Below are 72,089 nucleotides of genomic sequence, written 5' to 3' on the forward strand. Positions count from 1 at the left end.
TGAAGCTCAACCAATTGATTCCCTATATTGATTCCCACTCCTATTGATTCCCTACTGATTCCCACTCCCATTGATTCCCTATTGATTCCCTATCCCTGCCATTTCCAATGGCAGCGGAAAAGTTACCCTAGAAGTCTATAAAGTTTCCCTAGGACTATGATGTGTTGCCAACCACTAATAAATCCCTCACCAGAGGTAAACTGTATCTTCTATCAATACGGCTGTGTAATCAGAGCACCTGGGGGAACCTCAAGGTCACATTCTCCTCTTCCAGGGGTCAACTTTCTCCAGCATGAAGACACTGTGTTGAAGATGTGAACTTCCATGTGATTGCCTTTTCCTCCAAAGCAGTATAGCTCGTCCTGCAGCGTCACAGCTGCATGGTGGCTTCCTTTTAGCCCTGTTCTCAGATGAACTGCCTTGTCTCTCGGTCCCAGAATGCAATTTTAACGCCACTACCACTTATATTGCTGCAAGTAGTAGTATAAAGGTCACATGAAGCCCCGACCAATCTGCGGAGATGTGTTGCCAATCAGAGAAAGCCGATGGCCTTGTTGATAAAAATCGATCTAAAATAACTGGTTCTCAACGTGAGGTTGGGGGACCTTGTGTGGTCTGTAGCTCTAAGATGTTTCACATGGTCATTTTCGTTTGTGGTCTAAGTCCACAAACAAAGTTTGGAGACAGTAGCATGCTGCAAACTGGACTTTTAAAGCCCTGCCTATAGGGTCCTTGTCGGGTTAGATCAGTGGGTTGAGCTCTCACTTTTGGACCACAAGGTCATGGGTTCGATCCCTGGCACCGCCAACTCAGCGTATGAGTCGTGCTGGGAGTACTGGGAGCTGATGGTAGGTGTGGCACTCCACCTCAGCACTCCATCTTCACGGGGGGCCTGACCCTGAAATTACCCGAGGACCGGTACCGGGTTCGGTCAGTGTTTTATCATAGTCACTCGTAGCCGGGTCGGAATGGTCGCATCTCCCTCGGAACACCTCGGAACACGGGACTGTAATCATTGTGGGCTCGCCTGAAAGGCAAGAACACTATGTTATCCTCATTATTTATATAGTGAGTTCCACCGCAGACAGTACAAAGGCCGCAGACAGTACAAAGGCCACAGACAGTACAAAGGCCGCAGACATAGGCGATTTTAAGGGGTGTCTATGGGTGCACTTGCATCCCCTGGCCGCCAGGGGGGTGAACAACCTCATAAAGTCATTGCAAGCTACCACAAGCAACGAATTTCCACGGAGCAAAAAAGTGTCTGTTATTTAGCCCTCTCTCTTAAATGTATTTTACACACAAGTTGTTGCAAAAATAAGTAAATAATGGTCATGGTGTCTAGAAAAGCACAGTTTATATTGTGTTACAATTAAGTAAAAAATAAACCTTAGAAACCTATTAAAACAACAGGATAAACCATACAAGCGAACCCAATCTTGCACCCCCTGCTAGAAGAGGCTAGAATCGCCTATGGCCGCAGACATTACAAAGGCCGCAGACAGTACAAAGGCGAAAACATTATGTTATCCTCATTGTTCTGGGCTCGCCTGTGGGCTCCGCCGCATATCGTGTACCGCTGCAGACAGTAAAAAGGCGAAAATATTATGTTTTCGTCATTATTTTCCACCATTTTGAGCAGTTTGTAAAACGCTTAAACAAGTTTTTATCCTGGGATTTTCGCGTCACGTGCACAGAACTGTTTTTACATGAACTTTGGACCGATATCTAAAGATCCGTCTGATCGGATTTCTTTTAAATTGAAAATTTATTTTTTAATAATTCAATGAATATTGCAGTTTTATGCAAATTATTCTTCTGCCTCTAAAACATACAAACAAAGTCACATTTTCAGGACAAAATAGTGTAGAGGGTTCGTTCAAATATCACTGAAACCAATCTTACCCCAATTGGCCAAAGGGGTGCGCTATATACTTTTGAGCAGTTTGTAAAACGCTTAAACCAGTTTTTAGCCTGGGATTTTGAGCAATTTGCATGAAACATTCTTCACGCAATCTAAGGACCTTTATCTAACATGCCTATGAAGTGCTCATTTTTTTTTAAATTATATTAATAATAATAAATATAGCTGCAAGCAGCGATAAAGTGGCCAATAACACCTCAAATCATGAACACAGCCTGCGATGTGCGTGGGATTTTGCAAGCACATTCCCACTAGGTCAAGGAAAAGATGCCACCCTTCTCACATTGGCCTGTTATAGCGCCACCAGCAGGTCAACTTTTGCATAACACATTTTTGGAACAAAATGCCTCAAATCATGCATGCAGTGTCCGATTGCATCAGTAACGTCAAAGAGAGCACTGCCTGCCTGCGATCTTGACATTTTGTACTTTTATAGCCATTGTTTTTTGGCTTGAAGCGAGCCCACAATTGTTTCGAAGGAACAATATTTTCTAGTTTCTTGTAGTTCCAGTCAGGCCGGCTTGACGCAGGAAGAAAACAATCCAAATTCATGTTTTCTCATTAAAAAGAGATTTTATTGTATTTATTTATTTATTTTTATTTGACCTTTATTGTACAGGCGAGTAGTCCCACTGAAATACAAGATCTCTTTAACGATGGAGCCCTGGAGTATAAAAAAACCCCACTTATTTTAATGAATAAAACGTTTCATGTTACAATACTAGAAGCAGTGCTCTTCCGAGCACAGGTCTCCACCAGGCCGTGCGTCCTGGTGGTGCTACTGTATAATAGGCCAATGTAAAAAGGGTGGCATATGTTCTTCACCTTAGATCTTTCATGGCAATCGGACACTGCATGCATGATTTCAAGCATTGTGTTCCAAAAATGTGTTTTGCTAAAGTCTACCTGCTGGTGGCGCTATAACAGGACAATGTTAGCATTTGTTCCTTGACCTAGTGGGAATATGTGTGGCAAATGTCACGGTAATCGCAAGCTGCGTTGATCATTTGAGGCATTTTGTTCAAAAACGGAGCAATCCTGCAAACTTTGGAAGCTAATATTAGCCAATCAGGATGGAATATGAAATATCAGACGGATCGGACTTGATCACATGACTATAGAGATACTGTGTACCGATTTGCATGATTTTTGGATAAAATCTCAAGGAGTAATATCCAAAAATGTGTTTTACATAAGTCGGCCCAAAGGTGGCGCTATAAAAGTCTGATGTGAAAAATGCAGGGCAAAGGTTTATCCTTAGCCTCTAGGGAGTGCGCTTACAAAGTTTGAAACTGATCGGTGGAGTTATAGGTAAAATCACAAATCGGGCTGTTATAGCGCCACCATGAGGCTGATAAAAAAAAATAAGTGGCATTTCTTCCTCGGCCTAGTGGGAACGTGTGTGCACGATTTCATGATAATTGCACTTTGCGTTTGTGATTTGAGGCATTTTGTTCAAAACGGCTCAATCCCACAAACTTTGGAAGCCAATCTTAGCCAATCAGGATGGAATATGCAAAATCGGACAGATCCGTGTCGATCACATGACTGTCGAGATATTGCCTACCGATTTGTAGGATTTTTGGACAAAATCTGTAAGAGTAGTGCACAGAAATGTGTTTAGCAAACATCGGCCACTAGTTGGCGCTAGAAAAGGCCCATTTGAAAAATTTAGGGCAGAGGTTCTAGATTGGCATCCAGGGAATGTGTGTGCTCACTTTGGCAGCGTCTGGGCCAACGGCGACTGAGATTTGGCGCTCACAAACTGCGAGGACGCACGGACGGACGCACGGACGGACGGACGCACGGACGGAGAGGAAAACATACTCTCCCCCATGCCTTCGGCTGGTGGAGACAATAACGTGTGTGTGTGTGTGTGTGTGTGTGTGTGTGTGTGTGTGTGTGTGTGTGTGTGTGTGTGTGTGTGTGTGTGTGTGTGTATTAAACAGAACATTTAAAATAATTTGCAACAATTCTTTAAGGCAAGAAAGTAATAGCACCATTAAATACAATACGACCCTTTAGCTATAGGGAAGCAGTGTGCACTGTCCAATGGAGTCTGCCAACAACTCGGTCAGTAAAGACCTAAACGAGATCAGTTCCTTAAGCTTCAGATCCGTCTGCAAGTTATTCCGAGCTGCAGGGTCGGCGCACTTGACTTGAAGGCTTTTTTGCCAAGTTCAGTTCGAGGTTTAGGGACAGACACTGCAGTAAGAGGGGAACGTAAACTGTATTTAATGGTTTTGTATGAAATACAGCCACAAATGTTGCAAACAAAGCAAACAAGGATGGATTTATAAATAAATGAATACCAGTGAGTGAGTCTAGCCGTGAGGCCAAAGGAGACCATCCAACCCGGGCATACAAAGTGCAATGGCAAGTGAGAGACGCGCAGCATGTGACAAACGTCAGGCCTCTGTGGTGCACCGTATCTTGACTACTATAGTATCTAACCAGAGCAAACGTTTGGCACTGGCGTGCATTATATAAACCAGGTCACCATAATCCAATAAGGGAAGGAAGGAAGTTGCCTCAACCGGTTCTTATTTTTTTGTTTTGCCAACAAAGGAAAAGCACAATTTATATTTCTTAAAATAAAATCCCAGCTTGAGCTTGACCACGTTTTCAATGTGACATTCAAATGTTAAATTGTCATCAATTAAACATACCCTCCAAGACCCAAAAATAGAAATACTTGAAATTAAAAATAAAATAAAAAATCAGATGGTGTTGTAGGAGTCCTGCAAAAATGAAAATGTAATGTTTTTTTTTTTTCTTTTTTTTGCAAAAAGATATTTTTGTAAGGTTTTATAGCCATAAATCATAAATCATGCTCTAATTTACATATGGGGGATATTTTTCACAATAATAACATATGAACATGTTCTAGACATTCTAATGATCACCAAAAAATATATATATATTACAGGCATTTTACTTATGTTTTTGTGAGGAATAGCTTCAGTGAAAAAGTGAGATGTTGTTCGTCAAAACTCTGGAATGTCAGCCTCTGTGGCGGGTGTGAATATCAGCCTCTGTGGGGGGGTATTTATATGCAAATATTGTGGCCAATGGCATTGTAATACTAAACAATAGAATCCAATGGTGATGTTTAGGTGGTAGAGCTAAAATAAAATTATTTAAACCTTTTTTTTGATAAAATACAAACGTTGTAATATTACAACAGTGGGTCCTAGAGGGCTAAATACTTGTACTGTGAGACTACTTCAATTTGACTGCCCTGAAGGGTTACAATGCCAGGAGGAGAGGCGAGGCCACTGTCTTTCTGGAACACCAGCTTCATCTTTGTGATGGCATCCATTCAGCACATGCAGGCTTCAAGCTATAGCCGCACTAAAAGCACTCTTCAGATAGGCTTGCTGTAGAGACTGAGCCAGAGTGGCAGCACAGCAATAAATATAATAGGATTGGGGTTAAGTGCCCCTTTAACGCAGGATTTTAATGGGCATTCTCAGTCAGTCAGTGACTTGCGGCAGTGGAAAGCAATTAAGTACATTTACTCAAATACTGTACTTCATACAAGTGTGATGATGTACTTCACATGAGCACTTAACGTTATTCTTCTCCTCCGACATTCACTTTTTATTTTGTTCGATACCTTTAGCAGTGGTGTAAAGTAACTACGTACATTTACTTAAGTACTGTAATTACGTACAATTTTGATGTATTTGTATTTAACAATTTTCAATACTTTTACTTCTACTCCACTACATCTCAGATCCAAATAATACACTTTTACTCCACTACATTTATTTGAAAACTTTAGTTACCAGTTACTTTGAAGATATACATTATAATATTATAAAACATACATGAACCACTGTAGCCCTATTTTATACCTTGGCTATATTTTCTTGCATTGTGAGCTTGTAGATCTGCTATTTTCAAACATTTTGCACTTTTACTTTAGGTACTTTAAGTATATTTTGATGCAAATACTTTTGTACTTTTAGATACTTAAGTACATTTAGAATTTTGGACTTTAACTTGTAACAGAGTATTTCTACATTGCAGTATTGATACTTGTACTTAAGTAAAGACACATAGTACTTTTTTCCACCACTGACCTTTAGTTACTTTGAAGATTAGAATTAGCTATAACTGACACATATATTAGGATGTGAAATGAAACACCAATAACTACAAATAAAGTATCTCAACAATGTGATTCTAACAGTAGGACATTTAAGGAGGTTGTTATATCTGGCCTGTGCTGGTACCGTTTCACTCAATACAGAATGTTATCTCTCCTTCTGTCACTCAGCCCTCTCTCCTTTCCTCTGCTAGCATAGAATGACTCTATAAAGGCATCAATCAATAATATTGATATCGTATAACAACTGTCTATTCCAGTGATTCTCAACCTTCAAGGATCACATGATTTGATATGCATGCATTGATATTCATGCTGCTATTCTTGATCATTCGTTATTACTTGCGCAAGAAGAGCACGCAAGTACTGTAATCGCCTGGGTATGTATGTATGTATGTATGTATGTATGTATGTATGTATGTATGTATGTGTGTATGTATGTATGTATGTATGTATGTATGTATGTATGTATGTATGTATGTATGTACAGTATGTATGTAGGTATGTATGTATGTATGTATGTATGTATGTATGTATGTATGTATGTATGTATGTATGAACAGTATGTATGTATGTATGTATGTATGTATGTATGTATGTATGAATGAACAGTATGTATGTATGTATGTATGTATGTATGTATGTATGTATGTATGTATGTATGTATGTATGTATGTATGTAGTACAGTATGTATGTATGTATGTATGTATGTCGGTGTCTCCTCTTGTAGAAGACCGTAGCCCAATCAGGGACCATTCAGGGGCCATCATTAACAGCCAATGAGGGACCTGCATTCCTGGTGATGCCACTGTCAGCAGAGTTTGGTATATAAGAGCATTCCTGGTGATATGTCATCATTAACAGCCAATGAGGGACCTGCATTACTGGTAATATGTCATCATTAACAGCCAATGAGGCCAGCAGGGCACACATCATGGCACGTTCTGCTGGCGCACAAGTAGGCCTACTTGTGCACAAGACGCAAGTTGGCACCTCGACGGAGTGCAATTCTTGTTATTATTACCAAGAGGCATGGCTGAGACTTTGTCTTCGCCCCTGTCTAGGGTGACCAGATCCAAATTGTTCATTTGAGGGACAGAAGTACCGCTTGTGTGGGACAATGTGGGACGGGCGGGCGATGGGGTTATAGCAACCTATTACTTAAGTTGCTATTACATTCCTTGATGTCATAGGGGGACATCTGGTCACCCTACCCCTGTCTGCGTGTCCTTCCGTCAGTGCTTCCGTACTTGCTATTGTAATAATGGTGAAATTTGACTGTCACCATTTAGCTGGGGACTTCCGGGGACTTCTGGGGAGTCCCCAACAAGGACCAGCGGATGTCCCCCGGACCGCAGGTTGAGAACCTCTGGTCTATTACATATGTATAAACTCAAAGAATGTGTTGTTATGCCCAGTCCAAAGTCCTTGCTCATTCTAAGCTGTTTTTGGTGCAACTCGCACAACACACACAGCTCTAAATCAGAGCGCATGACCTCGGGGCGGGGGAAAATCAGAACCTTATTTCTTTTCATTTTCTCCAGTGAGTAATTATACACACCGTCCATTTGTGACTCTGAGAGTGTATGAAATGGAACCAAATGAACCCGTGAGGGTCCATTTGGTTCCATTTTGTTACAGTGGTGTAAAGCAACGAATTACTTAAGTACTCCTCTAAAGTTTTACAGTTTTGAAGTATTTGTACTTTACTTGAGTATTTCTAATTTCCAATACTTTTACTTCTACTCCACTACATCCCGGATCCAAATATTGTAGGCTACTTTTACTCTTTAGTTACTAGTAATTTGCAGATATAAATTATAATCTTCTAAAACATAACCACTTGGCCCCTATTTTATACCAAGGTAATTTGAAAACAGCAGACCTATAAGCACACAACGCGTTGCGCGTTGTGAGTTTGTAGATCTGATATTTTCAATAACAATTTATACTTTTACTTGTAACAGAGTATTTCTATATTGCAGCGTTGACACTTTTAATTAAACATTATTTATTTTTTTAGCATCCGTTTTTCAAGAAAAAGTTGACTATAGCTCCTTTAAGTAAAGAATGTGAGTACTTTTTCCACCAAGACTCAGCGTGTAAGCCAGGCACGTGCACACATAGACATCAAAGGGGGCTTGAGCCTCTGCCCTTTTACCCGTCTGTAAAACGTGCCCTCTCCACACCATGAATGCAGGTTTTACTATGGTGAAAGACATGTAAATAAATGCCCTCTTTCCATGCCATACCTGAAGGCAGCATTCAAGAGAATTGCTATGTCCAAACTCTCCTGAACTTGAATATAGCATCTTATGTTGAAAGAATTGCCTTTGCTGTGCAGAAATCCATGCTGTACGCCACCTCTACGGTATTGCCTTTTTTCATGCTTAGTTTTGTGTGGTATCGGCTGCGACGCGTTGTGAGCTTGGAGGTCTGCTATTTTCAATATTTTCCCCAAAAGGCCCTTTTAGAAATGTCAGCCCCATGCCTTTCTAACATTCCCTGCATGTCCCCGGTGTAAGCTATGGATCAGTGTGGGAGTGTGTGAATATTCTTGGTGTGGCGGTGCATGGTGGAACAACCAGACAGACTGCATTGGATGACTCACAGAGGATGACGGAGCAGGGGGGGGGGGGGGGGGGGGGGGGTGCCTGCACACAGATTGGTCTGCCCACAACCGTGACATGGAACCCAAGAAACACTCCCCGCCGGCCGCCGAAGAGATTAAGTCCTATCTATACTGAAGTGCTTTATACAGGGGCGTCACACCAAACTCTGGGCCCTGGGTACAAGGATTCACTGCGGGGGCCCCCGTGAATGTTAACTATTGAAAAATAGCAGATATACAAGCTCTCGGCGCGGCACCGAGTGCCGCGCTGCGAGCTTGTAGATCTGCTACTTTTGAAAAATCGTGAAAGATTTGTGCAAGAAACTTATGTTTCCATGTCAGTGGTGCTCAAACGTTTTCATGTCAAGGACCCCGAAGATGATATGTATTTGGCCACAGACCCCCATCTCAAAATATTTCGTTCCAGGGACCCCCCCCAGAAGCAAAATTTGAGTTACAAATGTTCGCTTAAAAAAATACATATTCAAAGATTTGCACACATTTTCACGACTTTTCAAAAAATAGCAGATCTACAAGCTCGCAGTGCGGCACTCGGTGCCGCGCTGTGAGCTTGTATATCTGCTATTTTTCAATAGCTATACTTACTAGGGCCCCTCCACCTTGGGCCCTGGTAACTCAGTCCCACTTTCCTACCTCTTGTGACGCCACCTGGCTTTATACATGGGCCTCAAAGCGTTGCCACTGTCCATACCTCTCTGTGTTTGATGGTGTGCTCCCTGTTGTTGGCCCAACGCCACTACAACTCTACCTCTGAGACAGGCAGGCTGTCAGACAGACAGACAGGCTGTCAGACAGACAGACAGACAGACAGACAGACAGACAGACAGACAGACAGACAGGCTTGCATTATACAGCCAGACAGACAGACAGGCAAACTGGAGTACTGAAGCAAACTCTCGGCCGCACACCATTGTACTGGAGCAGTATAACTCTCAGTCATACACACACGCACACGCACACGCACACGCACACGCACACGCACACGCGCACACACGCACACACACACACACACACACACACACACACACACACACACACATATATGTGCCCATAAAAGGGGATATGGACTGAGAGAAAGATACTGACACGCACGGACGGTCTGGGGTCTCACAGCACACAGTTGGTTCTACAGACAGGGATCTCCATATATGGGCATAAAAGCCAAAGAGATGATGTCAGACGTCCTAGACAGGGATCTCCATATATGGGCATAAAAGCCAAAGGTATTATGTGAGACGTCATAGACTTCATAGGTCTTTCGCATAACAAGTAACCGAATAAGCAACACGGTTGGTTCTAAAGACTCCAACTTTTGCGCACGGATAGCTCAGATTTTTGCCTATGTTCTTAGCTGCTACCCCTGCCGTTACTGTTACTGCATTACCGTACACAATGTACAGCTGTATGAAACAACTTTTTTGTTGAACCGCCGATCCAATCAATATGCCCATATCTCCATTGGATCTCCATATAGAGCGTCGCAGCGGAAGTGGATTCCTGGGGTCACTTAATATTCCCCATTCATTTTCGCCATAGACTTTTACAAATATATTTATAACAATTATGTTAAGCCTCGAACCAAGCCATCCAGGATGGAGGTGAATCATGATCATATAACCTTTGATCCTATGTGAAAACATATTTTAATATTACATTATTTGATATACTACATTTGTTTGTTTAGCGATTTTCAAAATGTTCTTTTCATAGAAAAAAAGGTTATGGTCATGATTCACCTCCATCCTGGATGGCTTGGTTCGAGGCTTAACATAATAGTTATACATATTTTTGTAAAAGTCTATGGCGAAAATGAATGGGGAATATTAAGTGACCCCAGGAATCCACTTCCACTGCGATGCTCTATATGGGTATCAGGGATCTTATATGGGTAACTGGTCCCATATAATATAAATGAATTCCGTCCTATGCGAATTCCGTCCTGCGCGACCTCGCCCTTTAGGGTGAGGTCGCTTTTCGCCCATAGGCGTCTTACTGGTTATTATTAATAGTAGTAGTAGTATTCTTATCCTTATTTATGATAATGCAGTTGTGACCTTTGAAGAATACAAACATAATAAGGCATCAATAAGTAATAAAGTAATCTGTTGTTGTGTGATCTTATCTTGTGGTCTATAAAGGTGTCCCCTGCCCTGGCCGCCTGCGTGCGTCCGTGCGTGTGCGCGTGTGTGTGACTGGACTGTCATTATTACCAATAAAGCTGCAACATTGTGGCCTTTGTTCCCGGGGGGCGGGGCTTACAGCAGAGAGGGGGCGTGGCGCTGTGCTGTGTGGCTGCAAGGGGAGGGGCGGGGCCGTGGTGTCGGCTCGGCGTCGCGTCACGGGGTCAGCGGTGGAACTGTCAACGGCGAAATAAAAGACGGGCTAAAAAAAAAGAAGAAAAAAAAAAGAAAAATTTTCAACTCCACTTCTTTCCCCACCGGCCACCACCAACACACTTATAAAGGTGAACGCATGGCGATCCGGAGGACACCTAACCGTCGGAAGGAGGAGGCTGCTGTGATCGAGCCCGAGAGATGAAGCTCGGCTACCGCGGGCTGTGATCTGGCGTGGCCGCCGTGTCTCGCCTCCCCCCGTCGCACGTACGGAGAAAGAAAGGAGACCTTTTCTTCTTGGCTTCTTCTCCGCGTTGTTGTTGTTGTTTTATGACACGGAGGAGACAACGCGGCCGATCTACAAGCCTTTCTTAGCCCAGGCTAAAGTTGCTGTTTAAAAGAAGTGATCGAAGAAGTGATCAAGGAAGGCGGATCGGACCTGGGGGGGTGGCGGGGGGACGGTAGCAGGCACAGGCAGTCAGGCAGCAGCGGCTGCTACAACGGGAGGCTATACCCAGCATTACCCCCATACACAAACACACAGAGAGACCCTATGCGACTGACTGATAGCAGGTAAAGATATTCCTTCCTACTGCTAACTACCCCGGTGATCGGTGTGTCTGCTTGCTTGCCTGGCTACAGGCGTCGGCCCAGACAGACCATGCAGGCAGACACACACGGATCCGGATCACCCGATCCTTATATTATGAATGTTTTTGTTGTTATTGTAATGATGATGATGATAATAATAGATCTCTGACTGTGTGTGATCGCAAAAGGCAAAGCGGTGTGATGATCGCGACCATCAGCCCCCTTTTTCCTTCCTCGCGTTGTCGCGTTGAATGCAACACCGTGGTGCTGTATGGTGGCAGCCAGGGACAGTGGGTTGTAGTGTAAAAAGAGGGCTCCGTTTTTATTATGATTGTGCAAGGGGGGCTGTTGTTCGCCGATCATTTTTAGACCCGATCTACAAGCCTAACTAGCTAGGCGTGTAGATCGGATCTAATAATCGGTGTTTTGATCGGGTCTATTGCAGCGATATGCTTTGATCGCGGTATTATTTAAGGCGTTTGCCGTGATGATAAACGGTGTTGCTTCTTCATTCACAAAAGCGGTTACAGTCAGTGTGTTGACGCACTGCAAATGTTATGAGAGAGAGAGTAGAGAGAGAGAGAGAGCCCCTCTCTGCTCTGCAGGAAGCCCACCCTCCTCCTCCACCTCCTCCTGGTGTGGTGGCCTGGTGGGCGAGTTGTGCATAATAATGATTCTGGTTAAAAAATGCTTTCCATAACAAAGGCAGGCGGCACAAAACCAAAGGCAGCCAATTAAACAGACACAACACCTCTCATCCCGTCCATCCAACCATGCATAATGCAGTGTTGTCATTCAGTTGTTGTTATTGTTGTTGTTATTTACCGCATTCTTTTGGGTGACTGATCCATAATGGATCGTTGCCTTCAGAATTGTGACCACCACCACTAGCCTACTACTAGGCAACTACAATAACATTTTTATTAACTTTACTTTACTTTACTTTATTTGTTTATTTAGACGGGACAATGCATATTAATGAACACTACATGAAAGCAATGTAAATAAGCCGGAATTAGCAAGAATGCTAAATTTCATCCGTAGTCCCCACATGAAGACAAAACAATACATACCAACAAACAGTAACCCTACATTAGGAGAGGGCGCCTAAGAACATACATACAAATACTATTTTTCCTCAACCAAGAGAAAACAACAAAAAACAACACATATTACTAACAGTACCCTACATTAGAAAAGAAAAGTTTAAAAATATACGTACATGACATGGGCTGTACTCTTAAAACTATACATGGTCACAGGTTTGATTGTCAACTAACCATTTTTTTAGATTGAACTTGAAGGATGGAAATGACAAACAGTCTCTTATTGTTAGAGGTAGGTCATTCCAGATTGAACATCCCTGCACTGAAAGGGTGTTTTTTCCAAAAGCGGTTACCCGGTACGGTACTTCGCAATCCCCTCTAGTGATTGCTCTAGTATTGAGTCCTCTATCGGGCTTCCTTTTTATGAATTCCTTTAGGGGAGGTGGGCATAGACCATTTAGGGTCTTATATATGATACTGACCTGTTTAAGTACCTTAAAATTAGCGAAACTCAAAAAACGGTACCTCTGAAGAATATTACAATGGTGATATGAGCGGGGTTTCCTATCGAATACCTTAAGCGCACTCTTATATAGCTGTTCAATGGGTTTGAGAATCGTTTTACCTGTGCAAGACCAGTTTGTGAAACAGTACTCAATGTGTGATTGGATCATGCATTGGAGATAAGATTTAGCAGCACTAACTGCCAAACAAGGTCTGATTTGTTTAAAGTTCTGAAGGTTGAACTTGATTGTGTTTGTAACCTTTTTTACATGTTTTTTAAAGGTTAGGGTTGAGTCTAACATGACCCCGAGGTACTTGAACTCTGGCACAAGTTCAAGTTCCTCTCCACCCAGAAACACATTTGATGACTCCATCACAACTGGTCTTTTGGAAAAAGCCATGCAGACCGTCTTTTTTGCATTCAGGAGCAGGCATGAGTCTGTAAGCCAGTCCTGAACGCTGGTCAGAACAGAAGTTAAAACCGTTGACACCTCTGCATAGCTCTTTCCATGAGTCAGTATAACCGCATCATCTGCGTACATCTGGATATGTACATCTTTACATACATCAGGTAGGTCGTTTATGAACAGAGAAAACAGAATTGGTCCTACTATTGATCCCTGGGGGACACCAACCGAGCAAGTGTGATAAGGAGACTTGATGCCATTTATGCTTACACACTGTTCTCTATTTGATAGGTATGATGTAAACCATTTGATGGCCTCTGGGGACAAGTTGAAATGTGTTAGTTTGGACAAGAGGACCTGATGGCTGACAGAGTCAAATGCTTTCTTGAAATCTAAAAATACTGCCATTGCGCAGGGGGCCTTGTTCAAAGCACACTTTAGCTTTTCAATGAATAAGCAATTTGCTGACTCAGTGGAGTGGAAGGCTCGAAACCCAAACTGCATAGGATGCAGAGGGGTGTAGCCTTTGTCTAGATGTTTAACAATAGACTTTACAATCCACTTTTCAGCCACTTTTGATATAACAGGTAAGATGCTTATGGGTCTATAGTTTGATATGTCCGTTTTTGAGCCAGATTTGAATATAGGTGTTATAACAGCAGCTTTCCACTGAGTTGGGACAGTGCATTTTCTTATGGACAGATTTACCAGATGTGTGATTGGTGCCACCAGAGATACAATATTTGTTTTAAGAAAGTTTGTGTCAAGCCCGTGTGCATCTTTAGCTTTGGATGCTTTCAGTGATCTGACAATGTTTGTCACCTCGTTTTCTGTGACTTCCTCCAAATTAAAAATGGGGAGATCATTTTGAACAGGGCGTGAAACAAACTTAGAGGGTCTGAACAACTGTGTGATTTCATACACAGAGTTTAGAAAAAACAGCATTAGATTGCTAGCAAGCGTGTGGGGATCTTTCACCAGGACATTATCTATTTTAAGTTCTAAGTTGTTATTATCCTGCTTATAGTATTTCCCTGTCAGTTTATTTATGTATTCCCACACTTTTTTTCCATTTCCTCTGGCACTCTCTATGATGGAGATATAAAATCCAGCTTTAGCCCTCCTTAAGAAATTTGTGACTTTGTTTCTAGCATGTGTGAATAGCTGTCTGTCCGTTGTCAGGCCAGATTTTAATGCCTTTTTAAGCAGTAAATCTCTGGTTTTCATTTGATCTCTACATTTTTTATCGACCCAAGGTAGAGTAATTTTTCTCACTTTCCTCTGGTTACCACCTCTGGTGAAAGATTCCATTACCCTGCCAATTTTGGAGAGCAGGATATTACATCCGGTCTCAACATCATCACATGAGTGTAGATCATCCCACTCTAGCCCTTGTAGGGCAACCTCAAGGCTATGTTGCAGATGTTTTGGGATTGTTTTGACTATAGGCTGGGACTGAGCTTTGCTAAACGCCTGTTTTGAGAGTTTTCTGGAAAAGAATATTATGTTGTGATCAGAGAGACCTGTCACGAAGTTAAATGTTTTAGCGATTCTTTCCACTTTATTTGAAAACAGTAAATCTATCTTGGTTGCTGAGTGACTGGTTATTCTTGTAGGTTGCTCTATTAATTGGGTCAGATTATAGTGGTCTGTTACCAGTTTAAGATTTTTCCTTATTTTTTTATCGTCCCAGTTAACATTTGTATCACCAATTAGTATTACTTCTTGATTAAAATCACACGCCGTGAGGATGGTCTTTAGCTGGTCGTATACTTCTACTTTAGCTGATGGCTGACGGTATAAGCAAATTAGAGTGAACTTCATCTCTGTGGATAGTGTAATTTCTACACCTACACATTCGGCCTGGATCTCAGTGGGCCATACAATTTGCTTACATTGTAAGGTGTTCTTGATATAAAGCAAGGCCCCCCCACCCTTTCCAGTTACTCTGTCCCTTCTGAACACCTTGTAACCAGGCATGCTCACTAAGGCATCTGGGGATGACCGCTTTAACCATGTTTCCGTCAGTCCTAAACAGTCAATGTTAGAGTTTACAAGCAGATTTTCTAGTTCACTGTGCTTATTTACCATACTTTGGATGTTTAGATGGCCACAGAACAAACCTTTGGGTTTACATAAGGGGTCCCACACAATTTTAGCTTGGTTTAGTGTTTTAAAAAATTTACATTTTCTGTGTTTTTTAAAGACTGGGTTTCTGTATTTTACCTTAGCCATCGGTGGCTTTGGGGGTTGCGGGTGAGGGGGGGACCGTGTTGTGTCATTGTCCAGAGCTGGATTATTCTTGCTGGTGGCCACCGGCCTAGCTCCGGTGCAGAGACTTCTAGACACGGTGGCCACCCCAGCTAATGATGATGATGATGTCCCAGATGACGGCCCAGCTCCTTTAATGAGACTTCTAGGCACGACGGCCACAGCCTCGGGAGCCTGCGATGTCCTTGGGCCTCTGTCCCGCTTCCTGGGGCCTCTATGCACGGCGGTCACAGCCCCAGGTGTTGGTGGTATAGCGGGGCCGATGTCCAGCGGCCCAGCTCCTTCCAAGAGACTTCTGGGCTCGGTGTAGTCAGCCTCAGGAGCCTGCGATGTCCTCGGGCCGGTGTCCCGCTGCCCGGGGCCTCTAGGCACGGTGGCCACAGCCCCAGGTGTTGGTGGTATAGCGGGGCCGATGTCCAGCGGCCCAGCTCCTTCCAAGAGACTTCTGGGCTCGGTGTAGTCAGCCTCGGGAGCCTGTGATGTCCTCGGGCCGGTGTCCCGCTGCCCGGGGCCTCTAGGCACGGTGGCCACAGCCCCAGATGTTAACGGTTTTATTGAGCTCCAAACATCCTACACCTGTCGTCAGTCGGTCGATCCGCCCGTCCTTGCATAAACTGCCCGTGTATGCGAGTTGATTTCACGACAGGTTTTTTGTTTTGTTTTTGTTATGGCTTCTTGATGATGATGGCTGGCTGGTTGCTGGTGGTGCTGGTGGTGGTGCTATGTAAGAGCAGTGTTGTGGCCCCCTGGTGCATCACTGCGGTAGAGTAGACATGGATGCATATCATATGGGGTCCGTTTTAGCATTTCCACTGCTGGAGCGAGAGGGCCGGGGTGGGAGACTGGGAGTAATTGAACCGCTATTATTTATGTTTGTCGATATGCCACGGGGTCATATAGTTTGCTGACAGCAGCAGATCCTCTTCCCGCAACAAGGTCAAACGTGCCTGCATGGTTGAGCCTGCATGCTCCTCTCTCTGCTTGTCAGATCATATGTAGTAGCCTATTAGGACTTGGGATCATGGGTGTCGCACCAAAATCTGGGCCCTATTGAAAAATAGCAGATTTGAAGATCTACTATTTTTATTTTGAAAGACCTGTCAGTGGTGCTCAAACCTTTTCATGTGAAGGACCCTCAAAATGATATGTATTTGGCCACGGACCCCCCATCTCAAAATATTTAGTTCCAGGGAGTCACAGAAGCAACATTTGAGTTACAAATGTTCGCTTAAATATTCAAAGATTTGCACACATTTTCACAGCTTTTAAAAAATAGATCTACAAGCTCGCAGCGCGGCACCGAGTGCCAGCTTGTAGATCTGCTATTTTTCAATAGCTAAAGTATAAAATAATTCCAGGCCCCTCCACCTTGGGCCCCGGTAACTCAGTCCCAATCCCCCTCCCCCCTTGTGACGCCCCTGTGTGTGTGTGTGTCTGTGTGTGAGAGAGAGAGGCACATTGCCTACTCCCCCTCTCCATGTGGCAGGCATAAAGCTGCTTCTTCTAACCCAGGTGAGGATCTGCCAATGAATTATTCAGAAGGCACATGCAGCAGATGATCCAACCCACAACATGGCTGAGGAATGTGCTGCATTGAGGGGACAACAACAGGAGACTGACTGTGTGTGTGTGTGTGTGTCTGTCTGTCTGTCTGTCTGTCCAACAATAGTCTCGCGTGGCCAGACGGTTGCCTCCGCGATTTGGTCAAATGCTCCCGGCATACAGTCTGGCAAACCGGGGAAGAAACGATGAGTGCGAGATGAAGCGGAAGTGAAGCCCCCACGTCACTTCCGTTTCAGTCTCACATCACACATATTTATCATTATATAAATAAAAATCATATAAACATGTTTAGCTTGCTGCTTAGCAGAAATGACATTTTAAAATATATTATCTTGAACGGTAATGCCCGTTTCCGATACCCGCCGTTCGGGAGCTGCTGTTCCAGACTCTATATAGCATTCAGAGATTGTGGAATAGTTGTCTGGCTACGCGAGACTAGTCCAACAACAACAGGACCCAGGATGGTGGTGTGATACCGCCACCACAGCCCACAATAATTGGCTACTTTTAGGATGCCATGCTATGAGCTGGGCCCTTTTCTCCGACAAGCCCCACGGCGAGTTGAGGAGAGTTGTGTTTATGGAACAGGGGTCGGCTAGGAAACCTCCCTCATACCCAGGGGTGAGATGCCGTGGGCTCGTTTGGGCTCGCCGAGCCCAGACTTATTTAGCGGCACGCACGCGCGCCTCACATGCACGCACATGAATCATCACGTCACGAATTTAGAGGGGCACCACTTCTAAAATCCATATCACACCACTGCTCATACCCCACGCTTCAGAGTTACACACAGGCCTAGAGATGGGACAATATGAACATTTCATATCACGATTATTTAACAAAATAAATCGTGATTTACGATATTATCAGGATAATCCAAATCCATTATCCTGGGGTGGAACATTTGCCAAAAAATAGCAAATCTACAGAGCTTGTAGATCGGCTATTTTTTGGCAAATAAATTTGATGGAGAGTAAAAAGAAAAGACTTCAACTTTCAAGTACGTATATTACAAGTAACTTTTACCAATTCTAGAGGGTTTAAGTGGTATGCAGCTCGGCAAATAAAAGGTGAACTGATCCCAGTGCATGACGGAGGACAAACAATATCACGATAAATTAAATCTCCACAATACGATTATCATGAGTATTTTTTATCACGATAAACGATAATATCGCTTATTTTCCCATCCCTACACAGGCCCCTTAAGGCAAGGGTGCTTCGGCTCTGTCTAAACTATGATATGGCATCAATCAAAGCCGAATTAATGACGTTAGCCGCCCCCCGATCCTCTGAATGACGCCATATCATAGTTTAGACAGAGCCGAACCGAAATAAATGAGGCTCTAAAATTGGACCATGAATCGACCCTTACACTCTTCCGGGTGAAAACAATTGTATGTACATGTTTGGCCAGCCTTCTCTTGAATTTCTCAAAAACATTCTCCCTGAGAGAGTTTCAAACAAAGTTTCAAAAACAATCGTAGATGTTGTTTAACGGAAGGCCACCACCATCCTCTTTCTTTATTTACTTGACTTGTCATTTGACTTGAAAGGGGTGGGCATGTGACAGTGAGGCGTGTGTGCGCTCCTCTGTTGTGTCGCCCCGCATGCTGTCAGAGTCAGAGACTTGCACGTGGAGTCATGACACTGGACTTTTTCCCCCCCAGTGTAAAAATAGAACTTAATGTAGGCTACATGCCTGGAGTGTCATGTGTGGGCAACAGGCCAGCGCTGCATTGGGACGACTATCTTATGGCTAGTGTTGAGTTGCTGCTCGCGTGTGCTGCTGTACACTACAGTTACAGTATGACCATCGGTGTGTCATCTTTGGCATTGGTCTGGTCTTTGGTATGGTCTTAATTGCAATTTATTCTGGTCTTAAAAGCAAATGCAGAACTTATTTGAATGAGTAAAACGTTATTTCATGTTGCAATATACTGTAGCACACACACACACACTCTCTCTCACACTCTCTCTCTCACACACACACACACACACACACACACACACACACACACACACACACACACACACACACACACACACACACACACACACACACTGCAATTTACTGCAGAATGTCCCATTTCAGAAGTTTTCAAAATGTATAGGAAAGCGCATTGTGAGCTTGTTGAAGCTCGGATATCTTCCAAGTAGCTGAAGTGTGTGTATAGGGCTGAATGTATGTTTTGTATTCATAATCTACAATAATCTATACTACATAGTAGTAACTAAAGGAGCATTTAAACTTCATCTATTTGAAAATAGCCGATCTACAAGCCTGCGCGCCGCGATGCGACACATTGTGAGCTTGTAGATCTGCTATAACAAAAAAAACTAAAAGAAAAAAACGGTTACACATTTTAGACGGGACATTCTGCATATATAGTACTATTACTTTTAGTACTTTTAAGTACATTTTGATGCCAACACTTTTGTATTTTTAAGTGTCATCCCCACCGGGCAAGATAAAGATAAAAAATATATTTCTCAAATGAAGTGGATGGTAGTGTCCAGTGTGGACCCTTTAGTCAAGTAAAGTACCAATACCGGACTTTTGCTTGTAACAGAGTATTTCTACGTGGCAGTATTGATACTCCCCCCCCCCCCCCCCCCCCCCCCAAGTAAAAAATGTGAGTGCTTTTTGCACCACTGGCAACGTGACACCTAACGGGACATTGTCTCACAAACACTCACTCACGGGCCCGGACAGATTTGTCTAAAGGGCTTCTGACCGTAGAAACCTACTCTGTCCTAATCCCCCTTGCTGAGCAGTGAGTGAGTGGAGTGAGTGTGACTGATTGCTTGACACTGTGCTCTCACTGCCGGTCAGGTTGTGTGAAGCCTGACCTATACCGTCGTCGCGTGCCGGAAATAGCCGATCTACAAGCTCACAACGGGTCGAATCTGTGACGCGCCATGAACTTACAGATCTGCTATTTTCGTACCACAGAGCATGAATTAGGCATGAGGCCGTGTGGTCCGGGCGAGTGAGGGCTCGACCGAAAATGGGGCAAACGGCAGAACGGCGCTTTATATATAGAACTAGTGTTGCTTTTATGGCCTAGCAGAGTTCTAGCCGGCCTGCTCGAACTTGAACAAACGGCTCAAAGGCAGGGGAGAACCTGAGAGGCGAGATTTGTATCTGCCAGATAACGTCCCGTCTCTCTGTGACGGCGAATGGAGGACAGACAGACTTTGAGGACCTGAGTGTTCCCTTGGCCTGTGCCGCTCCCCTGTTGACTGCAGAGAGAAAAGAGCCTCTGTCCCCTTGGCTTAGAGCTGGAGACCGTTTTTAGTGGCTGGTTTTTGTTCTCCCGGTGATGTAGTTCTCAACCTTTTCAGGCCGTGACCCCCAAAATAATCATACTTTAACTAGGGACCCCCCCCCCAGTTGAGGCATAACATTTTGTATAACACGTTTCTACGAAAATAGCAGATCTACATGCTCACAACGCCTCGCGTTTCGAGGAGTTGTGAGCATGTAGATCGGCTATTTTCATAATTTCTGCCTCTAATATTTGCCAATGTTTCATTTGTCATTTTAGAGGTATTAAAAAGTCCTTAAATTGCCACTTTAGACATGTGGAGATACCCTCTATACACTTGGTTTGTTTACTGAAAACAATGTTGCACATTAAATGAAGGTCGGGACCCCCCTGAGGTTCCCGACCCACAGGTTGAGAACCACTGATGTAGAGCAGTGGATCTCAAGCTGTGGGTTGAGATGCTTTTAGAGGAGTGTCCCCGGAGGACAGTGAGGTGACAATTTTAATACATCAACAAGAAAACAAGACCATTACTACATCAAAAGTAACCAACAAACTATACTATTAAAAACTGGTCAAACAATGGCCAAATGATCAAATGGCATAAGAAAGAGTTAAATCTTTTGAAAATTGCCGATCTACAAGTGTCAAACAAAATGTAATGCCTCAATTCCAAGTGCTTGTCAGGGTAGGTCTGAAAAGGTTGAGAACGTCTGAGTGGCTTCAGTGTGAAAAGTTTAGGTTTTCTAGTTTGCTAGTGTTGTGTAAAAGACGATCTGTGTGTGTGTGCGTGCGTGCGTGCGCGCGCGCGCGCAAGTATGTTTGCGTGCAGTTGAAAGTGGATGTCCTGAGGTGACCGCTGCAGAGCCAGCTGGCTGTGGACAGTCTGCTTCAGGCGGTCACCATTACAGCATATAGTTTACAATTAATTGTGTTTTTGGCATTGAACATTGGAACGTATGAATGAAAAAGGCTTCGTAATCAAAATGTGTACAGGGCAGATATGACAAGTTTAAAGTTGTACTATGTAACTTTTTTTATAAAACAAATCTTAAAATTCTCCTAACTATTAAATCACAAAAGTTTTAGAAGATCCGCGCCGTGAATTTCAGCCTGTAAAGCCTTCTCTGTATGTAAACTGAGATCCTTGCCGTGGACCGGATCTCGCGCCAAAATTGCGTCATCACACTACCGGCCAATCACAGCGAGGGTTATACAACTGCCGGCCAATCACAGCGCATCTTGAAGTGGGGTCGCTATGGCAGCCATATTTGTTGTCGCCCGTTTGTACCATCCCTTCTCTAGGTAATTTCGCCTACCAGGCAGGGTGAAGGAGTCCGTATCTCTGGAATTACTGAACGCACAGGAACAAGGGACCCCTTAAAAGATAGATCTCAGCGAGGTGGAGGCAGACGCGGGGGTCTGAAGGTACGAAAAACGTCCGAAAGACGCGGACGCGACCGCGGTTTGCTATAGGGCTAATGACCACTAGTTGGGCATCTTACACAGTATGGCTTTAATATAAAAAAAATGACAGACATTCAATAGCCTAATTCTATACTTAAAAAAAAAGAAAAAAAGAACTAAGTATAGCATAAATGGCTGATCTACAAGATTACAACCCGTCACTTTGTGACCCGTTGTAAGCTTGTATATCTGCTATTTTGGGGGGAAAAGGTGATTGCGTAATACTTGTGACCGGCCTACTCCTTCATGGAGTCACGCACGCTCGATCAGATCCAATGTTTCCGGCTCCTCGTTTGTTTATATTTGTGTTGTTATGCTTCCTATCTCCCTGCCTTTCCAGCCACAGTGTGTGGTTATGTATTCATCCTGAAGCCTTCCTTTCACCCTCTTAAACACTGAAACCATACTTTGGGGTCTATACTTGGGCCCCCTCCTTTTTTCCTCTACACCAAATCTCTTTTCCGAAAATGGCCCATCTCCAAGCTCACTAGAGGTTGTGAGCTTGTAGGTGGTAGGGATGGGACGATATGAACATTTCATGTCACGATCATTATTATTATTTTTTTGGGTAGAGAGAGAGAGGAAAAAAAAGACTGTATCAAGTATGTTATTTCCAGGTCCGTTTGACTAATTATAGGGTTTAAATGGTACTGGAAATGCAGCTCTGCAAATGAAAGGTGAAATGATCCCAGTGCATGACGGAAGATAATTTCACGATAAATGTAAATCTCCACGATACGATGATTGTGAGTTGTTTTTTATCCCGATAAACGATTATGGTCCTATCCCGGCTAGTAGGTGGGCTATGTTCGCAGAATTTTCTCCTGGCGATTGCAAATATGCCCTGAATAGGGTCGCTAGGGTTCAAGTGGTTAACCACTCTCCTTCCATAACCTCCTCTTGCAACATCTTGACAATCCTCTTTTCCGATGTTTCCTTCTCACTGTTACTGCTGTTCTTCTGAACTCCTTGTCCTTGTGGAGGAATATTTGAGTGTGATTACTAAACAGTTGCACGTAATCCCCTTGTGAAATGCACACAAGAATGAAGGGCTTTGCTGCGTTAACCCCCACATGGTATGCCTTTCTCCTCCATCCCAGTCCCACATCAGTAATACCCAGCATCCCTCCCTGCATGGGTTTCTCTGCTCCTGTCCCTTTTCGCACCAGGCAGCGTCTTTTACCAAGTTCCCTTCGTCTTTCCCCTGCCACCGCCTATACGCTATATCAAGGTTCTTCAACAGGGGGTCCGGGACCCCTAGGGGGTCCCCCAGAGTTACGACTGGAGTTACTACCTACAAATCTTCCAATACTTTTTATATTAACAACTTGAACCCTAGTGTCCATATTCTGAGAACTGTAGCCAAAAATAGCAGATCTACAGTACAAGCGAGCTTGTAGATTGGCTATTTTCGGCAAAGAGGTTTGGTGTATAGGGGAAAAAGAGCAGACTAAGTACAGAGTAAAAGGTCCAGTTTATTAGGTAATGACGGCTCAAGTGGTTAACCCATTTAGGCCTAACCTATAGTTAGGCCTAAATCAGAAATTAGCCTACAAAAACAAATATTTTGCTACATACTGTAAATGTACTGTAAGCCCCTCCCATACACAAAAATTTGTACCCGGCCTGAATGGGTTAAATATCTGAAAACACAAATTGTCATGAATCCAAAATACACTGATGATTGCGCTGTCAAACGATGAAATCATATGGAATCTCTGAACAGGTTGTGGGGTCCCTGTTCGCTGCCTCATCTTTCTCTCAACTAAGGGGTCCTTGGCCTGAAAACATTGAAGACCCCTGTGCTATGTCGTTGCTGTCGGGCAGAAACCTCCTCCTATCTCCATATTCTAACCACTTGTGTTTCTTTCTTAAATTAACACCCCCACTTGAACATAATATTACAGCGTCACACAAAAGCATCAAAAGTAGCAGATCTGAAAGCTAGAAACGTGGCGCCGCGTTTTGAGCTTGTGGATCTGCTACTTTCTGCTGTTTTTGAATTTAAATCCTGAAAAGTAACAGTTAGGGCTGTCACGATATGACATTTTACATGACGATTAATTGTCACTCGAATAATTGCGATTAACGATTTAATTGTGTTTTTGTCGTTGATAATTACATTTCTGTTCAGCTTTTAGGCTTTGAAGTTGCACATGGCAGATATGACACATAACCTAAATATACAAAGAAATGACTGACATATTTGACAACTTTCTACTTAAAAAATAACATTGGTAGTGGAAATAGCCGATCTACAAGCTCACAACGCGTCACACCGATCTGCTATTTCCACTATTTCTGAAAATGTTTATCAATGTATGAACATTTTTCAACATTCACGATTATGCCGATTATGAACAAATATTTGCGATTATGTCAAATAATTACGATTAGACGATTATGTAATAATTGTGACAGCCCTAGTAACAGTTTTGGAGACAGACCCCTTAGCTGAGAGAGGGATGAAGCGAACACACACACACACACACACACACACACACACACACACACACACACACACACACACACACACACACACACACACACACACACACACACACACACACACACTTGACAGCACTATCATTGTGTTGTTTTAGATTCATGTTAATGTGTATTTCAGGCAGTTAACCACTTGAACCCTCAATACTTAGAAAACAAGCTTATTATTGATAACTAGTCCTTACCCGTTCAAAGATATGAGCTCCGAAATGATGTGCAGTGTGTGGGTTATGGGATGTGCACTGTGCACACGGTATATGAGGGATGGAAAGTAACTTTAACTGGTACTTGCATGATAATATGTAGGAGCATCAATGTAAGAAATACCCGTTTCGTTTAATGGCTATGTGTGTGTGTGTGTGTGTGTGTGTGTGTGTGTGTGTGTGCAGCGGTTTGGACCGTGAGACCATCCGCAGAGTAGTCTGTGTTTCTTTTTGAGAGGGTCGGTCCGCCTGAAAAACGCGTTTTGGAACGAAACGGTTACGTTTTGCGCGTTTGTGACGCCCTCTACGGGTGGAATTGGAAATGCTTCTGGGGATTCGTTGAGTAAGCCACCCGCAATCTGTGGCAGACATTCAGTGTTGACTCGACGTTTTGTTTGTGATTTATGGCTATTGTTTGCAAAACGGGCCCCTCCCGCTAACTTTGGAAGCCCGTTACGAACGAACGGTACAGACTATCGACATATCCCTTGAGTATATTCATTGCATGGGTTCATAGATCATGTATACCGCTTTTTGCGACATTTGAAGAAAATATGTAGGAAAAGGAGCAAAAAGTGTGTTTTGGAGAAAATTCAAGATGGCGGAAAATCTAGCCTGGCGCAAATGGGCGTGGCCTATATCGGGAGATGCGTCTCGACCCACGGAATCCAGGGAAAAAATAATTTTAATTTTCCGACCTACGGTTCAAGAGTTACAGGCCGAAACGTAAAGTGGACTGTTATAGCGCCACCATGAGGCCAACTGACAAAGTTATTTTTTATTTAATCCTTGATATCATTATAAATCTCCTCTCAGAGTTTTGTAACTGTAGCCCCTATGGTTTGCGAGAAAAAAAATATTGAATGTGAGTTTTTGCGATTCCCATTATAAGTCAATGGGAAAAATGTATTCACTAATAAATTAATATCAATTAAACGATTTGTGAAAGTGAAAAAAGGGCTTCACAGTTGTGTCAGGTGTGTTCATATGCTAATGGTGATGCGATTTCAGATCAATTGCTCCAGCCACTGAGGAGAAACGCTGTTTCAGACACTCACTCAGACACTCACTCAGACATTTGGTGAATTATATGTTAGATTAGTGCCCCATGTTCCCATGAATGCAAATCTTAATTACAGTAAGTGCCGTTTCATATGTTGTGCTACTGTACAGCCAAAATGGCTGATCTGCAAGCTCACAACCTGCAACGACACGATGCAGTTGTGACTTGTGAGCTCAGAAATTTTGTTGAAAGTGGTTGAAAGCGGTTAATAGCTATAGCTACAACTCCATAATAGGCCATTTGTGTGGCGACAGTTTGCAGTACGGTTCCTGTTTCAGAATGACAATCTCTCTCACCATGCACTTATTACATGTACAGACTGCTCCCCCTGATGATGATGATGAGTGAGGAAGAATATGACTGGCTTCCACTGCAGTGGTGGAAGAAGTACTGACCTTTAGAAATACTCTGTTACAAGTAAAAGGCCTGTGTTAATTAAAATGAAAGGGAAATAAATAAATACATAAAAATAAAGTTCAAAGGTATTGGGCATCAAAATATACTTAAAGCACCAAAAAAGTACTCATTATGAATGGCCGATTTCAGAATATCTTTCTATCTATGTTGTCGAAAGCGTTGTAAGCTTATGGAATATAAAATGGGGCTTACGTTGTAAATTATGTGTCTTAACTCATTCCCTGCCAGGCCCGATAGTCCCGAGATTATTCCAATGTCTTTCCCCGCCAGGCCCGATAGTCCCGAGAATTAAAAAAAAAAAAAAAAAAGAAAAAAAAAAAAAGAAAAAAACAATTTTTTTTTTTTTTTTTTTAAATTTTGACCCCAAAAAATGGAGTAGGCATGATAGCAATCGCGAAATTTCATGTTTAACCCCCATAGCAACCCCATCTTTCAAGCATGGTAGCCATTTTGGCAGCCATCTTTGTTAAACATAGTGGCTGTTATCTCAGGAATGCCTGAACGGATTTCCATTCGGATTTTTTTGTTTGAAAGCTGTGAGCAAGGTGGACACACGTGGTGCATTATCTAGGCATGGGTGTGCATGATCCGTGCACACCCAATTACATGGAAGTCTATGGAGACGAATGGCAGGTGGGAGTACGGAGGTATGTTAAAATGGCGGTCAATGTGTTAATAACAAAAATCGACACTACACTTTTGAAATAATTGTAGTGGAGCAAAAAAGTACACTATTCCCCTCTGTGATGTAGTAGAAGTATGAAGTATTTACATTAAAACATTTAGTAAATGTTTTTGGTTGCATTCCACCACACTGCCCTATCAAAACACCATTGGAAATGAATTGGAACACTGTGGGTTGAGATCCAATCGCCCAACATGAAGTGTCCGACCTCATTAATGCTCTCAGTGACTGAATGGAAGCAGCAATGTCCCAGCTAGTGAAAAGCCAGCCCCGAATAGTGGAGAATGTTATAGTAGGAAAGATAAGATTCCCATTGACGGGGACAAAGGGCACTAATTTGAAACTCTAATTAGAAAGGGTGTCCACTGATGTTCGGCTGTTATTACAGTACAGTGTTTCTCAAATGGGGGTACTTTGGTGGGGGGCAGTGTTTCTCAAACTTTCGCATTTTCAAGGACGCCCCTTAACTCTAACTAGCGGGTCCATTTGGTTCCATCTGTATGCTGTCAGAGTTACAGACTTGTAAGGGTCAATTTAGACCCCCTAAAGCATACATGGGCAACTGGCGGCCCAGGGGGCCACATGCGGCCCCCAACTTCACTTTATGCGGCCTGCAGGTTAATATTGGAGTACTGATATATTATTGATTTCAGCTGTTACAATTCCAAACATGGAAAAAATTACCGGCTTTAATTACTTCAGTCTATATTAGTAGCTAAATGACTAGTATTAAAATGTTATTGTATTTTTTTTATGTCCAATGTATTTGTATTTAAGTTCATAAAGTTAACATAAAGAAGAACATATAAATGCATTTGAAATTTCAAAACAAAAGAAGAAAAAAAAAAAGAACTTTTTGGGATTCCATTTAAAAAATAGCAGATCTACAAGCTTGTAGATGGACTATTTTTGCTATGTATATGCATTGTGGCCCTCTGGAGTGAGTGTGAAAATGTAGTGGCCCTCTCCATCATCAAAGTTGCCCACCCTTGCCCTAAAGGGAGACCCCACTTTGAGAACCACTGCTTTGGGGTACTCCTAGGGCATTGGTTCTCAAAGTGGGGTCCAGGGAACCACATGGTTCTTTTGAGAGGTGGTTTCCAAATGGACCCTCACTCTTGAGAGTACAAATGTAACCATGAGGGTCCATTTGATACCGTTTGTTCACCCTCAGAGTCATGGTGTTCTTTGAAATGAAACCACTGTATGATGGGCACTCGGAACGTTTGTTTTGCAAGTGCAATATTTTTATGAATTGCTTATGAGCTTGTAGATCTGCCATTTCCACTATTTTCAGCCATTTCCACTGTTTCTAAACGTTCTTTTGAAAGTATGGCGTTCTTAAACGGCGTCAGTCATGTCTTTGTGCATTTAGGTTTATTTGTCGTACCGAAAACAGCTGATCACACCGCGAGGCGTTGTGTGCTTGTAGATCTGGCTGTTTTCACTACTTTTGTGCGACGGCCTTGATACGAGATACAAGATTTCCACCCGACAACGACGATATACTAGTGTTGTTGCTTCTCTTATACCACCAATATTACTGGGGTTGGTGTGGGCCAGACAGTAGCCCCCTTGTGGCCCGCGGGCCGCCTATTGGGGAACCCTGCCCTATACGCTATACCGCCCACCGCTCCACTGCTGTTCTGGCCATGTCCTGTTGGGACGTCATCATTCTTCTCTCACCCTTCTCTCTCTCTCTCTGTCTCTCCTGTCTCTAGCAGGTGAGTGATGGAGATGCGAGAGTTGACGGTGGTGTCTGGAAGCTTCGTGGGATTCCAGTTCCTCTTCTCGGTGGCGAGCCCGTTCCTCTCCTCCGTCGTCGCACCAGGAGGCTATGGCTCCCTGCCACCCACCAAGCTCACCGAGTGGAACTCCAGGTTGGTCCTTGGTCCGAAAGTCATATTCTTTTGAATACAATTGCATTTAGTTTTAGTCCTGTTTTGGTCATCGAAAATGTTTTAGTTAACTGTCGTACGATTTTAGTTGACTAAATCTGCAGTTGATTTTCTCGACACAAATTTATTTTGGCGGGCCTTGATGGTGTCGTAATGCATGATTTTACACTTGGTTGCATGCGGAAAATGGACGATCAGCGTGACGCGTTGATATTGTAGATCTGCTATTTTCAGAGTGCAACATCGGAGCACAACGCTCCACTAGTTCCTCCCTAACATTTTATTCTAGCTGTCGAAATGCCATCATAGCTTAGTTTTTATTTCGTTTTCTTCATTGAAAAAAGTGGTCGACACTCCGCCTTATGCAAGACAACTGGCACATGGCTGCTATTTTCAGTGTGAAAATGCACCGTTGGACACTTTACAGTTTACTTAGAGTGGTGTCCCTCAGGGCTCTATACTAGTCTCTGGTCTGTTTTCTGTTGTTGTGGGGATAATCTTTCGCTGAAAATAGCCGGCCGCTGAAAATAGCCAAGCTCACAACGCGATGCAGCACTTTGATAGGAAGTTTGATGCCTCTCAAAACATAACTTACACACCTCAAAATCACACAAATCCTGCCACACGTCATCAAAATGCTATTCTAGCGTCTGATTAGTCATTTAGGTCCATTGTGCCATAAGTGTATCCCACCCCATTGCCAGTGCCGTGTATGGGACACATACATGATATGTACTGTATACTGTGTATATATTGGGCCTTGCTTAATGGTTTATTGTGCCATAAACTACATGGCTCATAGATAAATAGATAGATACTTTTTTTCTTTCATTCATTTTGTGCCAAGCAGCCATCAGGACACAGGAATCGCAATACATAAACAAATGCACAATACATAGACAATACTACTCAACACCTCTCTTACAGAGAGGACAATGGAATAGGCCAGTCATGGTTGGAGAGGCCTCACATGTAACATTATGGACAAAATCAAGTTAAAATTAAGTTAGAATACCAACATCAGAATAGAAGTCTGAGGGTGGTACATTTTATGGGATTTCGAGGATAGGCCAACATATAAGCTCACAATGCGTATAGCGTTGCGAATAGATTGTCTCTTTTCGACAAATGTTGGTGTGTTTTCACAGAATAATAGCCTACTATGACATGCCCAGAATAGGGACACTAGGTTTTCACGTGGTTAATAGTCTGTCTGTCTGGCTATCTGTTTGCCTCTCTGAATGTCTAGAATAACAGGTGAAATTTCAATCTGGTACTTGACAGCTACACTGGAATAATCAGCGACAGCCACATGCAAGGCCATACAAGCTGCTACTGTCCTGTACAGTATCTGGCACGCCTACTGTACTATAAGGTTACACAACACTGCAGCACTGGCAAATTATTGAAGCACCCCGTTCCCGTACAATCACACAAGTCCTATACATTCTTGCTGCCACAATGTATGATCCATAATGGAAAGTGTTGGCTGTTCACTAGATAACCAAATCCAAATTTGAAGACTTAACTGTATATTTATAGGGAAAACATATAAATGAGCTGAGTAGCTTGCAAGTCAGTGCTGTGTGCTTGTTTCTTCCCGAGCACTCTTCCACTTATTCAATATTTATTAGCAATTATACCGTGACCACGGAGAATGCAGTACTTTGCCGGAGGACGTTCATTATTTTCAAATAACCACAAACCTTTGTCATGGCGCCCTCATTTCTAAATAAAACGCTCGGTAAAGCGTTATTAGTGGTTATACATAAGCTACACGCTACTTCACTATAATGTTCAACCTTTTCGGAAACAATGCAACATTATGTGTCGCTGATGATTGTTACTTGGTTGACGCCACACGCTGCTAATAAGAGGTACAGGTTTGTTTATTTGTCTCACTAGTAGGGATGTGTCCCTGGCCTTTCCTTGTTCGGTCGCCTTAAACGTGAAACATTCCCAAACGGCACTCCTGCTGCTTATTCAATGAAAACCGGTCATGGCTCTTGTTATACTCAAGCAAGGCTGTGACGAGACCCACTAAACTATTTTGGAGTGGAGGAGGAGTGGAGAAGAGCAGGGAGCTGTGAGTGGGAGGAGGCGGGGCTGTGTGTTTGTGTGGTGCCTAGTATACTGTATGTTTTGTGAATGTAGACCTTTATACAGTTTATAAAACAAGGCATCATCAGTGATGTTACTAGGTTTTCAATGTAATGGGTCCCGGGACCCACAGGTGGTCATTCAAATGGGTCCCAGAAAAGTTTTATGAGTCCTCAATACAATGTTTTCGAGTGCTGTGAGCTTGTAGATCGGCTATTTTCGAAGTGTTCTGCCTATTTCTTATATTTATTTTACAATTTGGCTAATGTTTCAACTTAGAACTAGGATTTCTAAATACACTAGGCTACAGACACCCATTTAATTATATTTATATCACTGGGACCCCAATTTATATTAAATGTTAAAATACTAGAGTACAAATGGAACAGGTCCATTTGGTTCCATTTGTTCACCGAGTTACAGACCCATAAAGTTCTATTTGGTTCCTAACTATCATTTATCTGGGGACCCCCTGGAACTCCCTCAAGGACCCAGGACCCCACTTTGAGAACCACTAGTGAAAATAGTTTTTAGCTGTTCCAGGTTTAACTGATAATAAATCTTTACAGTGTTTATCTTACACGATACATTAAAAAACGAATTAAACTATCTAAACTAATATAGCAACTTAAGTAGAAGAAGTAAATTATTTTAATATGGACTCCAATGGAGGCGCATCCCCGGGACCCCAGGACCATGACATGAATGAGTCCCTGGGCGACTTGAATGAGTTTTTGACGCGGGATGCGCACGTAATGACATCACTGCATCATTAGGCCTGTCACAATTATTACATAATCGTCTAATCGCAAATTATTTGACACAATCGCAATTAATTTGTCATAATCGTCAATCGTTTCCATGATGAAAAATGTTCATATATTTTCAAACATTTAAAAAAATATATTGGAAATAGCCAATCTACAATCTCACAACGGGTCGCATCGCAGATCTCGGATATCAATGTTCTTTTTTAAGTATAAAGTTGTCCAATATGTCAGTAATTATTTTGTTTATTTAGGTTATGTGTCATGTCTGCCATGTGCAACTTCAAAGCCTACAAGCCAAACAGAAATGTAATTGTCAACAACAAAAACACAATTAAATCGTTATTCTACCACTTTTTCTAGTCACATGTTCAAATACTGGATTCTGATTGGCTAAATTCCGGAGGTTATGGCAGAACAACCGCCGCAGTTGTGTGAGGACGAGATCAATGCGCCTCAGTGTACATCCGGGGACTTCAGGAGGTAGGCGGAACACCTTTCCCCCAACCAACATATGACGGTCGTAGCGGTCCTATGTTTACTAACGTGCGTACGACGTCGCCGATTTATTTGGATCCAATGCAATCCGCCAACTTTAAAGCCCCTTTTCTCTGAACCTATGCCTTTCTGGAAGCGAACAGCCTCTATTTACGGCCGGAACGGTCCTTCTAACTGACGTTAGCTTAGCTGTATGCTAGACATCTTTCTCTGCATGGAGTTGGCGTCATCTGGTGGTGAGTAGAAGATGTTGTTTGTGGAACTATTTGCTGTCGTCGCGGAAGTTTTATAGGCAATAATGATTGTAACTTAATATCCTTGCAAGTTACAACTATGTGTTTTCTTTCATGTATACGGAAAAAAGTGGTAGAAAAGCTATTTACCACTCGGGGTCGGACATTATGCTCTGATAATGTCCTGTGTGAGGGTGTTATCGGACTCGGCTTCGCCTCGTCCGATCACCCCCTCACACAGGACATTATCAGAGCATAATGTCCTCTCACTCGGGGTAAATTGCTTACATCGCAAATTATTTGAGTGACAATTAATCGTCATGTAAACTGTCATAATCGTGACAGCACTAGGCATCATATTGAACAGCTGAATCTGATTTGACTAAGAAAGGTCCAGTCAAAGCCAACAGTACAGACCTGTGGTCGTACTGGTCAGCTCCTAGGTGTGAATGTGTGTGTACCAAGGACCCCCATCTGAAAATATTTAGTACCAGGGACCAAAAGAAAGAAGGATTTGCGTTACAAATGTCTGCTTTAAAAATATATCGTCGTTGTCGGGTGGAAACCTCCTATCTCCAAGTTTCAAATTTGTACGTTCTTTCGCAAAGTAAAGCCCTTCTTCATCATTCAAGGCCGTCGCACAAAAGTAGTGAAACAGCCAATCTACAAGCACACAACGCCTCGCGGTGCGAGGCGTTGTGTGCTTGTAGATCGGCTGGACAAGAAAGACCCGGAGCATCCGTGCTCTAGAAGGCTCATCAACATTCCACGCCGGCCCTGCAGTGATTTGAACGTACTGGCAGAGCAAAGGCCTTTTTCAAGTTCTGAATAGATAGCATTTGGGGGGTTTAAGTTCAAAGGGTGAGGGCAGCGGTCTGCTGTTGCGTAACATCTTTCTCGCTCGCTCTTCTCAGTTTCTCTCTTTTAGTTTTTCACTTCCTTTTCCACATATCTCTCTCTCCCACCCCCTCTCTTGCACGCACGCACACACATGATAGTGGGCTATTTAACCCTTCACACAGAGTCATAGTTGACGACTATCTGCTATCTGTCCATATTAGCGTAGCGCTGGAGGGGTGGTGTTCCAGGGATGGACCGTGGTTCATGGAACATAACCAGTCAAAGGCCAAATTCTCACTGTTTGGTCCACAGTTGCCCACCATTGCATAACAGCTTGTGTGTGTTTTTTATGTAACCAAGCTTTTGCTTCTAATATGCAGAGAGAGAGAGAGAATATGCAGCAGGGATATGTGCTGTTAAAATAATCATTTATCACAGGCCCCATTTACAGTAGGCGTTAACACGCATACTGTACGAATGTTGACATTACATAGTTCATACACCATACGAAACACCGGTCGTCGCACTTGCCGCTTCCCGAATATTACGGTATTAAGGAAGGAGTAAGTATTTTTCTTATTAGGCTTTGGTAGGATCCTCATGGGTGAATGTATTACCGTAAATCATCTAATAGTGACCTATTCAATTAAAAAACATCCTTCTAATGACCGGGGCGTTGTTGAAACATGCAGTTAAAAGCCGGTCTTTAAATACAAGCCATTTTTTTCCCCCTTTTTGTTTTTGAAGTCCCAAGAAGGTGATGTTTACTCTGACACTGCATGACTTCCTGACTTCCTGGTGCACTACACCACACACAACACAACACAGCACTGCATGGATTTATTTTGTTCATGTAAGCTCAAGCTGAATTAATGTTATTGTAGGAAATCTTAGCGTCTTTTTGTTTTTAACAGCTGAACTTGACTGTTAAGGTAAAATGTCCAGTTACCACATGTAACTGCACTGTTAATTTCATACTGCCTCCTTCCAATAAAAACCTGGTACCCGCTAAGCCCGGGGAGAATGTACGGTACTTACTGTAATTATTACTAAACACAGTCAAATGCCCCCCCCCCCCCCCCCCCCTCTCTCTCTCTCTCTCTCTCTCTACCTCCCTCTCTCTGGCCACCTTTTGGAGTGACCAAGGCAGGCTGCAAGACAAGTGCACATTTATTTACACCGTGACCTTTTTTTAGGAGGGGGGGGGGGGGGGGGGGGGGCACTAACCCTAGTAGGCCTATGATCCGTCATCGGGGACGTGGCTAGCCTAGTTCCAGACCCTGAATCGCTTTCCACACCCCTTTAAATTTTTGTTTTGGCGATTCGGGGTCTAGAAATGCTCTCATTGAAGAGGCTTTCAGCGTCTTGTGATCAGCGTGGGTGGGGGTTTCCCAGAATTCATGTGCGTTTCCAAGTAAACAAGTGCCGCCGCCGGACTGTACCGCACATCGCGTCGCCCGTCGCAGTAATATGCGATCGTATCGATCTCGTTATGAAACACCAGTAGCAGGCATGTTATGTTGTGTTTGATTCCTAGTTCGTAGTGCTCCTATTCTGCCTGTTTCTTTGGTTAGCAAGTAGCACTAGCAAGCAACATGCTAGCCACTAGCCAGCCACATAACAACACTACGTCATCTGCTTTGCTACTGTTTTGTTGGTCAGACGGTGAACCAATCGCAGAAGACTGCCTCTTTGGCAACGCCCATCCCAGAAATTGCCTTGGACGAGACCAAGTTCAGACTGAATAATGGAGTGAAACGAAATGTCAGTGTCAGGCTAGGACGCGGCAGCAGCAGCTGGACACCGGGCGGAAGTGCGTGGGCCGCCGTGTGAGCACAATAACAAACAACAAAGAGACCTGACTCTTCCATGCAGGAGGAGGCAGAGAGCCTAGAGAGAGAGAGAGAGAGAGACAGAGAGAGAGAGGGAGACAGAGAGACAGAGAGAGACAGAGAGACTAGAGAGAGAGGGAGACAGAGAGACAGAGAGAGGCAGGCCTCGGCCTGTCATAACAACACAAGCCCCACACAGACTGATCTGCACTGTCACTCGGCTGTTCTGCGTGGTCATTCCATTCCAAAAAGTACTCAAAATGTTTACTTGAGTAAAAGTATCAATACTACAATCCAGAAATACTCCGTTACAAGTAGAAGTACGGAATAAAAAATGTATTTGAGTGAAAGTATTAAAAGTATTGGCCTCAATAAGTACCTAAAAGTACAAAATGTTTGAAAATGGATGATCTACAATCTACAAGCTTTCAACGCGTCACGATGCGACGTGTTGTGAGCGTGTAGATCGGCTATTTTCAAATAAAGTGGTTTTATGTACGTTTTATAATATAATTTATATCTGCAAAGTAACTAGTAACTAAAGTTTTCAAATAAACGTAGTGGAGTAGAAGTACAATATTTGGATCTGAGATGTAGTGGAGTAGAAGTAAAACTATTGGAAATTGGAAACGCTCGAGTAAAGTACAAATACCAAAAAAATGTACTTAAGCATATTACTTAAGTAAATGTACTTGGTCACGTTACACCCCTGTTCCATTCTTAGACGGCTCGATTCATGCTCCCGGCGGGCAACTGGAGCGTAGCTGGCACAGTGTTCCCGTGCCAGGAGTTATAATGGGCTCATCCGCCCGTGCTGCCAACCTCCGTCTTCGGTGACAGCCCCCCAGCTGCTGTGGTCGTGTGCAGTGGTTCTCAACCTTCTTCTCAACCCCCACCCTGCACAAGCACTTGGAATTGTAGGAGTTGGCATTACATTTAGTTTGACTTGATCTATTCCATTGTGAAAATAGCCGTTCTACATCCTCACATGAGCATGTACATCTGCTATAAAACCGTTTAAAAATAGTGGAAATAGCTGATCTACAAGCTTACAACACACGTCTTAAGCTTGTAGATCAGCTATTTCCACAGACCTTTTTTATATTTGAACATGCGTGAAAATCTTTCAACGTGGAAACGACTATCACGATCATGCGATCATCTCATCTAATTGCGATTAGATCATTATGTAATGACTGTAACAGGCCTACCCGGGGGCTGGAGGGAGGGGGGCGGGGGTAGGAGGGCGGGGGTAGGAGGGCGTCCAGTCACTGTGATCCTGCATGGCCGGGGAGAGATAAGGACCATTGGAGGTCTTGAGTGTCACTCACCCAGCACAGATAAGCACTCTAAGGGTCAAGGCTGCTGCTTAGCCATGCTGGATAGGATGCAGCTTTACATATAGTCCTTGTCGTGTGGAAACCTTGTATATGTACAAATAAAAGAACGTTTGTTTTGTATTTATGATTTTAGAAATGAATATAGTGAAAATAGCCGATCTACAAGCACACAACGCCTCGCACCGCGAGGTGTTGTGTGCTTGTAGATCGTCTATTTTCACTACTTTTGTGCCACACTCTTGTATGATGAATAGGGATTTACTTTATAAAAAAACATACATGTTTGAAACTTGGAGATACGAGGTTTCTGCCTGACAGTCACAATATGCACTGACACACACACACGCACGCACGCACACACACACACACACACGAGGGGGACATAGATAATAGATAGATGGCGCACAAACGGATGAGCATGGACGGACAGATATTAGTCACGTGCACAAACCGTTGAAAACGCGTGCATGAGCTTTCAGCGCCTGTCGCCACCATTCCCATTTGGCCAAATGTCAGCAAGTTCCAAGTTCTCTTTTAGAAAACCTCATTGCGTAACAGTAGGAATTATGATTTTTCTTACAATTCAAGAGGACGGCAGTAACCACAACGCTCGTCATGTTGTCATTACATTATCGGTATTGTCACGGCCGAATCTATCCTGTGCTGTGGGGTGTGCACAGTATATGAGGGATTGTAATGTGTCTCAGAAGTAATGTGGGAGAACCCAGATGTATCAGTGATGTCAGTCATCTCCAAATTTGGGCACTGTTTAGTATCGTGATGTCACCATGCGTGTATATCAGACAGGCACCAGACAGACATACATTTGGTTGTTTATTTAAACGGCATAATTTTTCAACATCATTGTTTAGGAAACGGGCTCTTTTCCCGGCGTTTCAAAAATCACAGATATGGACTGGGCCTAACCAAAATAAATAGTTCAGTCTTGAGTTTTTATTTTGCTTTATTCCATGTAAACCGCTTTAAAAATGCCATGTCATTATAGGTACAAAAATATATATAGCTACAAGCTCACAACGAGTTGTTCGTTAGATGCGAAGCACTCGTATGCTTGTAGGTCTGCAATTAGTTTTGCCCGGCAACAACGGGGAAACGTATGTGGTAGTACGTTGTGTCTGAGTGTCACGGGTATCAGCGACGCTGTAAACTCCTATTGTTCTGCAGCATCAAATTAACCACTGTGGTTTGTGTGTGTCCCTGTGTGTGTCCGTCCGTGCGTGTGTGTGTGTGTGTGTGTGTGTGTGTGTGTGTGTGTGCGCTGGTGTCTTCTCTCTCAGGTTGGTGTCCACCATACACGCCCTCGTGGTGGGGCTCTTCTGTCTGTACATCCTGTGGTACGACGACGCCGTCAACGCCGACCCCGTCTGGTAAGAGGAACTAACGGCAAAAATAGAACACCAAGGGACGAGGAGGGGAGTCGAGGGGAGTCGGGGGGGGGGGGGGAGAGGGGGGACACACGCACTCAAATACACCCGAAAGGTCTGTAAAGTGTCCATTGGCTGATGAAGGAAAGGGGTTGATGAATAGCCTGAACGGCCAGACGGCATGGGACACACAAGGAGGTGGAGGAAAAAAGATTGATGCAATGAGCAGACTCTTAAAATGGGCCCAAATAATATCCATTAATGTGTGGCGTGATGCCTTAATCTCGCTGGCAGTGGGACAGAGTGTTGACAAGTCGTTTTTCTTCCCTTTTTTTCCAAGAGGAACTGAAACACGCCAGGTCTGGTCTGACTGTGCAGACCGGCGGCCGTGACTGGCCCACGCGTCAGGGGAGGAAATGATAGGGGGGAGGGGTGTGCGGTGAAGGGAGACAGGGGAATTATGATGATGATGCTGATGCTGCCATGCCCTCCCTTCATCAGGGAGAGGAGGATGGGGAGGGAGGGGGATCTCGGCTGTCAGCCGGTGCAGCTTCCAGAGAGGTGTACATTCCCCAGATTTGCTCTTTCATTATTCGTCACTGTCGGGGAGAAACCTAGTTTTTCGTAAATTAAAGCCCTGCCTCATCATATAAGACGGTTGCACAAAACTAGTGGAAATAGCCGATCTACAAGCACACGAGGCGTTGTGTGCTTGTAGATCGGCTATTTTCACAATGTTAAATCATTTTTAAATGATGAATGCAAAACGAAATGGTTTTGGACATACAAGGTTTCCACAACGTATTGCTCTCTCCGTCTCTCTCCGTCTCTCTCTCTCTCTTGCTGACTCTGTGATTTGCCTCAATGAATCCTTCAAAAGTGGAATGGGTAATTTCTCGCTAGCGCTGTGTAGAATTTGATTGCCCAGATTATAGCTCCGCCATCAGATTTCTCTCTCTCGCTCTCGCTCTCTCTCTCCGCTCCCTACTTATGTCTCTCGGTCTTCTCATCATTCACTCGCGTCTCCCATCCTTTTCGGCATCCTGGCGAATGGAGTCCGACCAACAAGGCTCCCTTTTCACATCACACAATAGCAGCCTCGTCCCCCCCCCCCCCCCCCCAATCCTCTCCCCATGTGACCCTCCCATCTCTCCTCCTCCTCCTCCCCTGCCTCTAGCTTTCTCCTCTCGGTGTGCCTGCCGGCTGTCTGAAACCGACACAGCACCTCTTCCTCCTCGCTCTTATGAGGCCTGATCTCTAGGGCTGTCGCCATGATGATGTTTTACGTGACGATTATTAATTGTCACTCAAATAACGCTATAATGTTTGGCTTTTGGGCTTTGACGTTGCACATGGCAGATGTGACACATAACCTTAAATATGCAAAGAAATCACTGACATATTTGACAACTTATACCTAAAAAAAGGAACGTAAATTATAAATAGTGATAATGGCAGATCTCCAAGCTCACAACGCATCGCGACGTGTTGTGAGCTTGTAGATCTGCTATTTCTACTATTTTTGAAAACGTTGGGAAGTATATACATCTCACACCATTGATGGTTGATAAGAGCCTGTAGCTCGGCTCTTTTTCGGGGCGTGAGACGTGCGGCGGACCTTAGAATGAGGCATCGCTCTCCTTTTGTCTGTGCTGTCGGCCCCGGCTGGCAGCCCTGACGGAGACGGGAGGAGAAAGGAGAAACCCCAGGGTGGGCAAGGTCGAGTGGAGAGAAGAGAGAGCTAGAAGAGAAAAGGGGGGTGAATGGGAGATGGAGGCCCCCAACACACACACACACACGCACGCACGCACGCACGCACGCACACACTCGCAAGCACACACTTTTCAGGGACTATTTCGGGACTTGGCAAGGCATCAGGCAGTGATTCTAAAATGTTTAATTTCAAGGACCCTGTCCTTGAAATTAAGAGACCCTGTCTCTTTTTATGCATTAGGCTAAGGACCCCCATTTGATATAATTTTCTAACTCCTGGGCCCCAATCTGGATTTTAAAACCCCAACTCAGAGAGTGTACAAATGGGACCAAATGGACCGGCATTTGGTCCCATTTGTACACTCTTCACTGGAATAAAGAAATGACATGAATTCCCTGGCAATCACTTCCTTCAGTTATTATGTTTGCCCGAACGCTCCCGGACAGGCAGACAAAAGGCGTTTGTCTTTTCTTTTCTTTGTTTTTTGTTCCTCCTTTTTCCATGCCTTGCATTTTCTCTCAATTTTTCTCACGTGTAAATTAAAAGCAAAAAGCAGCTTACCCCCACATCCCTGCAGTAACCAGTAGCTCAGCTAGCACCAGCGGTGCAGTGCTACAGCATGTGCGGTCTTAAGTATTAATGTTGGCCTGGTTGCGACACAGAGGTGGTGTAAGCGGTAATTCTCCGGTCAATCAGATTGGGTTGCCGCCTCGTTAAGAGCGGTCACACGGCCGTCTGCCGCGTACCGGAGCCAGCCACAACGTTCACAACATGTCCTTCTGTGTGCAGCAGCTTAGCAGGCATATACTGTAGAGTGTAGACGCACAGGCGTCTTTGTGCACACCTTCATAACTGGGACCTGCAGTGTGAAGAATGGTACATTTACATAACAGGCCTATTTTATACCAAGGCTATTTGAAAATGGCTGATCTACAACGATCATATTTCCAAACATTTTGTACTTTTACTTTTGGTACATTTTGATGCCAACACTTTCACCGTTACTTAAAGAATTTGAGTACTTTTTCCCCACCACTGCGTGCACACACACACACACACACACACACTCACTCACTCACTCACTCACTCACTCACTCACTCACTCACTCACTCACACAAAGCACCAACCTACTCATCAGGAGTACTCAGGGGTTCAGTGTCTAGCTCAAGGACACTTCGAGACTAAACCAGGGGGAGCCGAGAATGATACCTGAATCCTTCTGATTCCATAGCTCTGCCTCCCACTCGCCGATACCAGCATTTTAGGAAGTATCAGCTTTTCCCGGTACTGCTATTGGAATCGGAAACAACTCTAGTGTAGACGCAGACTGCTTGTGACGTGTGTCAAACATTGTGATCTATGTTGCTAAAGAATTGCAGTGTTCTTCCAATAACTGACGAGGCTCAGATGAGAGTGCTACTGTATGAGCCTGCCAACTAGGGAGGGATGGGACAATATGAAAATGTCATATCACGATTATTGTGACAAAAGAAATCACGATTTACGATATTATCGCAATAATCAAAATCCATTATCCTGGGGCGAGAACATTTGCCAAAAAATAGCAGATCTACAAGCTCGCAACGCGACGCGTTGTGAGCTTGTAGATCGGCTATTTTTTTGCAAAGACATTTGATTTGATAGAGAGTGAAAAAAGACTGTATCAAGTACGTATATTATAAGTACCTTTTACCAGTTTTAGAGGGTTTATGTGGTACCGGATATGCAGCTCGGCAAATAAAAGGTGAATTGATCCCCAGTGCATGACGGAGGACGATATCACGATATATTAAATCTCCACGATACGATTATCGCGAGTGTTTTTTATCGCGATAAACGATAATATCGCTTAACGTCCCATCCATTTTGGTGCGCTGGTACAGGGGCTGCACCGCGACTCAGCGTGTCACGTATGCCTTGATGTGTTACAAATGTTTGTATATATGTTTTGAATACATGACTGCTGTGTCGTAAGACAAATTTCAGTGTGAACTGACAATAAAGTACTATATCATATCATATCATATCCCTACTGCCAATACCTGGCAACTTCAGGCAGGGTCGCACCAAATTCTGGGCCCTGGGTACAAGGATTCACTGCGGCCCCCCATGAATGTTTTTCATAGGCGAGGGCCGATTTAGATTCTGTTTTGAAAAATCTTGAAAGTTTGTCTTTGAATATTTCAAATCCTTCAAAGGTTTTTTGAAAGACCTACTATATGTTTCTATGTCAGTGGTGCTCAAACCTTTTCATGTGAAGGACCCTAAAATGACTTGTATTTGCCCACGGACCCCCATCTCAAAATATTTGGTTCCAGGGACCCCCAGAAGCAAAATGTGAGTTACAAATGTTCGCTTAAAAAATACATATATTCAAAGATTTGCACACATTTTCACGACTATTCAAAAATAGCAGATCTACAAGTTTTCAGCTGTGAGCTTGTATATCTGCTATTTTTTAATGGCTAAAGTATAAAATAATTAGGGCCCCTCTACTTTGGGCCCTATAGTAACTCAGTCCCACTTTTCCCCCCCTTGTGACTCCCCTGACTTCAGAACCGAAAAAACTCTGTAGTTCCCGTTCATCTAGTGAGCAAACTTTTATAGCCTTCTAAATCTATCACCTGGCGTGCACACTGAACACATTGGCCATAGTCCAGAGGGAATGTGGAGTGATTTCAACGTTACAGTACTTTAACTGGATTAGACTGATGTGATTATCAATCAGCCTTTGGACTCTGCCACCCTAGCGCTGGCCTGCTGATCGCTCTATCAGGCTCTGTATCTCAGAGAGGGTGTTACTCAGTCATATCTTCAATGGCATATCTTACTTTGAGTGCATTTGCTAAGTGACACATCATAATAAGCAAGATAGTACAGTACTCCGCTGTTTGTTATGCTGACTAATTAGATTAAATGAAGCCGTTAACTGCTTTAATACTAAACCCGTGACCAGATTCTTCACTTCACAGTAGAACAGAAATGGAACCAAATGGACCTGTTTGTGTCTATTTGTTTCTATGGATAAATGAAACACAGAGGATTTCACAGTGCATACCAAGTTGTACTCAATTTCGGTCTTTGTTAAAATTGACATATTTTGTTATGTTCTAATCCAGGGGTGGGCAACTTTGATGATGGCGAGGGCCACTACATTTTCACACTCACTCAGAGGGCCACAATGCATATACATAGCAAAAATAGCAGATCTACAAGCTCAAAAGGCATCGCAGTGCGACACGTTTTGAGCTTGTAGATCTGCTAGTTTTGCAATTTTTGAATTGCAATTCTGAAAAGTAACTTTTTTTATTGTATTTTATTGTTTGATTTCAAATGCATTTATATGTTCTTATGTTAACTTTATGAACTTAAATACAAATACTTTGGACATAAAAAATACAATAACATTTTAATACTAGTCATTAAAGGGGAAGACCACCCATTTTCAATATTGAACTATGTCATTAATATACCTTAGAGGAGTTGTGTAGAAAATAAAATAAAATAAAAAGTTCCCCCTCTTCTGTGTTGCCTAGAACTGGAAGATTGATTTGGGGGTTTGTATTGTAAAGTACAACTTGATGACATCACACATTGTACTTTACAATACAAACCCCAAAATCAATCCTCCAGTTCTAGGCAACACAGAAGAGGGGGAACCTTTTTTAATTTCCACACAACTCCTCTAAGGTATATTAATGACATAGTTCAATATTGAAAATGGGTGGTCTTACTCTTTAAGCGACTAATATAGACTGAAGTAATTAAAGCAGGTCATTTTCCATGTTTGGAAAATGCTGAAATCAATAATATATCAGTGCTCCAATATCAACCTGCAGGCCGCATTAAGTGAAGGTGGGGGCTGCATGTGGCCCCCGGGCCTCCAGTTGCCCATGTATGTTCTAATCCAGAGCAAACTACCATGAAAGAATGGTAACTTGCTAAAAGGCACTTTGAAAGATCAGGCTATTGATGGACACATCAACTGGCATGGGATTCAAACCTGTCTTAGACCTTTTTTCCCTAGCTACTATAGAAGCCAACCTTCCACCTAACCCCATATCTGCATGCATCATGTTATCTTACGGTACTCTGAAGTATTTCTCATCACACTACTACCGAACCCCTAACTGCTCCCGATTGTCATGGTTTGTGTGTGTGTGTGTGTGTGTGTGTGTGTGTGTGTGTGTGTGTGTGTGTGTGTGTGTGTGTGTGTGTGTGTGTGTGTGTGTGTGTGTGTGTGTGTGTGTGTGTGTGTGTGTGTGTGTGTGTGTGTGTGTGTGTGTGTGTGTGTGTGTGTGTGTGTGTGCGCACATGGTAAAGCGTGTTGGATAAAGGCGCTGTATAAATGCACCATTTATCTGTTCTCTGCAAATATGACCCATAACAACGGGACGGGGTTGGTAAGCGTTCTCTTTCTCTCTGCTGAATACATTATTTGGTAACTAGTTCAGTATATCCTGTCTTTAACCCATTTAGGCCTGGCTGACCTAAGTTTTCTGAAAAAAATAAAAATATTATTCAGAAATTACAAAAACAAACATGTTGTTACATTACTGTACATGTACTGTACTACACAACAATGTGTTTCCGGGCTGAATGGGTTAAACTACACTTTCTCTGGCAAAAACAATATTTATACTACTTTGAAATTTGTAAAGGTTTCCCTAAAGTAATTAAATAAAAAGGCCCAAGGTTTTAGATAGGACAGTAGGACACACACACACACACACACACACACACACACACACACACACACACACACACTCTTCTCTGACAACAATACAGTATGTGTATACAGTATGCCGACAGTGTCACCTGGGGGGGTAAAGTGAGACCTCGGGCACGTGCATACGGGCTTGCCTCCGTATTTGAATAAGTATGTTTATTGTGCATGCCAAGGCTGCTGCCGGCGGTGTACCTTTACAATGCACACAAGCCCTGATCCGATCCGGGGCACTGGCAATGCGACACTGCGGCCGGGAGGGTGAGTGTCGGATGTCTGGTGAACCGGAGAAACGGCGGTGCATTGTTGTTCTGAATGGCGCCGTTTAGCAGATGCCTTTAGTTTAGCCCGAGCACCTGACGGCCAGCTCCACAGCTCCTAATGGACCCTAATAGCTCTGTAACAAGTGTATACAAATGGAATGGAACCAAATGGACCTGTAAGGTCCTGGCTCTCAGTTATGTAGTCGGGGGATATCTTCAGAAATAGTGTCATATCCTGGAATAAATTCCTTACCAAAAAGATTCTTCACCAATGTGTTTGTAAAGGTGTCTAGTAACATATCCCACAAAGACTGAAATTCAGTTTCCCTAGGAGAATCCTTGACAGCTGCTGAAAGTTGGGGTCCCATTAAATTAACTATACAGGATAAAACACACCAAAATAAATATGCTTTAAGTAGCATGTGAGGGGTCAAACTAGGGGTTTTTCATGATTCTGAATCCATTGCAAGCATTTATTTTGCACAAAAAACATTCCTTGGGCAAAAAAAAGGCCTCACAGCACTATGGTTTAGTGATTAGTCATCACTTTTCACTGATTTTTATGAGAGCCCCTTCACCCCAAGGAATGTTTTTTGTGCAAAAATGCTTGCAATGGATTCAGAATCATGAAAAACCCCTAGTTTGACCCCTCACATGCTACTTAAAGCATATTTATTTTGGTGTGTTTTATCCTGTATAGTTAAGTTAATGGGACCCCAACTTTCAGCAGCTGCCACGGATTATCCTAAGGAAACTGAATTTCAGTCTTTGTGGGATGTGTTACTATATACCTATACAAACACATTGGTGAAGAACATTTTTGGTAAGGAATTTATTCCAGGACTTTTTAAGATATCCCCCGACTAATGGTGGTCCTTGAAGTAAAAGGTTTGAGAACCACTGGTCTAAGAATGAATAAAAAATCTTCTGTTACAATTACTTTGATGTGAAATGCTAGTTTGCTGATTATCTGTAACAATAATGTGGACGTCATATATTGGATTGATGCCAATTTCCGCAACTTGGATTTCTTACAACTTTTAGTATGTTGTTCTGGTGACTTAATAGAAATGGTCTGTGAAGACAGTAAATCTATTATAATTACTTCGATTTTTAGGTCCCCAAGCCAGTTTGCTTGGACTAAACTCCCTATAAAAATAATTGCTCAATGCCGGTCAGCAGATGGTTTCATGAATATACTGTATGTAAATTATATAGACAGTATTTTAGGCCAATAAAAAAAACTATATACCAAATTTCACACCCCACCTCAGGGGCTTTCGGACTAGTGCTTTAAACTTTCAACAGTTTGTTTTAGCCCAAAAATATCACTTACCCTACTTTTTTTTTTAATTAAAAAAAAACGTTTTTAACAATTATTTATGACTCCACTTGCAATATCCCCAGGGCCCACCACCAGTGGTCCCGGGCCAACAGAATCGCTGATACTGTACATATGAAAGGAATGCTTTAAAAAAGTAATCTCGGACGTGTCAGCCGTGTTGTGTACAAACAGTGGCGTTGACGACGCGCCCTCCTGGGCCTGATAGAGGGCCTGATAGAGGGCAAACAGAAGGCCTTCCTCTGTCAACATTTGCCGATGTGCTTTGTGTCAACACGTGGCCACTCGCCACCAGGTCACACAGGGGAACCAGGTTACAGTAGAGCTAAAAGATAAAAGACTAACCCATTACTGACATATTCGACAACTGTGACTTACTGGGACCCTGATTCAGCCCGGGGAAAGGAGTTGGAGAGGCCCTCGTTGCCTAATGATGTTAGTCTAATGATGTTGTAGACCATCCAGGAGTAGTCAAGGAAGCTAGGGAGTAGTAGCCTGATAAATCAGTTCGCACTTCACCACCCCCTGTTGGTGGGAGGTGTGTAGTGTGGACTGAACCCGGAGATATTTTATTTTATTTCAAGCTTGCCCGAGGAGCGGGCGAATTGAATGGGCCAATCAGGGCTGTAGACTTGAGGCACGTGGTAGGCTGGTCCGGTCCCAGCCCCCTCCCTTCGGAGCTGTTCTGCCCACGTGAGAGTCCCTAGTGGACTCTGATTGGTGCTCTTCTGCCCACGTGAGCCGCTAGTGGACTCTGATTGGTCCGTGACAACTGTCATGGCGGAGTCAGACTCGACTCAAATTCTTTTAATAAACTATACAATAGTGCCGTTTCATTACGTTTTAATACCATTTTGCACTAACGTAAACATGCAGTCATATAATATGTTACGAGAAATAACGTATTTTTGCAATGTCACGCCACGTCGGGGGCTCTAAGCGTGTGTGTGTGTGTGTGTGTGTGTGTGTGTGTGTGTGTATGTGTGTGTGTGTGACGTCAATAGGCTTTAGCCCGCCCACGCTGAAGTAGAATCTCCGTCCGCAGGATCAGACTCTCTTCCCAAAACGAAGTGTGTGATAGAGTCTGACACTTGCAGTCAGGCTAAGGGAGTATTGGGCCAGTATTCAGATGATTGACAAGCCAGAGGGGCCAATGTGATGGCTCTGTGGGCTGCTGCTACTCAGTGCTATAGAGAGAGAGATCTCTCTCTATAGTGCTGCTGCTACTCAAAGATTGTCCATTTCAGATCATGAGAGACAAGCCAGTGGGCCAATTACATTAGTTATATTTACTTTGTGGGCCGGCCATTTTTTTAATGGCCGGCCTGGACTGGCCAGGAATGGACCGGCCTTTCCCTGATGTTATGCTTTAACTATTAAAAAATAGCAGATATACAAGCTCACAGTGCGCGCTACGAGCTTGTAGATCTGCTATTTTTTGAAAAATCGTTAAAGTTTGTGCAAGTCTTTGAATGTTTTTTTGACCCGATTCTATATCTTCTAAATCCTTCTAAGCTTTTTAAAAATGTTCTAATTTCAGTGGTTCTCAAACTTTTTCCTGTGAACCCCTATTTCAAAATCCCAGAAGCAACAAGATTTACAAAAATGTTCATGATTTTTCAAAAATGGCAGATCTGTGAGCTTGTATATCTGCTATTTTTTAAAGGTTAAAGCATAACATAACGGTTAAGAGGTTAAAATCTAGAGTGACGTGGATACTGGTCTAAATGGGTTAATCAGTGATTCAGTTATGACTGTGTTTGCCCCCACATGATTTGAGTTATAATTACACACGGGTGTCACGCACCAAAATAGCAGATCTACCAGTTCACAATGGGTCGCGCTGTGACGCATTGTCAACTTGCAGATTGGCTATTTTTGGCGGCGCGACACCCCACGCGCAAAGTACAAAAATCAGGCTTCTGGCGTCTGTAGCGTGGAGCTGGGTTCCCACGAGCGGAAGTAGATTACCAACGTTGTTTGTAGATTGCTTTAGATTTCCCAGAAATTGTAAGAAGCTTCTCCCCTTCTTGTTTACATTGAGCAACAGCGCACAGTGTTGCAACTTGTTTTTGAGCAGTGCCAGCCGCTCCGACACTTGACCGTGTGTGTGTGTGTGTGTGTGTCTCTGTCTGCCCGTCCGTATCAGTACGGCCTCAACACAAGTGGTGCTGTTTAGCAGCCTTGAAGTGTAGATAGATAGATAGATAGATAGATAGATAGATAGATACCTTTATTATCCCAAGGGGGAAATTCAGTAAAGTGTCTGAAGTGATGCTGTGTACTATGGTCAGGTGTTGACCGTATAGGCTAAAGTGACTGCAATCAGCTACTTTCATGTCCTATCCGGGATTCGAACCCCGGTCTCCCATGGGAGAGACCAAATATCCACTGCTCAGTCGAGAGGATTAGGAGACGTTGCTCTTATGAGCTTCAGGCAGGGCTACTTGTTGGCCGGTAGGTGTCCCACCCAACACCGGGGTCTAGATGTCCCACCCAACACCGGGGTCTTGATGTCCCACCCAACACCGGGGTCTAGATGTCCCACCCAACACCGGGGTCTAGATGTCTCAATGGACGAGCAGGGAGGCCACCTCCAACCACTGCACAATGTGCTAGTTAGATTGTATTAAAGGAGTAGTTCACCCCCAAAGTGATTTTGTCCTATTGATTACTCAAGCCATGGAGACTTGAGTTCAATAATATTTCTTTGTACTTTTTGCATTCCTAAGACAAAAACAAAATGATTATAGTAAATTTATCCCCATTGATTCTGGATGGGGACCCAAATGCATTCGGGTCTCTATCCGGAATCAATGGGGGTAAATTGTAATAAATGTTTTGTTTTAGGAACACAAAAAAAAACGATTATGTTACTCAAGCCTCCATGGCGTGAGTAATCAATAGGAACATTTTGGGGGTGAACTACTCCTTTAACATACTCTACCTTACAGATTGGTTGAAATGAAGTCACAATAATCATTGGCATCTCTTAATTTATAAAGCCCTAGTTGGAAAACTGCCACCACATCTCATCCATGCTACGTGAGAAACATAGTCACTCGCTCTAGCGACTGGCTAGTCCTTCAGGTTCCATTTTCTGAATCAGAACTGGGAAAGACTGCTAGTGCACCTGATTCCTGGAACCTCTTGTAAAAAGATTTTAAGTTAAATACCCTAGCATCTGTTGGCTATTTTAGGAGTTTACTTAATAACTATGGATTACCTGTATGCAACTGTTGTAACTGATTATTGTTTTCTTTTCTCTCTTGGTTGTTATGTTATTTATTGTGTTTTATATGTGTGTAATCTCTGCATCATTGTAAATGAGGGTCTCCCTCAATGATCTCTTAGAGAATTTAAATAAAGGTTGAATGAAAAATTCATTCAAATAACCGCCTTCTTTTCTTTTCTCCACAGGGGGGATCCCAATCTGGTCAAACTCAACGTAGCCATAACCTGTGGTTATCTACTATATGGTGAGCTGCGTCTTTGTCTTCTGGGCGATACGAGTTCAAATCCGTATCACTTAGTATTCCAAGCTTTTGCCGAGTTGTGCGAGTTTGTAGATCTGCTATTTTTGCTCACCACCATTGCCTACAATGAAGTGTAATACAGGACTTAACAGTTTAATCATACTAAGCAATTGTGTGGATTATAAACAAAAACATTGGAATTTCTTGGTGTCAATTCAATGATAAAACACATTTTTAGTTTAAATTTTACTTTTAGAGAAACCTGCTTCTCAATTATTCAGTGAACTTTACTAGGCAGACGGGGATGAGCCAGATTCATATGTTGTTGTTTTTTTGTAAATTAAACCTACTTCATCATAAAAAAGTGTCGTACAAAAGTAGTGAAAATAGCAGATCTGCAAGCACACAACACCTCGCACCGCTTGTAGATCGGCTATTTTCACTATTCTAAATCATTTTTCAAATTGATGAATGCAAAATGAACGGTTTTGGACATACCATTCTATCTGGATGCCTTTCAATCTTCTCTTCTCTTCCTCTCTCAGACCTTGTGCTCCTGGCACGCAACTGGAGCACTATGGGGGACAGCTTTTTCGTCTGTCACCACTTGGCGGCGCTCTACGCCTATGGATACGTCCTGGTGAGTCCACACTCAGTGGCTAAAGCACTGCTTCGATGGGAACTTTAAACTGTGATGACACATACTGTCCTTGGAAGTAGCTGGTATTAATATCCACTCGGGTGTTTTAGGCTACACAGTGTATGGTCACTGTCAGTGGTGTAAAGTAACTAAGTAGATTTACTTAAGTACTGTTCAATATTTATAATACCTACACAGATTGACAAACTTTCAACCTGATGTCCATAGGGCCACGATTATGACATTTTACATGACGATTAATTGTCACTCAAATAATTGCGATTAACGACTGAATTGTGTTTTTGCTGTTGACAAATACATTTCTGTTTGGCTTGTAGCCCTTGAAGTTGCACATGGCAGATATGACACATAACCTAAATATACAAATAAATGACTGACATACTGTATTTGACAACTTTATACTTAAAATATAACATCGATAGTGGAAATAGCCGATCTACAAGCTTGTAGTTCGGCTATTTCCACTATTTTTGAAAATGTTTGAAAATATATGAACATTTTTCAACATGGAAACGATTATAATGATTCTGACAAAATAATTGCGATTATCTATCTATAAATGCGACAAATCTCTGTCTGTCTGTATGTAATCCGCGTATCTCGAGAACCGTTCGTCCCACCGGCTTCAGATTCGGCACGCGCGTTCCCCGCCGCGGCGCGGAGTGCAGTGCCGGGCTTCGACTCGACCCGATGCGCGGTTTTCCCGAACCGGCGCGAAACGTAATCTCCTAATGCAGAGCTGATTGTTGACATCAGGCTGTTCCGGAGGAAATCGGTGCAATCGCTGACTCATTGTGACATCACTTCATAAAAGGCTCTGACATCACGTACGCCACACATGAGTCAATGGGCATAAATGGACACAGGCAAACAGATGGTCAAAACGGGTCCTATGACAACAGGTATAATGGGGTTTGCATTAAAGGGGGAACCGGCACTGTGTCTGCAACACAGTCGGAGGCACAGACAGATACATAGATCTCCATAATGGGCATAAAGGGACACAGACAAACAGATACAGAGATCTCCATATATGCTCTGTCTGTCTGTCCGTCTGTATGTAATCTGCGTATCTCGAGAACCGTTTGTCCCACCGGCTTCAGATTCGGCACGCACGTTCCCCCCCCCCGCGGCGCGGAGTGCAGTGCCGGGCCTCGACCCGACCCGGCGCGCGTTTTTCCCGAACCGGCACAAAACGTTCGGAATCTCCTTATGCAGAGCTGATTGTTGACATCAGGCTGTTCCGGAGGAAAAATCGAACAGATACAGAGATCTCCATATATGGGCATAAAATGGATGCAGACAGACAGATACAGATATCTCCATTAATGAGCATAAATGGACACAGGAAAACAGATGGTCAATACGGGTCCTACAGAGATCTCCATATATGTGCATAAAATGGACGCAGACAGACGGATAACTCCATATATGGGCATAGGCAAACAGATGGTCAAACGGGTCCTACAGAGATCTCCATATATTGGCATAAAATGGACTTAGACAGACAGATATTTCCATATATGGGCATAAATGGACACACGCAAACAGATGGTCAAAACAGATCCTATGACAACAGGTATAATGGGGTTTGCATTAAAGGGCGGGGCATTCATTCCCTATTTACATTGTTCCCGAGTTGGCCAGGGCGCCGACTAGACGCGGGCGCCGAGCTTCTAGTGTCTAATAATTCGCGATTAGACGATGATGTAATAATTGTGACAGGTGTCCATATTTTGGACATGTAAAACATAGGGGGAAAAAAGAAAAGCATATGGAGATATAAGGTTAAAGATATCCATGATAATACCATACGTCTATTTATGCTAACCTGTTTTCTTTTCTTTTGCAGACCCAGGGTGTGCTTCCCTATTTTGCCAACTTTCGTCTCATCTCAGAGTTATCCACACCTTTTGTGAATCAAAGGTAATGTGGTCCCTCTGCATGTTTGTCTATTCTTCAAGTTTCACGTGTCTCAAGTGCAGAAGTTCACGCTGTGTCAGTGGTGCCATGCACGTCTTGCGTGGCTTTACTTAGCCAGGCAAGACAAATTAAGAACAGATTGCATTGGTGGCCTGGCAAAGGGTAAGGTTTTTTGAGGGAAAGGGGAAATAAGGGGCTAAAAGCAATGGTGACAATGGTGTAAATTCATACACGTAATTAATTTTAATTAACGAGTCCTTTATAGATGTAATTTTCTACAATTTCTACTATGTTTTACCTTATTTTATTTAAAATAAATCTCTGTGTTTTTTTGTGGACACTGTATTTGTAACTTTATTTGTTATTGTTGTCTCTGTTTTATATGCAGAGTGACTTCCCTTTTTTGTTGATATAGCTATATTTTGTCTGTTTTGCCTTTAGTTTTTTCTTTTTTTCCCCCCCTTCTATAGCACCATTTTAACTATTTTTTGTTTTTATTGTATACATTTTTGTGTGGACCCCAGGAAGACTAGTGACCACTTTGTGGACCACTAATGGGGATCCTAATAAAGAATAAAGAATCAGGTTGAAAGCTAATAAAACACAAAGGCACAGTAAAAGAAAGAGCGCAATCAATAGAAAACACAATAAAACATGAATTTACCCACCAGCTTAGATGCCAGCTTAGATTTGATTTGATTTTGGTAAAGGATGTACAAGTCAAATGAATCACAATATACCCTACCAGTCAAAAGTTTGGACACAGCTTCTCATTCAATGTGTGTGAGAAGCTGTGTCTAAACTTTTGACTGGTAGGGTAACTTGATCAGCATAACGCAAACCCATTTAGGCCTAGAATTATTGACAGCTTTAACTATTGAAAAATAGCAGATATACAAGCTCACTCGGTGCCGCGCTGCGAGCTTGTAGATCTGCTATTTTTGAAAAATCGTGAAAATTTGAATTTTGACCCCATTCTATAAGTGTCTTTTGAAACCTAAGATTTTTTGGGGAAAAAAACTATGTTTCTATGTCAGCAATCTGGCCAGCCATCATCAAAGAAAAGTTCCTTTTCACTTAACTGGAGCTCAGTTAGTCTGTTCTTGAGAGACTACTATGTCAGTGGTTCTCAAACCTTTTCATGTGAAGGACCCCCAAAATGATATTTATTTGGCCACGGACCCCCATCATCTCAAAATATCTAGTTCCAGGGACCACCCAGAAGCAAAATTTGAGTTACAAACGTTCGCTTTGAAAATGCATATATTCAAAGATTTGCACACATTTTTACGACTTTTTCAAAAATAGCAGATCTACAAGCTCGCAGCGCGGCACTCGGTGCCGCGCTGTGAGCTTGTATATCTGCTATTTTTTAATAGTTAAAGCATCCAATAATTTTAGGCCTAAATGGGTTAAAACATAATGAATTTCTTTTTCAAACTCTGTTGTCAACGATACACATGGGGAGTGACCTGGTCAATGTTTAGCTATTGATAACAAGGTACTAGGTGTGCAGGTCATCAATGAACATGCCCCCCAGTGCTGTGTATTCAGTGGCGAAGCCACATTGTACCGGGAAACTCTGTATGGCCAACTGGCTGTGTAAACTAGCATGGTGACACCGGTTCTCAGTGTAAGGTTCCAGGTATAATTTTGTCATTCTGTGACACATTGTGAGCTTTTTAAATCTGATAAATGATGTCCTTACACGTGGATTAACCCATTTAGGCCTGAACACAATATGACGCAATATTTTATGTTTTAAATATAAAAAAAATAGCAGATATACAAGCTCACAGCGCGGCACCGAGTGCCGCGCTGCGAGCTTGTAGATCTGCTATTTTTGAAAAATCGTGAAAATTAGAATTTTGACCCGATTCTATAAGTGTCTTTTGAATCCTTCCAAGGTATTTTGAAAAACCTATGTTTCTATGTCAGCAATCTGGCCAGCCATCGTCAAAGAAAAGGTCCTTTTCACTTAACTGGAGCTCAGTTAGTCTGTTCTTGAGAGACTACTGTGTCAGTGGTTCTCAAACTTCTTCATGTGAAGGACCCCCAAAATGTATTTGGCCACGGACCCCCATCTCAAAATATCTAGTTCCAGGGACCACCCAGAAGCAAAATTTGAGTTACAAACGTTCGCTTTGAAAATACATATATTCAAAGATTTGCACACATTTTCACGACTTTTTCCAAAAATAGCAGATCTACAAGCTCGCAGTGAGCTTGTATATCTGCTATTTTTTAATAGTTAAAGCATCCACTAATTTTAGGCCTAAATGGGTTAAAGTTCTCAGTCACTACAGCTGATTTCAGTCATTTTGGAGTAGAAGCCAGCATGTCTTGTCTAACACGACCACAGATATGCGTTCCAGGTGTTAAGGGTAGGGTGATCTCATTTAATTCAAATAATAATAAAATGGGTCTGTGTTCTGATGGTACTAGTTACTATAGAGTGTTAAGTCCATATTTGGACTTCAGCCTTATCCCATATTGGTGGAGGAGACAGATTTTCCTCCAATCAGGATAAGAGTGGGGCCTTCCTCCAATCATGGTCGAGTGGGGCAGGGCCTTACGTGCACCAAGGCCTGCCCCCACTTGATCGTGATACATGATCACCTACATAAAAACTGAAACTAAAACTTAAATGAAATCACTTACCCTACCTTTAATGGGTCATTCCATGCTTACAGAGTAGGGATGGGACGATATGAAAATGTCATATCATGATTATTGTGACCAAAGAAATCGTGATTTATGATATTGCGATAATCAAAATCCATTATCCTGGGGCGGAACATTTGCCAAAAAATAGCAGATCTACAAGCTCACGACGCGACGCAACGCATTGTGAGCTTGTAGATCGGCTATTTTTTGGCAGAGATTTGGTAGAGTGTGGAAAAAAGGCTGTATCAAGTATGTATATTATAAGTACGTTTTACCAATAGAGGGTTTAAGTGGTACCGGATACGCAGCTTGGCAAATAAAATGTGAATTGACCCCAGATGCATGACGGAGGACGATTTCAGTATAAATGAAATCTCCACGATACGATTATTGTGTTTTCTCACGATTATCGATAAACGATTATCTATAAACGATAATATCGCTTATCGTCCCATCCCTATTACAGAGACGTACATGAATCAACCCTCTCTCTCTCTCCTCCTCCGCCAGGTGGTTCTTCGAGGCGCTCAAGTTCCCCCGCGGGCACCGGCTGGTGGTGGTGAACGGCGTGGCCATGGCGGTGGCCTTCTTCCTGGTGCGCATCGCCGTCATGCCCACGTACTGGGCCAGCGTCTTCGCCACCTTCGGCACGGAGGCCTTCGAGCGCCTGGGCACCGGCCCCCAGGTGGCCTGGATCACCTCCTGCATCGCCCTGGACGTGCTCAACACCATCTGGATGTACAAGATCACCCGCGGCTGCTACAAGGTGATGACGGGCAGAGGAGGCAGAGGAGGGGGCAGTGCAAAGAAAGCGGAGGCCCCGGCGGCGCCCGCCTCTGACAAGCACAACCACGTGAACAACCACACAGACTGAAGGAACGAGAGAAACCCACGGGGCGGGGCGTGGGGGGGCCTGGCGGAGCACAGGAGGAACGGATCTCCCAAGTACTGATGTCAGAGGGGTGGGGCGTTCTTCTGCCCAACGTGTACACACACACACACACACACACACACACACACACACACACACACACACACCTCCTCCTCGCCCACAGCTCCATCTACTTGGAACTGGCTAGCGGTGTCGGGGCGAGAGACCCACCGAAGGCCTTCCTCTCTCACACACACACAGACTGGCAGAGTTTCCGCCGTCAGATTGGCAGCCTGCTGCGTTGGATGGGAGTCTACGAGGCAGAGGTGTACTGTTGCGTACTGTTGACTTACTACTCATCTATTTATCATCGCTACTAGCCACTCCCCAACCACAGTGTCCATCTCTCTCTCTCTCTCTCTCTCTCTCTCTCTCTCTCTCTCTCTCTCTCTCTGTGTCTTGCGTCTGACCCTGCCCGTCCTCCGCTCCAGACTTCAACCAAAGCCCTGTCATCTGAAGTGCCTGTGAACAATGCAGGAAAGCAATAATTCGCAGAGGGAGAGTCACCGAGTCAACCCCGAACAAGCCCAACTTTGGAAGTTGAGCATCACACACACACACACACACACACACACACACACACACACACACACACACACACACACACACACACACACACACACCCCATCCTATGTCCTGGAAGTCCTCCTTGTGTTGCCATCTGCGTGTCCCGTCCATGCTGGGGTGGCGACCTCCACGCAGACCCAACGAAAGACACCTTAATGCCTCTTTAGACAGAACACACTCTACCTGCTGTGGCCTCTGTCGCACGCCTGCACTGCCCGCTAACGTCCCTCTCCCCCTCTCCTTTAATGTCATCTGGATGTGGGACGGGACGGGACAGGACGGGACGGTGGGAGAGGTGAACGGCCGCTACATGTGACCTGCACGGCCGCAGGGGTTCGTTTTTTGTCTGAGACTATCCAAACGATCCAATAAAAAAACACGGTCAGCTAGTACAGAAGATTCTAAAAAAAAAGCAGAGAGAAGATGACGGGGACAAACGGACGGTACAGAAACAGAACGATGATCACAGCAGCCCCCCCCCCCCCCCCCCCCCCAAAAAAAAAAAGAATTGCCAGACGCCTTTTGCCTTTTCAGTAACCCCCCCCCCCCCCCACCACCCACCCCCCGACAGGTCCACATTCCTGGTCAGGGCCCGTTTTGGGCTCACTTCGAGGTGAGACTTTTTTTCTCTTTTCTCTCCCGGGGACACTCTTTTCGATTCGTTTTTATTGAGTTTGACTTCGTCTCTCCTCAGTTAATCCAGTGTTAGTGCATGTGTGTGTGTGTGTGTGTGTCGCCCTGCGTCACCCGGCCATTAAACCCCCCCTAGGCGCCGGGCGGACATCACAGTCACCACAACCTCCCTCTGCCTCACTGGTTAGACGCCAACTCTACCCAGCCTTATCTTTTTTTTTTTTCCTTTTTTTTCAGTTCGTTTCTACCTCGCCCTGCCTCCCCCCTATAAAGACTTGTTCAATCCCTCCATGGTGAGAATGATACAACAGCCTTCTTTTAGCTTTTTTCTTTCTTTATAAGAGGGATTTTGAAAGAGAATCTCTCCCTTCATTATGCCTTTGTTCAGTGGGCCCCGAGACACTTTAATACTCTTTCTTGTTTTTCTCTCCGTGTTAACTGGACCTGGCGCTTTCCCAGCCAACGCCGCCAGACAGGACAGCTCTGTAACCGTTGAGCCCAATTCATACTTTTTTGTAGGTCGGAAATAGCCCGGCTTACAAGCCCACGGCGCACTTGGGGATGCGGCGGCCGTGCGATGTTGTGTGACTTATTTCTGTGAGGTCTGCTATTTCCGGCACGCGACAAGAACAGAAACGAGGCTTTGCTCACTACTACACTGTGTCTATTGTGTCTCCACCTCTTGAGCGGGACGGTGGAGCCTTTTTTTAGCGTCCCATTTCTGTCCGCCGTTTCACCGACATTTCTGGGAGAGAGAAACCCATGGAAGGCAAGCTTTTGGCATTGTCCGGCAACGGGGAGGGAGGGCTGCGTTTCTCCCTAGCTTCTGCAAGTGTGCGTGTGGAAATGTGTGTGTTTTTGCGCGTGCACGTGCATGCTGTGTGTGTGTGTCTGTATGTGTGTGTCTGTTGCCTTTTTTTTATATACAGTATATATATATATTTACAAAACACCACGTGGTGCTCTTCCTTCTGCAGAATGTCGGGTGTAGAGATGCTAGCAATGAGACATTAAAGAAACAAACGAGTATTTGGCGTAATTGCGTACGATCTGCTAATTTCTCTACACCCGTCTGAGAACGGGCACGCGGGAAGCTGGCCCGCCGTCTGTGTGGAAGGCAAGCTGGCGTCCCGCTTGTGTTTTCTGTACGAGCCGATTTTGATCAATTTGAAATCATCGCTGAGCGCATGGTGAAACATTTACTAAATTATTTTTAATGCCTTAGTAAACACAGCTGGGACAGACAAATATTTGTTTGATATTGCATTTTTTCGAAACTTAAAACAATTCATTTTAATCCAGTGTGTTTAGTCTCTTGGGAGCATATTGAATGCATGTTCCTGTAATTGTATTTTTTTTTTGTTTTGTTTTTTGGTATCACTTTTCTTTTATTCCCGTGCTCGCCTCTCCCCCTCCTTCTGCACGTCTATGGATACACGTTGGCATTAAGGGCACTTGTGGGGGACCCGCACACCTGTTAGCCGTCTCTCCATACTTGCTAGCACAACTGAGAACCGTTCCTACTTGGCCCTGATATGACGAGGCTGCGGTTGTACGAGTAGCGTACGAGTGCGAGCTCGCAGTGCAACACGTGGTGAGCTTGTACAGTTTAATCCCTGTTACCCATCTTTCAGCATCCCGACGGTCAAGTAGAAACTCTAAACGGCCCACTAACCAAATCACTAAAGAGCAAAGGAAACGAACAACGTGACTCTACCGAGAGCTGGAACCATCATAGATATAAAAAGCTAGACACTTCATCCGCCGCTGCAGTTCATTGGAACGACGACGTAACAACTGGAGGCGGGATGTCCGAAAAAAAACGAGGGGAACGCTGCCAGTCAAAAAGTGACTACTGGCCAATCACAGCGCGTCTCTTCCCGGGACTCAACAGAGCTTTATTGGCATGTTTTCCATCCAGTTCCTGATGCTGTTTTCAGAGGCTGCGACCCCTCCCCCGCCTGCCTCTGATTGGATAACGAACTAGCGTTTCTGTGATGCAGGCGGGAGCGATGCAGATTCCCTCGGTCCCCCCGATGCATATCGTCGTCGTCGTCGGTTGGAAACCTTGTATGTCCAAAACCGTTTTGTATTTATCATTTTAAAAGTGCGAGGCGTTGTGTGCTTGTAGATCTGCTGTTTTCACTAGTCTTGTGCGACGACAGTCTTGTATGATGAAGCAGAGCTTTACTTCATGTGAAAACTAGGGCTGGGACTTTAACTGATTAATTGCGATTAATTAATTGCAGAAAATTTACGCGATTAAAAAAATGTACGCATTTTAATCGCACTTAGTTTTTGCACCACAGAACCTTCAGTTTCAGGCATACCGATCATAGCGATGCACCAACCAAGAAGAGATAACAAACGCAAAGGGAGAAGTAGCCGATCAGAGCGCTTTGCTTGGCCCACTGGATGCGAAATTTAGATTTGATTCACTCATACAACAAAATGTGTTTTACTTGAAAAAAAAATGCTTCTCGGTTCAAATATTAATATATGCGATTAAAATGTGATTAATTAATTACAAAGCCTGTAATTAATTCGATGCATTTTTTAATCGCATCCCAGCCCTAGAAAAAACATACAAATTCGAAACTTGGAGATACGAGGTTTTTCTGCCCAACAGTGACGATACGCAGCAGAACCGAAGGAGACGTCTACCTTTTCTATGTCTATGGAAGCGATTGCACATGCCACTAGAGTGTTCCTGATCATGTTTTCTTTTTTTAGCCTCAACACTCTGTGTGCGTGCGTGTATGTGTGTGTGTGTGTGTGTGTGTGTGTGTGCGTGTGTGTAACTGAAAGGCTGGTGGGGTGGGGGTCCCGAGAAGGTAGACAACGGTGGAAACACAAAGCACACTCTCCCAGACGGAGCAATAACTCTGTGTACTCGCTGTAGTTGCTGTCTACCACCACAGAGGAGGGGGCGGCGCTGTACTCGCTGTCTACCGCCGCCACAGTGGAGGGGGCGGGGCTATCTTTGTTGTGCCTTCACACAAGCGGGGCGGGGACGGGGGGGGTTGGGGCGCGACGCAGTCGGGACAGACGTCTTTTTTTGGATCAGCATGAACTTTTTAATGTAAAACTCAAAAGTGACTCTTGTCTTTTCTCCTGCTAGGATAATCTCCTCTATATTCTATATATGTATACTGTGTGTATATATTTTTCTACCCTGCCTGCACAATGAATAATCCGGCCAAGTATTATTATTATTATTATTATTATTATCCAAAGCTGTTCCCTCTTGTGGGGGAAAAGACGGTGTTGTGTTTGTTTTTTTCGTGCTCTGCTGAACACAGGGGCATGTTCCTTTTTATGAATGTTGACGTGGGATGTTTTAGTGGCATTATTATTACGATGATGAACCGCAAAATGTTCCGGATCCCCGGACGATGAGACCGGAGAAAAGAGAGAAGAAAAAAAAAAACGAAGATCCTGAGATTTTTTGAACTTTCACTCGTTCATTTATTTACGTGGGTAGCGGGTAGCTACTACTGTAGGCCCTGTCATCTCCCAGGCCTCCAATACTCAAAAGCTGTGAATAATTATGAAACAATACTGTAATATTGTTTATTTAGTCCAGGAAAGTCTATCAATTTAACAACTAACTACAGTGTCGAGATGTTTTGTGAGATTGTTTTTTTTTTTTTTTTTTTTTGCTTGCCTGTAATTCTGTGACACACTTTGTCATAGCATTTCTTTTTTCCTTTGTTTTCTTTTGTTTTTGTTTTGTTTTTATTCCAGCTTTAGTTGCCTTTATTTTTGCGTTTATTCTCTGGTACGTCTTGGTACAAATTGCACAGAAAAATAGAAATATGTGCTGCCTCGTTGTCCAACCAATGGACATGGTATTGATTACAAAAGTTAGGGGTTTGCTACAGAATATATTTCAAGATCGTTTATTTTTTTTTTATCCCAAAACTTTTGATCGAATCAAAAAGAGAGCCCCCCATTACATGGCAATCTGTTTGCCAATGAGGCTGCTGCCGCTCTGAAACCCCCTTCCCCCCCCTTCTGGACAAAAAGTATCCTCATATCAGGAACTGAACGACCTCGGTTGCCTTCGCGCCGTCCTCAAGAGAGGCCGGCGACGCCTGTGGTTTATTTACAGAAGGTACAAATGGCCTCGGGCTCACAACGCTCATCCCATCAACAGTTGGACACTGTGGTAATGAAGCTACTCTGCAACCCTCCCGTTGTTTGCATGACACCGTGTCTCCTCATTACGTGCTCCTTCAGCACAACAACAGCTGTGGCCCTCCCGAGTTTATTTAGGTGGGAGCGTTTTTTCGTCACCGCTCGGTTGTGCAGGAATATCGAGGCTGCCGCTCGGTGAAATAGTGTTTAATGTAAAAGCTGCAATCCGTAAAATGTCATGTCCCAAATCAGATACTCCCTTTCGTGGTAGACCGTTCTACCGCGCACTTCCAAGACTCAAAACTACTTGCTTGGCCTGGGGGAAGACATCGCGCTTATGAAGACGTACTAAGTGTTGACCGGTTCCGGTTCTTTCTCCCACCTATGGGATGAACCAGAGGTGTGCTTTTCCACCGAGAACCGGAGTTGGTTCTGAACCCTAACAGTTGGTTCCGAATGGGAACCACAAAATCCTTGGTTCCTCTGGTTCAATCATGGTTCAATCTGGTGGAAACGCAAGCAGGTTCGCAAGAACTAACCAAGGTTCCAAGAAAGTTGAACCGGCACTGGTTCTGGAACCAAGGTTCTTTTGGTGGAAAAGGCCCCTATGTGTCCTACCCCAGTGATTCTCAGCCTGCGAGGGTATTGCGAAATTAACAGTTAGGTGGTCAGATGGGTGGGACAATCACTTTTGATGTTTTCAAGTCGGCCCTGATCCCGAAAAAGGGTTGAGATTAAACCACTGTCCTACCTGACTCCAGGTGTCTAAAATGTCTCAGTGGAAGAGTAGGAATAGGGAGATCTCCTCCCTCCACTGCAGATGGACTAGTTACAGCAGTGTTTCTCAAAATGTATCATTTCAAGGTCTCCCCTTAACTCTGGTTCCATTTATACACTATCAGACTTGTATGGGTCCATTTAGATCCCCCTAAAGGAACCCACAGAGTCCCTGGATTCCACTTTGAGAACCACTGAGTTACAGTATTGTATTCACACATTCGTTGGCGTTTTACTCTGTAAAAACAAGTCCAGGATTGCAGCTTCAAATTGAACTCGGCGAGTGTACGTTTGGTACACTCGCCGAGTCACGAGTGGATACATTAAACACGGAGGATCTTTGCAGCTTCATCGGTGTGCTCCATCCTACTCCGGTCCCCCGTCTTCGTCCCCCCCTCGTAGGCTCATGCTGTATATGAATGACAATATAATACGAGCCGAAGTAGATGCGTTCAGTTTGTCAAACTGAAATATGATTGTAAAGAGAATCGTAAAGTGGTAGAAGAAGATGATTTAACTGACTAAAACAAAAAATTTGCATGGAATTTGTATATCTTTTTTGTTCTGCTAATCACACTGTTGTTTATTTTTGTTTTGTTTTATTTCCTCTTTTAATCCAATGCAATGTCTCCTCAACCAATGTTTTTTTTCTGGGAGATTTTAATGTGAAGCATCGTGAACACTACACACAGGCCTTCCCGTCTCAGCAATACCTTGTGACTCGAGATTGTTGTCGTCTAGAATGACCACTACTAATGATGATGATGATGATGATGTAATTGTAGCGCTGAAAGTTGAGACCTTACTTGAAAGTATTGCTCTTCAATAAAGTTGAAGACAGAATTGGAAAAAAAAAATTAAAGTTGATTGTCTCCTTTTATATTTTGTGTTCCCCTTAGTGTTCTTTTACCTCTGAAATTTGTACCCTCCCGTAGGGGTGGGCGATATGGTGATAAATATTGTTTATATCGATACAATGTCTTCACCATATTTCTTTTCAGAGATATCTTATATATCGTGATACAATGAGGGAGCATTATAAAAAATCCTGTTGAATTGTTAAGAGATTCATTGCAGAATTCATTTAAACCTGCATTTTGGTCTAAATCAGTGGTTCTCAAATTTTTAAATGTCACGATCATAACTCTGATAGTATACAAATGAAACGGGTCCATTTGGTTTCATTTGTATACTGTCAGAGTTCCATACTTGTAAGGGTCAATTTAGACCTCCCAAAAGGAACCCAAGAGAGTCCCTGGACCCCACTTTGAGGGCCACTGGTCTAAACGGTCTGTTACTCCTTTTTCTTTTAGTTTGTGTTACCTTGTAGGTCGTTGTACTGTTAAGTTGAAAAATAACCGTAAAAGACAACATGAAAAAGAACTGTGATAAAATTGTGTACCGTGATACAATCCACAAAGACAGTCGCAGTTCTTTTTTACAATATGTTTATTGTTTTTAAACAAAATGATCACCCATCACAAGACAAACTTTACCGTTGAGGAGTTGGATGAAACTGGGGAATCGATGGATTCTTGTTAAAAGGATAATCCTCCCTAAAAGAGAAATTACACTTTGCCATTCCAGAGATCTTGGACAGTTTATACAACATTTAAATCGGGTGACACTTTTGTTGGTCCATTGAATTAGTGACCTCTGAGCAACGTTGAGTTATTACTTCTAATTGAGTTCTAAATCAGCTCAGTATTATAGGAAATGTACACATGGCAGCGAAATCAGCATGGGTTCTGTAGGTGGTGGTTTAGAATCCACGTTGTTTGTTAAGCCACATTCATAACACTCTTAAACTCTGCCTTTCCAGGTTAAGGAGAAACTTGCTGGAATCAGCAAATTAAATCTCAACCATACAATGATGAAATAACGTGAATTTCCTTTCAGCGTGCATGCAACCTGCAGACAGACACTAACGGAAGAGACTGAAACTCGAGAAGGAGCATGATGCGAGTGATGTTTTACCTTAGGTTTGCTAATAGACAGTTCTTTTGAGGGAACATCACTCGTGGGTGCGTTTCATTTATGTCTTTGTGTGTGCCAGTCTTAACAGAATAGCCCTGCCTGAAGCCAACCGGGGCTGAATGAATGAAGTAGCCGTACCAGCCCATTAAGCATAATCTCTCCGCTGGACAAAGGGGGGAGATTCCTTTTGGTTGAGTGGTTTGCTTGGTTTCCCCATGCAGGAGGCTGGTTTGAATCCTCGGGTGGTGTGTTAGTTGTTACACCAGCATGAAGTTAACCGTACAGGAGCTGTCCATGCTGACACATGGTGACAATGAAACGTACCCAGAATGCATGTTGTTGCCTTCAAGTGACGTGTGTGTTTGTGTGTGTGTGAGAGAGGGAGAGAACATTCAAGGTTAGGTTACATAAGGATACAGATGAAGACAAGAGTGTGTGTGTGTGTGTGTGTGTGTGTGTGTGTGTGTGTGTGTGCGCGTGTGCGTAGGCACGTGCACACATAGTCATCAAAGGGGGCTTGAGCCCCTGCCCTTTTATCTGTCTGTAAAAAGCCTGTTTTGTTCCTTTTTATCTGCAAGATAAGTCTGTTCTCCAGAGATTAGTAAAAAGTGCCCTCTCCAGACCATGAATGCAGTTTTAATGCAAATGCCCTCTTTCCGTGTCATACCTGAAGGCAGCATTCAAGAGAATTGCCTTGTCCAAACTCTCCTGAACTTGAATGCAGCATCTTATGTTGAAAGAATTGCCCTCTCTGTGTAGACACACCACATCACCAGTATTCACTTCATTATGCTTAGTTTAGTGTGGTATCAAGCACTGAAAATAGCTTACGTGTTGTGAGCTTGGAGGTCTGCTATTTTTCACCAAAAGGTCCTTTTAGAAATTTCAGCACCTGCTTCTCTAACATTCTCTGCATGTGTGTGTGTGTGTGTGGGTGTGTGGGTGTGTGTGGGGAGCGAGTGGGATTGAGTGAGTGATGGGCCTAATTAACACAGAGAAGGTGATAAGCAGTGAGGGGTTTAAAGAGGGATAAAAGGCTGACATGAAGGGAATCTGTTGAAATGGGGTTTAAAGAGTGAGGTGGAAATGAAGGGAATGAGAGAAAGCTGAGTAGGCCTACAGCATGAGCCACTGTTTGCTTCTGATTGAATCCAGCATACTGTGTGTGTGTGTCTGTGTGTGTGCGTGCGCGCATGTACATACGTGCGTGTCCGTGCATGTGTGCACACTCGGTCAAGGGGCTGGGTCAGAGCTGCCTGGAGAGCCTTACCAAACATGGTCACATAACTCAGAGAGACTGAATGAAAGTCTCTCCCGCACACATTCACATTGTGCAGACCTGCACTTTACAGAACATAATAATGTTCAATTCCACTTCTCTTAAGCCACTCTCACTCCCAATGGCCGCGTGCACTCAAGCATGCACGCTTGTAGAGTAAACAAACAACACAAATAACCCCGTGCTCATCCCCCCATTACAGAAACGCTGCACTCTCAAACCAGTCATCACAGCACTGCACCAGCGTACAGAGTCATCATACACAGTACTGTATGAGATATGTACACGTCACTGTGCTAATGTTTATGGTCTGGCTTAAATCTCCTCCATGGCTATGAGCCGCTACTCTTGTGACAGTATATAATATTAGTCATAGATAATTAATTTAGGTCACTATAGATATACCTACATGTAAAATGTTATCTTTACCACTTTTCATTAGATGGCCTATTCTGATTTGAGTTGGCTCCATGCAGGGGTGTCGCACCAAATTCTGGTCCCTGGGTACAAGGACTCACTGCGGGCCCCACATGAATGTTCTTCATAGGGGGAGGGGGTTTAACCCATTTTTACTGGGAACGCATTATTATGCATTAGTTTGTGTTTTAACTATTGAAAAATAGCAGATATACAAGCTCACAGCGCGGCACCGAGTGCCATGCTGCTATTTTTGAAAAATCATGAAAATCTTTGAATATGTCAAGTTTTTTTGAAAAACCTATGTTTTTTTGTTTCAGGGACCCCCCAGACGGAAGATTTCAGTTACAAATGTTCGCTTACAATACATAATTATATCTGCTATTTTTCAATAGCTAAAGTATAAAATAATTAAGGCCCTCCACCTTGGGCCCTAGTAACTCAGTCCCACTTCCCCCCCCCCCCTTGTGACGCCCCTGGCTCCATGGTAGCACAAGGCTGTCTGTCTGAGACAGCTCTATATTGAGCAGCATAACGTTGTATAAAACAATAAATATACTATTGGGAATTTGGGCATGTGTATATTTCTCAAGAAGAATTTATGCCAGAAGGGCTTTTTTTACCCCCCCGCTTTCCAGACTTGGAGAAACAAAAACAAAAAAAACCAACATGCCAGACTTTTGATTTAACAAGGTACTTAAGGTACTTAAAACCCAATGTTGTAAGCACATTGTTAAAAGCAACACCTACTGACACTGTAGCTATGCATGACATGCAAGACATATCTCACTTCAGAAGTCACCTGCTGAGTCCTTTAATTGAGAGTGAGAGCAGTGCGTGGTTACTATAGGACAGAGGTTCCCATCAGGGCCCGTTCCTGGCATAAGCAACATAAGCGGCTGCTTAGGGCCACAACCAATAAGGGGGCCACATCACAAGAAGAAGATATTTTTTAAACATAATTATTGTTACATTATGGCAGGTATCCCCAATCCAAAAACTGCGTTGTTATTTTAACCCTTTCCAAGCCACGGGGAGCCCCTTAATATTAAAACCGTACTATATCGGACTTCCTAGGGGGGGAGGGGCAGCCAATCGTCTTTTCCCGTACTTTCCCGTATTTACCGAAATAAATGATTTTCATCCGAAAATCGGCGATCGTCTAACCTTCCCTAGTCACCACTCGTGCATTGATAGCTCATGGCTGGTCTGACATGAAGCAGAAGTGATGTCATGGCCCTTTCCTTCTCCAAGGCACCTTCCCCCATTCGGTTACTGTCTGTACACGAGTGCTTCTACTGCAGCCGTGCTGGTGGCTATGCTAGCGATACTTTTCAGTTCTACTCTTGAGTCACACGTGGATTATTTGAGGGGACATTTACGTGAACGGATCGCGCACGCGAAACGCACGGGGACATGATGCGTCAGCCGAATCTTCCACTCTAAGCCAATGCAGATTGAGAATTTCACTGGGAACTGGGGTGAGTAAAACAACGGGGGATCGCGGAATGGTAATGGGGGATGAAGACCACGTGATATAGCGATGGATGTCTGGTAAAATGAATGCGGTTCAGATCATAATATAATAATAGAAATGTCACGGCTAATCTACCAACAACCATTCTATTTCGGACGGCAAAGTGTTAATATGCGCTCCCCTTCCTCCTTCCTCATAATCCCAAACTTCACTCTAGGCCTGGCTGCCTGTACTTGATTCATGAGCAAGTCAATATGCCTCCAAAAAGAACATTTCGATCTGGGGCTACAGATTATTTTAGGTGGCCCCTCACTTACGCGCGCATCTGTTAGTTCTAGGACTTGAGTCCTAGAACCGGCACTGGTTCCCATACAGTGTGTTGGGAGAACTTGGGACCCAATTGTGGGTTGTGACTCTCAAGTAAATATCCACCTTTGTTTCTTTTTTTTTCTTTTTTATTCTTCTTTTTTTGTACGATTTTCAAAAAATCTCAAAAGAGATTGAGAGAACGTATAACAGTGGTTCTCAAAGTGGATTTCAGGGACTGTCTGCATGGGTTCCTTTATGGGGGTCTACATTTACCCTTACAAGTCTCTTTGACAGTGTACAAATGGAACCAAATGGACCTGTTGGGGTCCATTTGGTTCCATTTGTACACTGTCAAAGTTAAAAGGGAGATGGTGTACAAATGGAACCAAAAGGACCCGTTAGGGTCCATTTGGTTCTATTTGTACACTGTCAAAGTTAAATCGAGACATTCAAATGTCAAAGTTTGAGAACCACTGACGTATATGACTCAGATCATAGCTCTGTTATCTCCCCACCTATGTTATTATGGTCCCATGCGATTCCATCAAGCTTTATTTGGTAACCTGATCTTCTTATAACACCTTTCCCTTTTATGTCCAGCAGTACTGTACAATAGTGCCAAATTCTCTCAATCACTGCACTGTATATTTGATCTTGGGTTTTAGCCTACTGTGCAGTTTTGTTTTGTTTAGTTTTTCTCTCTTTTCTTTTTTCTTTTTATTTAACATTTGGCTCCTCAGGGAACGTGTTGAAGGTGCGACCAGATGACTCGGAGCCGGCACTTTTCAGTTTTATTGCCCAAATGCAGGTTTGTTTGGAGTTCCCAGTCACACTGTACACAGACAGGTTGAAATGATGATGCCACAAAGCCCTGCCGAGCTGAATTCCTCCCATCTGGGCCGGCTGCTGCTGCTGAGACCTTCTACCATAAATAGCCAGAGAGACTGGGTGAGGGGGAGGAGGAGGGAGGGAGGGAGGAGGGAGGGAGGGGGGGGACGACAGAGAGAAGGGATTTACTATAGCAGAGGTCTTCAACAGTCTTTTTTTTTATATTAACCACATGAACCCTAGCGTCCATATTCGGAGAACTTTAGCCAAAAATAGCAGATCTACAAGCTCACAACGCCTTGCAGCGCGAGGCGTTGTGAGCTTGTAGATCTGCTATTTTCGGCAAAGAGGTTTGGTGTAGAGGGGGAAAAGAGCAGACTAAGTACAGAGTGAAAGGTCAAGTTGTTTAAGTATTGACGGTTCAAGTGGTTAAATATCTGAAAACACAAATTAACATGAATCCAAAACACACTGACGATTGTGCTGTCAAACAATGAAACCATATGGAATCTATGAACAGGTTGTGGGGGTCCCTGCTTCATCTCTCTCTCAGCTAAGGGGTCCCTGGCCTGAAAACATTGAAGACCCCTGTACTATATAGCACAAGACAAGTACTGTACTTAACTTACTGTATTCTGAGGTATTTCCAATTTCCAATACTTTTACTTCTACTCCACTCTCAAATCCAAATATTGTACTTTTACTCCACTAAAATTATTTGGAAACGTTACTAGTTACTTTGAAGATATAAATTCTAATATTATAAAACATACACAAACCACTTTAGCCCTATTTTATACCTTGGCTATTTTCAAATAGCCGATCTACAAGCTCCTACAAGCTTTTAGATCAAACATTTTATACTTTTATTTTTGGTACTTTAAGTACATTTTGATGCCAACAACTTCATACTTTTACTTTTCATACATTGTACTTACATACATGTACTTTTCGTATATTTTGAATTCCGGACTTTTACTTTAGTAAAACATTTGAGTACTTTTTCCATCACTGGGGAGGAGTAGTGGAAATGGCCCACTGCTTCTGATCATGAAACAACACTCTTTCTCTTTTCCTGTCCTCCTCCTTCTGTCTCACTTTCTTTTCTCTCTCACACAGTCTGTTTTCCCCTCTCTTTAGTCTCTCTAGCGGCGCAGTCCGCGTTTTGTTAGACCTTATGAGTCATAATTATGTGTCCTTATCCCTAACGCACACACACACGCTCACAGATGCACGCAGGCACACACGCACACACACTACCCAGAGCTCTCCAGGGTATCCTCTCGAGGTGTTCATGTTCCACTAGGCTACTTATTTTTATCTCTGACTCATCATTTTGAAATGAAGTTAAACAGCTCGGTCATGACAGAAATTAAATTAGATTCCAGGAGCTATAAATCGGCCTAAGTGTTCTTTGCCGAATCATGTATGCGTTCCTAAGCAGAAGCCATGTGCATCTTTATGTAATGAACAGTTCAACTGAAGGTGTGCTCAGTACGGCGCAGATCTCCGCCAGGAGGCATGTCCTTCCTCCTTCCATCTTTCTTTCTGTCTGGATGCATGTGATTGCGATGTCTTGGGGTTGTGTGTGCCGTATGAAAAGGCACAGCAAATGTGGGGAAGGGATATAATAAAGGACTGCCATTAGGCCTACATCATTACATTATGGTGCAACCAGAGTGCCAGGATATATGACAAATCTGTGAAAAGTAGTGTGGCATGTTGTCATAATTAGGACAAACATGACGTTGCAATGTTGGAGCCTAAAGGGCAATTCATATAGTCCAGACGTAACATAGCCTACACAGACCGGAATCCACTGAGGTCCGCACAAATAAGACTATAGCTTTCACTTTCTCTCAAATTGACATGCACTATCGCAGCGTTAAGCTGTTCTGTCTTTAGACTTGGCAAATGTAATAATGAGCTTTGTGTGCTTTTAAATTGCAGCAGACATCTTTCTAAACTTCACACATCTAATAATCTAATAAGACCAACACTTATCACAATATCTCCACCTGCCTGGCAGACATAATTCAACACGGCACCATCGTTGGAATGTTTCACATCGCAGAAGTGGGAGGTGGTGGATTTATTAATTCGGCTCTGGTTTAAACTGATATGACAAAATCTTGGAGATGATATGTATTGTACACAGACCGGTAGCCTCTGTTTAAGAGGAACCCACAGCCAACATATACACTCCGTGAATTCTCGACCAACGGCGGAGTAAACATGTGACGGCACCGGTCTTCTATTATCAGTGGAGGGATTGCTCTCTCTGCAGCCTCCTGTTCCTCTCCTCCCGTAGCCAGGGCCGGTCCTTCCTCTCTCCCACCATGACCAAATAAAGTGTCTGAATTCCTCGTGTGCCTCTTCTCTCTCCGTGAATTGTTTATAAGACCCCCCCCCCCCCCCCACGCACACACATGGTCTCGCTCCCATCTGTACTGTATGTGTGTGCATGTGTCTGTGCGTGTGTGTCTAGTGGTTCCATATTACACTGTTTATGGTGATGGCGTTGCATAACTCTGGAGTCTTTTTGACTCCGTCAGTGGCCACCACCGTCTGCTTGGTATGAGGTACATCGCTGTAGAGCTATTCATTGTATATTCCCTTTTAAGTTCCGTTTCTATTTGAATCTGAATCAGTTTATTGACCCATCATCCTCACACATGCACAAGCTGCCTGTCTCTTGGTGAGATTGTTCTCTCTCAGAAACACAAATCTAATAAGAAATGTGATGATGATGGTGGGGCCATGGGTAACTGTGGCCTTGAAAATAACCGAAAACTATCAAAAACAAACAGCTATTCTTAAACTGATGACGTCAGGTTTTCACATCAAATGATGCTCCTGAGACGGGCGAGGGGAGGGACAGGCAAGGATTCATGCCAGGGCCTACCAGGCACTCTGGGGCCCAAGGAGACTTCAGACCCCAGACATGTTGACAAGCAGTGATATCCAGGGAAAAGGTCCCCAGATGCTGATCATGAGGCAGGTTATACCTATAAACAATAGATTAGAAGAAAATGTATTTCTCTTTTTAGTGTGGTTGCCCCTGAAAGGCAACCAGACTATTACTTGCCCGACTTTATTCCATCCATCCAGAGCCTTTTATACAGAGAGAGTCGTGTCACTCCCGTTCACTTCATGGGTCCAGGTCTTCTACGCACAGACATCTATTGGCGTATAGTGACAAACCGCAAACCTGAAGTTTACAGAATGCATTGAAGTCTATACGTTACATATTTTTTTTTATTTGTGAATACATTTTCTCCATTGACTTTAATTAAAACGTTAACTTTTCTCAAATATGGAGATGACTGACATCATAGATGTCTGACATCATAGACCGCATGAAACCGACACAGTATGTCCATGTATGGGCATAAAAGTGACAATGACGGAATGGTTAGGACCGCTCAAATAGGGACTGACAGATACAGAGATATTTGCAAGTGTGACTCACGTCACTGCAACCACACTTGCTTGCAGAAGTGAAAGTATATTCCATAATTCACTACTGTATGCAAGGAAATACTTCATTCTGTTGTTATACTTTTGGGTAAATGTATTAATTCATTTATTAAGTAAGCCTTGCTGAGCCATGAAAGCTAGGTTCATGGGGCTGGAGCTTATCTCCTGTTTCTGTAGCGTGAGGCAGCAAGTACACCCTCTGGACATGACGCTTGTATGTCGCATGGGGAACCAACCCTTGATGCTGAGTGCCAAGCAGTGTCCCATTTTTTCAGTGTCTTTGGTATGACCCGGCCGGGCCAACATAGTTTGCTGTGAGGTGGGGTCTGGTTTGGGGAGGGGAGGGAGCCGTTAGCCTCAATAATGTTTGGATTTTGTATTGTCTCATAATCTTATCTTATCACATCTTAATATGAACTGCATGTATGTTAAGAGCTAACCACATGAACACTAGCCCGGTCTCCTATTAAGATGTGAAGTAACAGGCCCAATGTTGTATTTTAAGTTGTATATGAAATCTGCTATGTACAGTATGAAGCTTGAGCGTTTTAAGTTATTCGCTTGGGCATTCATTGTTTGTGAATTGTCATGTTGGTTCATTGTCTATGTG

At 43.4% G+C, this 72,089-nt stretch overlaps 1 protein-coding gene across 2 annotated transcripts; it reads left to right on the forward strand.

Annotated features, from left to right (window-relative positions):
• Nucleotides 1–11,077: 11,077 nt before the first annotated feature.
• On the forward strand, nucleotides 11,078–56,568 carry tlcd4b (TLC domain containing 4b). 2 transcript variants are annotated; one of them, XM_080724858.1, is made up of 7 exons: nucleotides 11,078–11,577; nucleotides 28,720–28,878; nucleotides 37,805–37,894; nucleotides 49,358–49,416; nucleotides 49,959–50,053; nucleotides 51,927–52,000; nucleotides 55,175–56,568. In XM_080724858.1, the coding sequence occupies exons 2-7, from the start codon at nucleotides 28,730–28,732 to the stop codon at nucleotides 55,536–55,538; spliced, it is 831 nt and encodes a 276-aa protein (XP_080580984.1). In that variant the 5' UTR covers nucleotides 11,078–11,577; nucleotides 28,720–28,729; the 3' UTR covers nucleotides 55,539–56,568. The 2 variants fall into 2 exon arrangements, with proteins under 2 accessions (XP_080580984.1, XP_080580985.1); XM_080724859.1 differs by having other exon boundaries at nucleotides 28,723–28,878.
• Nucleotides 56,569–72,089: the final 15,521 nt, after the last annotated feature.

This window comes from Nannobrachium achirus (genome assembly GCF_963921795.1).
Source record: "Nannobrachium achirus genome assembly, chromosome: 4".
Classification (NCBI taxonomy): Eukaryota; Metazoa; Chordata; class Actinopteri; order Myctophiformes; family Myctophidae; genus Nannobrachium; species Nannobrachium achirus.

Bases quoted from the DNA above. Each gene is read 5' to 3' on its own strand.
- tlcd4b (XM_080724858.1), top strand. From the start codon at position 28,730: ATGGAGATGCGAGAGTTGACGGTGGTGTCTGGAAGCTTCGTGGGATTC. The intron at 28,879-37,804 runs GTTGGTCCTTGG...CTTCTCTCTCAG, and splicing joins CTCACCGAGTGGAACTCCAG to GTTGGTGTCCACCATACACG. The intron at 50,054-51,926 runs GTGAGTCCACAC...TTTCTTTTGCAG, and splicing joins ACGCCTATGGATACGTCCTG to ACCCAGGGTGTGCTTCCCTA.